This window comes from Nymphaea colorata, chromosome 5, assembly GCF_008831285.2.
Source record: "Nymphaea colorata isolate Beijing-Zhang1983 chromosome 5, ASM883128v2, whole genome shotgun sequence".
Lineage (NCBI taxonomy): Eukaryota > Viridiplantae > Streptophyta > Magnoliopsida > Nymphaeales > Nymphaeaceae > Nymphaea > Nymphaea colorata.
In genome coordinates, this window is record NC_045142.1 from 2,415,615 (window position 1) to 2,486,298 (window position 70,684).

The 70,684-nt window shown below is 37.6% G+C and overlaps 6 protein-coding genes across 7 annotated transcripts; 1 reads left to right on the top strand and 5 right to left on the bottom strand.

Moving 5' to 3' along the window:
- Positions 1-10,096: 10,096 nt before the first annotated feature.
- LOC116254286 (ras-related protein Rab11C) lies at positions 10,097-15,994 on the bottom strand. Of its 2 annotated transcripts, none has more exons than XM_031629570.2 (3): positions 15,688-15,994; positions 15,282-15,457; positions 10,097-10,952 (listed from the first exon to the last, which is right to left on the bottom strand). In XM_031629570.2, the coding sequence occupies exons 2-3, from the start codon at positions 15,444-15,446 to the stop codon at positions 10,473-10,475; spliced, it is 645 nt and encodes a 214-aa protein (XP_031485430.1). In that variant the 5' UTR covers positions 15,447-15,457; positions 15,688-15,994; the 3' UTR covers positions 10,097-10,472. The 2 variants fall into 2 exon arrangements, with proteins under 2 accessions (XP_031485430.1, XP_031485429.1); XM_031629569.2 differs by having other exon boundaries at positions 15,282-15,454; positions 15,688-15,992.
- A 7,148-nt stretch (positions 15,995-23,142) lies between these two features.
- LOC116254001 (dephospho-CoA kinase) lies at positions 23,143-29,609 on the bottom strand. Its single transcript, XM_031629014.2, has 4 exons — positions 29,271-29,609; positions 25,651-25,770; positions 24,887-25,032; positions 23,143-23,734 (listed from the first exon to the last, which is right to left on the bottom strand). The coding sequence occupies exons 2-4, from the start codon at positions 25,756-25,758 to the stop codon at positions 23,299-23,301; spliced, it is 690 nt and encodes a 229-aa protein (XP_031484874.1). The 5' UTR covers positions 25,759-25,770; positions 29,271-29,609; the 3' UTR covers positions 23,143-23,298.
- A 1,061-nt stretch (positions 29,610-30,670) lies between these two features.
- Positions 30,671-31,875, bottom strand: LOC116254765 (uncharacterized). The gene is made up of 2 exons (XM_031630333.2): positions 31,513-31,875; positions 30,671-30,824 (listed from the first exon to the last, which is right to left on the bottom strand). Exons 1-2 carry the CDS (start codon positions 31,838-31,840, stop codon positions 30,808-30,810), a joined length of 345 nt encoding a protein of 114 aa, XP_031486193.1. The 5' UTR covers positions 31,841-31,875; the 3' UTR covers positions 30,671-30,807.
- A 3,788-nt stretch (positions 31,876-35,663) lies between these two features.
- LOC116254117 (cysteine--tRNA ligase, chloroplastic/mitochondrial-like) lies at positions 35,664-42,779 on the top strand. The gene is made up of 9 exons (XM_031629228.2): positions 35,664-35,960; positions 36,494-36,557; positions 39,550-39,711; positions 40,741-40,911; positions 41,021-41,296; positions 41,406-41,531; positions 41,655-41,855; positions 41,931-42,038; positions 42,120-42,779. Exons 1-9 carry the CDS (start codon positions 35,794-35,796, stop codon positions 42,348-42,350), a joined length of 1,506 nt encoding a protein of 501 aa, XP_031485088.1. The 5' UTR covers positions 35,664-35,793; the 3' UTR covers positions 42,351-42,779.
- A 1,383-nt stretch (positions 42,780-44,162) lies between these two features.
- On the bottom strand, positions 44,163-47,409 carry LOC116254116 (rop guanine nucleotide exchange factor 7-like). The gene is made up of 7 exons (XM_031629226.2): positions 46,573-47,409; positions 46,241-46,357; positions 45,969-46,123; positions 45,725-45,799; positions 45,362-45,649; positions 44,912-45,268; positions 44,163-44,813 (listed from the first exon to the last, which is right to left on the bottom strand). Exons 1-7 carry the CDS (start codon positions 47,078-47,080, stop codon positions 44,361-44,363), a joined length of 1,953 nt encoding a protein of 650 aa, XP_031485086.1. The 5' UTR covers positions 47,081-47,409; the 3' UTR covers positions 44,163-44,360.
- A 12,919-nt stretch (positions 47,410-60,328) lies between these two features.
- On the bottom strand, positions 60,329-64,084 carry LOC116253855 (universal stress protein PHOS32). Its single transcript, XM_031628818.2, has 4 exons — positions 63,808-64,084; positions 63,625-63,734; positions 63,386-63,504; positions 60,329-60,635 (listed from the first exon to the last, which is right to left on the bottom strand). Exons 1-4 carry the CDS (start codon positions 63,980-63,982, stop codon positions 60,548-60,550), a joined length of 492 nt encoding a protein of 163 aa, XP_031484678.2. The 5' UTR covers positions 63,983-64,084; the 3' UTR covers positions 60,329-60,547.
- Positions 64,085-70,684: the final 6,600 nt, after the last annotated feature.

Genomic DNA, 70,684 nt, shown 5'->3' on the forward strand with positions numbered 1-70,684 from the left:
AGATCAAAGACAAATTCTATACTAAGCAGTCCATCCGAATAGTCTTCTGCATCTTATAGTCAGTGGACGAAGAACAAACATTTTGTTCTTTATAGTATCTCCGCAAGATGAGGAATGATCTTAAAAATACAATAAGCATTAGACAGTGGCAGAGCTAAGAATTTTTCGTTGCAGGGGCCAAACTATAGTTTTGAAATTTTAACTGGGACCCTCATGTCTCCGCCTCTAAAGGTAAAAACAATTATACCAATATAGGCAATTGAATCCGCTAAGAGGTCCCACCAATTCTTGGTGGGTTATACTAATATATGTCCATGTGCTATTGAAAGTAAAAGCACTCAAACCTAGTAATGCTCCCCTCTCCTTGGCTAGGTGGGTTGTCTTCAGTCCTTGAAATAAACGGTCATTGAAAATCCTAATATTGCCAAAAAGTAGCAAGTAGAAAGGCATCCATGAAAAAAGCAGGGCCAGCAATTGTCCAACAGTCATAAATCTGTCATTGACTTAACTGCATGTCATGCACACTATATATATATATATATATATGTGTGTGTGTGTGTGGAGAGAGAGAGAAAGAGAGAGGAGTTGAAATCCTCCTATCCCTTGCATTTGCATCAAGCTGCATTGAAATCAACCACCTAGCAGCCTGCTAGCAGATGACTAAATATTTAAAAGCTGTCATTAAAAGCATCATAAACCATCACTAAAAATACCATATAAACCGTTGGTATATCATAAACCATTGCTAATACTCCATAATATTGGTGACAGTTTTGAAGTATTTAGTTATCCGACAACATTCAGCAACTGGCCAATTTCAATTCTTTTATATATTTCATATGTATAAGAAAGAAGGGTGACAGATATTTAAAACTCAAATTATTGGCATTAAACTAACATGTTTATGCCTGCAAATATTGTGTCCCATTTCTCAAGGACTTCTCTTGGACCCACAATTCTTCTTCATTTACACAGTTCTTGGGGACTACCTACCCACGTTACCATATCTTACATACATTTTGAATCTGATGATTCTTTGTAGAGATTAAAATAATCAATGCCTACTTTTCAAAGGAGAAGCCATCCGTTCTTGTGGAAAAAAGAAGAAAAAAGAAGCAAGTAAAGCAAAGAGGGGCCATGATATGCGCTTTTGACCTTGTTAACATGCAGGAACATAAAAAGCCGTACCTTGTCAACATAATAAAGTGAAGGAATTATTTACTAAACTTGCACGTTTCCTTTGTGCTGAATAGGGCAGTGGGATATGTGCAAAACTAAACTGAGATGGGACCAAATATAAAGAGATGTCTTCTGGATCTTACTAACCCGAATCTGATCCAGCCTTACCATGCAAAAGATATGGCCGGACCACTATAATTGGGAGCATCTTTCTAGTGGGTAGGGCCTATAAGTGATGCAGAGCCCCTTTTTTTTTTTTTTTTTTTTTTTTTTTTGGGGCATCAAGAGCGTAACATTGTGGAAATCTTATTGTCAGTTGGATTCATGTGGGCGAAGTACAAATGTTGAGGAGCATGACACTCTAATTGACAATTGACAAGGAATACACCGTTAACTCTCCTTCAAATCCCAAAACAGCTCTAATCAAGCCCCATATTCAACGGATCCCAATCGGTCCCCAATCAATTATGGCTCCAACCATCTATTAATAAGTCTTTAAAGATCCTTCACAATCTTCAATAAAAAAAATAAATGAACTCTATTCTCCTTCACCATTACCTCTGCCTCAATTTTTTTTAAATTGTTAATTGTATTACCCGATTGATTTTAATTGGCAATATTTTAGAATTTTTTCCCCAGTTGGTGTTGGGCATGTTTTAAGATGTTAGAACGGCGTCATTTTGCAGATATTGCTTCAGACTAGAAATTTGGTAATTTGTAGTGTACCAAATTTGATTCTCAACCAACCTTTAACGCATTTTATTGTACAGCCCTAAGTTAATATGTCGCCTCTATTTTTCAAAAAAAAAATCATATTTCTTTCACACACGTGCACTAAAAAATCATTATTGTAAAATAATGTGAAAAAGTTTTTATGTGCTCTAACAGAGCCTAGCTAGTCGAGCTCAGTCAATCTGAACTCACCCAAGTCAAGCACAAATTATTTGACTAGATGAGTTTACATTTAGCTAGAAGCCTTAAACTCAGACCAATTACCAAATAAGTCAAGCTTGAGTTGAGCTTAGAGGAATCGAGATGCTTAAAATTTCGACTTCTATTAAAATCTCCTTAAATCAAAGTATAATCTTATTCCTATCTCCTAAAAAACAGCAGAAGAAGAAGAAGAAGGAAAGAACTAAAAGAGAGTGTGATGCCAGCTTTCAAGGAATATATGCAGAACTTTGAGGACCATATTTTTTTCTACATGACAGACTTAAGGAGAAAAGAAGGCACGTGCATGGCAATTGTTAAAAAACCAACGCCCTACGCCTCAAAACTACAAAAAAGTCAGCCCTTTTCTGAAAATAAAGATAAAAAGGCCGGTGTGTGAAGTTCAAGGTTCTCTTCCCTTATTGAACGTGGAAATTTCTCTGGCGGTCAAGCTCTTTTTCTTTTATTTTTTTTCCAAATGTTGGGCCGAAGTTAAACAAAAAAGTCACTTCGAATATCGGACTTTTTCTTACCAAGTGGACGCAGCTTTTGTTTTCGAGAGAATTGAAATTTAACAACTGCAAATGCTTTCATTCAAAAATGATACAAAAGAAAAAGAAAAGAAAAGATTTAGTCAAAAGCAGTCTGAAGGAGATTTGTTCATGCAGCAGTCTCGATCATACAACCAATTTTTCATAAATAAATTATTTTAGCTCCGGATGTAATTCTTTTCGAAAACCAACTTATTCAAACGTGATCTTATCAACTTTTTTTTTTGGGTTTAAAGAATTCTATTTACAAGGTTAAACCGTGTGAACAAAGTTTTCCGTGTTAGCAGCATAACATGAAAATGGTCCCCAGGTTTTCGAGTATGGTGATGATTTTTTGGTTTGTAACAGAAGAAATTGCTCTCACATTGAAAAGTTTCTTTGAGAGATTCTGTGCAGCCAGCTATTTCATGGGGACCAATTATTTCTCAATGACCAACTTCAAGATTCGATGCTTATAGAAATCAAATTAACGACTGACCTTTTACCAGTAGCAGCCGACCCAGCAAACTATGCTAAATCCCTATCTACATAGGTAGTCTACCAATGTGCAACTAGGGTTGTACAACAAGCCGAGTCAACTTGGGCTCGACTCGAACTCACTTGAAAAAGCTTGGCTCGTGTTCGACTCATTTATAAACAAACATAATTCGAGCTTACAACGATACTTGAAACGATAAACGAGTCCAGTTTGAGCTTCAGGAACTCGACTCGACTCACAAACTAGTAACCCCATATAATATTACCAAAACCGGTTTCACAAGTTATACGAGTTACACAAATTATTGTTTACATGAGTTGAACGAGTTAACGCTTAAACGAGTTAAATAGATTAAACAAGTAGAGTTCGAGCTCGAGCTTGCTATAAGGAGGCCAAGTCAAGTTTGAGCTGAGCTCGAGCTCTAGTTTTTTGAGCCGAGTCGAGTTCAAGTTGGCCAAGCTCGGGCTCCACACGGCTCGTGTTCAACCCTATATGCAACCACATATACTACAAATCCGTAACCAACGGAACAGTGTCTGCTTTCACATGATTCTTGTGAGGACACCAAGAAAGCAAAAGGAAGACAAGATGAAAAGAGAAGGCGCACCGCACATGATGTTTTTGCATGAAAGCAGTTTTTGTTCTCTCTTTTCATCTCATAAAGTGGCCAAAGGGAAAATGGACGAGGGACATCTTTATTCGCGGGGAGCGTGTAAAAAAGCACGTGCTTTTTTTTAAGCAAATGCAACGTGCTTAGTTCTACCCTTTTCATAAAACCATTTCAGTTCATTGGTTACTTGTGTCACTTATTGTTCATTTTTTTTATCTTAAATATTCTAACGTTTATATTTATATATATATATTTATTTTATAAATAAATAAAATAAAATAAATTTAGAGACAAGGAAGTGGACTTCGACCTCTTCAAGGCATCTCTTAAATGTTTTAAGATTTTTATTTTATTTATTTTGTTTTCTAAAAAAATATTTTTTTTTGGAGAGTCAGAAGTCGGCTGCCCCTTGCTGCTTTGAGTGGGTTTTAAAATCCAGCTAGAAAATCACATTACTTGGACATGTTTGAGCATGATATCCTACTGAAAATCTGATCATGATCTGTCTAGTCGTATCTGAATTCAGTTTTGAGAATTGCATTCAAAATATGAGCACTTATTTGTCAACTTTTAAAATCTAAATGTTATCAGGTATTTACCAAAACATTATGTACTTTTTTATATTTTTTTTAAATTATAGACAATGGAATTCAGAGAAATGAATCGAAAGTTGGAAAGTGAATTTGAAAAAGGAGAAGCGGATTCCCTGGTAGCTATGATTATAACTACATTCCCCATGCCCCATTTTGCATGACCACTTAAGCAAGACCACATAAAAGTGATTTCCATTTCCATGGAATCATTTGATCCTTCTTAAAGATGCCGAAAGCTTCTCATCACATAAATGAATTATGTCCTTTGAAACATCTTTGCTTTTACTAAAGAGGGGAAAACATGCATGGGGAAAATTGCTTCTTATAGGAGGAAGTTACCTTAGTCTCTTTTTGAGGGCACATGTCGCCATTAATCTACCAATCTGGTAGAACAACAAAAGTCTAACAGTGCATCTCCTCACAGTTTTGTTTCTTGCAAAATCTCAACCCGCACCTTAACAGTTTTGGGTTTAGCTTCAAAAAAGTTTAGGAACTATAACAAATAATAATGAAGTTTCCTTACTTTGGTGTCATGTACTTCTTGTCATATCATTTTATTTTCCGGTGACTGGACCATCACACACATGTTTTCATGATCACTTTTTGAAACGAAATTTCACCCAACACAAAATTGTCAAACCATGAATCAATACATTATTGGGTTGGAAAACTAGTGTTTTGGTCTCAACAGATGTGACTGGCTGCACTACACTTCATGTCTTATTGATTATGCAGATGTTTAATGTGAAAAAAAATTAGAAAAAAACTAAGAGCACCTCCAGAGTCAACAGCATAGCTAGCTAGAAAGTTTATTGTAGGATACACAATCAATGACTCTTTCACTGCCATTAGCAAGTTGGTGTTCAGTTCATGTACATTGAATCAGCTGTCTCTTTTGAGGCGTTTGAGGGAACTAATTTGATTACTCCAGATCTTGGACCTTAGATTCCACAGATCGATCTTACAAGAGGCTAGTTCATGTTAAACTTGCAGTTTTAAACTGTGGATTTGAGGACTATGGAAAAAGATTACTGTTAGACCTTAAGTTTGTAGATATCTAGTCTAACATGAGGGGAGTCTAACTCGAGATTCATGGATTTGATCAAGGCTTACCATTTGCATATTGTTAGCATAATAGTTGTATGTTTGAAACATAGGATTCCAAATCCTGACAAAGTTTAGCACTATGAGATCTTAGAATCTAAGATCTTATTTCAATCACCTAGAATATAAAATCAAAGGTAATCGCGCACACCCTTAAGCTGTTCTTGAAGAGATTCTTAGCCATAACGTTTGAAATTTTCCTTCTGCTAGCTATTTTTGTACGACCTCTTGGGTGCAATAGAAATTGTGAATAGAATATGGTGAAGGCCAACATTGTCATGAGATTGTTCTACCGCGTTTGAATGGAGAGAATATGCTCAAAAGAATGTTCCTCTTGAATGTTCGTTTCTACAGTTCAGAAAACCCCTTATCAGTGGCAAGAGAACGGAAAATCTTAGTTTACCACTTCATCATATCGGACGAAATTTTAAATAATTTGACGGGACGTCACGAGTTTGAAAACTACCCATTAAAAATCTATTGCCTCAGGTCAAAACTTTTAATTATTGATAGATACGAAGTCCTCCAACTTTCTCTCAATTGGATGTCAATCAATGTCTGGCCGGTGATGGAACAAGGGCATTTTCTTTCTTTCATTCTTTCTTTTTTTTTTTCAATTGGCAGAGGCACTATGCTTAAATGATATCGAGCATTAACCTACTATCTCTTTTTTAATATCTAGACTGGAAGGTGACATCTTTATATTATTAAAAAGTCTTGATACTATAACTATGTTTTTTCAGGATGAATATTAAAAGTTTTCAATGTTATTTTCTGAAGAAAATAAGAACTTGGAATTTGATCTTAATTGATAAATCCGTAAAGGGGCATTTGGCTACTTCAGATTTTAAATTCCAGGTGATCTTAGATCTTATGATTTGAAACCGTAAGACCTCGTATCCTTAATTTATAAAAAGAATATGAAATCTTTTGATTAAAAAATGCAAAGGTTACATGCAGTGTGACCATTGTTCAAATTCATGGTTCCTAAGAGGTACTTCCTCTCTCCGACTTGATATCCATGAATTTGAAACATAATGGGGATTCCAAATTCATGGTTCTCAAATCTGGTCGTGGCTTCTAATCCTAAGACATAATCTATCTCTCCTACTTGATATCCATAAATTTGAAACGCCAATGGGGGATTCTAAATTCATGGTTCTCAAATCTGGACTTTGCTTGAATCATAAATATAAGTCAATTCGAGGCAATGAAATCAGTTCGAGATGACAGGCCCTTGTTTTTCTAATAGCTTCTTATATAACTGAAACTCTAATAGCTTCTTATATGTCTGAAACTTTTCCTGCATCGTTTACTGCTTAGAGTCCACATCCAACTAATGGCTCACTGCAGATCAAGTTTTCAGCCAAATTAAGTGCATTCAAAACAAGAACAATCGATCTGCATGAGCCATGATCGACAAAAAGTGAAACGTTCAGTTCATGGCCCTTCCTGCAAAAGTTTTCCACAGTTCAATTTATACTTTTTCTGAGTCAGTGAAGCAAGTGGTATCTTGTCAGTGAGAACACATGCAAAAGCGGGGATGAAATTAAATGCATCACAGGGAGGGAACTGGTGAAGTGCGAAAGCAACTTCACCAATCTTTGTCGAATGCGCAAAATTTGAGAGAAAGCTGGTCACTGCAGCGGACATGGCGATGCCACAAAGCTTGTTAAAGTTGTCACCGACCCCTTTAATGACACAAACTGCCTAAGCATTATTGGAGGTGATGGCTGAACAACAGTTATCAGCACGAAGAGCATCTCATTCTCTTCATGATTTGCATGCTCATCTTCTGTATGTCCCCTTTATATTACAAAGCGACTCCCCACTGATCCTGCTACAAAGATCTTGTCTGCAGATAATGGTGCTAGTTGGTTTTGGGTCCATGCCATCTTTTTCTTCACTCTCGTTTTTCACTCCATTTGCTTGTCCACCAAACAGATTTAAGAAGGGAGATATTACAGCATTTGAATTTTGAATTAGGGATATATGTCAATAAATCCGATTCAGATTGGATATTTGACCTGACTGCTTCAAAGAAAAATTGAAATGAAAAAAAAAAATTAACATGCAGTTAAGGGATCAGATTGGATTCAGGTTAAGAAATGACATTCAGTAGGATTTCTTTTTGGATTCCAACAAATATCCAACCAGATTTAGAGCCAGATACTGATCTACTTTTAAATAAATAGCTTATGCTAATACCAAACCATTTTGAAAGTTGGTTTCTAATATATCCTAATACGACGAGGATTCGGCTTAAAAGTCAGATTCAGATACAATCCTGAGTTTAAGAATTGAATTTTGATTGGGAATTCAGGCTTGGACTCCGATATGGTTTCAACTTTGCTTCATTCATATTTGAATCCATATTCAAACCTGAATATCTGAAACATCCAATGACGTGGATACGGTAGAAAGTAAAGCTGATTTGAATCTGATTTGCTGACATCCCTAACTTGAATAAAGTAGAACCAACACCTTTATATTGTCACAAGATAGTAAGGCCCATTAAAATCCCATCAAGTGTAGTGAAGTCCACTTAATGCCCATTATTTTATAGAGAATGTTACAAAGGCTAATAATCATGTTAATTTCAACATGCAAGGGATGTTTTTTTCATGCGTTGAGAGCCACTTTGGTTTTGTTTGAGGGGATTTTTGCCTTTGCCGAAAAAGTTAGCAAACACAGTCTGGTGGAGGTTGTCCATTGGAGCCAAACAAATTTTTGATTGAGGGGCACTAGTGCATAGTAATTCAATTTTAAACATTTCAAATATATCTTAAATTTCTCCAATACATAATAAAATGTTCAGAGACAGCATTATCTAATAAGTCAAAATTGAGTTTAGTTGGGGCAACTGCACACACAAACCAACATGTGGCTCTGCCCACTAGATTGAAACTTTTTTGTTCCAGGTTTAATGGAAGGTTAACAACCCACTGCTTGAAAATGAAGTCTGAAGGACCTCCCACTCCCAAGTCTCCCAGCTTCCAGAGTCCTGGGTTGCATCGGGGCTTGGGTGGGTGGCCGGCCGCCTTAAGCTCGATGGCACACTTTCGCTTTTTGCAGCCCATAAGAGTAGCACCAATTGGAACCGAAGCAGGGATGTACACGTCTACGTAGCCCCTGCCCCAATCAGCTATGGTACGCCACTTGAGACTATTGAATTGAAATTGAAGGAGGCTCAGAATTCAGAATTCTATTGTGAAAGCAGCTCCTGGACTAATTAGTTAAGGATTATATACCAAATCCCGCCTTTGCAAAAAAAACTCCTATGCAAACACATGAAGCTTGAGCTTCTTCCGGTGAAGAACGAGATGCACTTCTCATGGAGGGGGAATTCTCCATGGAAAATTGTGAGCAGCCCCATTTCATTCACTGCGGACTTTTGACCCACTTAAGCAAATTTAGCTTTCTTTAGTGATACGATGGATCATTTTCCCTTGACTTTGATGGTGAAGGTGGGTTCGAAGTTAGTAGCAGATGAGAAAATCAAAGGGCACAAACTGGTGGTGTTAATTGTTCACCATTAATTAAACATCATCATCACAATAGAAGCACGAGGCACCACTTCGAATTGGGACATCAATGATAAGAAAGAGTTGGAAAAATCAGTGTTATATATATTGGTTTTCATTTCATATCGTAAAGTTGATGGCTTAGACACATTTTGCCAAAACTATATTAAGAAATTGCAACGAACCGCCACTTTTTCTTTCTCGAAAAGTGCAAATCGACCCTATTTTTAGATGCTTCGACGGCATTTTGAATCCAGTTTTTGGCATCTGATTTGATGCTAGAACAAATCAGATGTTTCTTTCTATGAACCATAAGTTTAACAATCTTTGGCGCCGTATATTTCACACGCTTTCGGCTTTCCAATTAAATGTGATTATTTTTTACTAACATAATAATGATAATAATAGCAGTGATAGAAATAGGTAATGTCAACATAAAAAAAAAACAAAGGAATTTTCTTATCCTTTAATGCTAAAATTCAATTTCAGCTCCACCCATATAATTGCATTTTGACGTTAACATTCAAGAAAGTTCTTATTATTTACGATTGCAACAAACGAGGCCATACAGCTCTTAAGACCAGATCTCTTTTGTATATTTGACAAACAAACAACAAACTTTTTAGTGAATATTAAAACATGTCGAGATCTCATTTCATGCTCCAGCTTCAAAATCTAGTTCTACTTAACCGCCAACTTCGCGTGACATACACCCCGATTTAAGCGGCTAAACGCAAGGTACAGAGAGCTTTTCTGTTAGCTCATCAAAAGTTGAGAACCTTTCTGTGAGACATTCGCTTCTATTCCTTTTTGGGATAAGCGAGGCCAGCAACGACTACGAGGGAATCATTGAACGCGAACCAGTCATTTATGAACGCCATTATTAAGAAACGAGCAAGTGGAAGGAGAGAGAAGATCATTCTCACAAAAGTGATGGCATCCCGCAACACAATCTATTAAAAGGAGGCCAAAATCCACGAGCCTTTAGGAATTAAGTTCTCAGGTGGGGACAAACAAGATGACCGATGGTGTTGGCTCACACCATCACATCGAAAGGGTCATACTCCAACCCCATGAAGCTGAACTGAAGCTCGCTTATTAAAAAAAAGAAGTGGGTTCTCTTAGCATGAAAAGAACAAAGTAAGTTCAGATTAAGGAGAAAAAAGAATACAATTGGACACTTCCGAGAAAATTTGAGTTTCGGGCGATTCAAATTTTCTCTTATAAGTAGTAACAAAGAATTATTACAGATCGAAGACAGGGCCACACTTTTACAAGAATCAATTCATGTGTCTCCACTCATTTACAGGTTACTGGAGAACCTGAGAAAAGGTGAGCCATCATTTTTCTCCACCTAACTATATTCTTAGAATCATGCTGCTTGTACCCTAAATGCTAGCGACACTTCTAACAGACTAGAGGTACTCTACAATGGGTTTTCATGAGTTCTTCATGGAAAAGCAGGGGAAAAATGGAAAGAAGAGGAGAAGGGGTCCAAGAAAATCAGTAGCAGCAATTTTTCTTCACTGCTGAAGTATCAGAAACGTTAATGGTGGTACCTTGAATGGGAGGCCCAGCTGAGGCAGCCGCCTCCTGAGCAGCAAGTGCCTTCTTGCTTACTATATGATAGATCTCTGTGAGAATGGTCTGAAAAGCCTGCTCGACATTTACTGCTTCCAATGCAGAAGTCTCAAGGAAAGAAAGGCCCTCCTTTTCTGCTAGTACCTGACCATCTTCCTCAGAGACGGCTCTCAGATGCTTCAAGTCTGACTTGTTTCCAGCCATCATGATCACAATGTTGGAGTCTGCATGATCTCGCAGTTCACGAAGCCACCTCTGGACATTGTCAAATGTCTGCCTCTTTGTTATGTCATAGACCAATAAGGCACCGACGGCACCTCTATAATAAGCACTTGTAATAGCTCGATACCTCTCCTGACCAGCTGTGTCCCAAATCTGTGCCTTCACTGTCTTGCCATCTATCTGCACAAAAGGAATGACATTTTTGTGAGAAAAGGACACAGAAGCCCTGCCTTGAAACGAGCATAAGATAAAATGTATTCAATCTTAATTCTCATGTTGCAATGAAATATGGACTTGCCTTGATCACCTAAGGTTATTTGAGCTTCACACGAGAAGTATTGTCAGACAGATGATTATTGACTAAAAAAATACATCCTGTGATATGGATAATATATGCATACACATGAAAGTTTGAGAACTAAATAGTTGTGATCGAGAAAGAACTAATAATTTGGAACAAAACGAACCGTGCAAAAATTTTATCAGTACCAGCACTGGCACTAGGCTAAGGTTGGAAGAAAACAACTTACAAGGCTTAGAAATTTAGAATAGTTCAATATTTTTAAGCAACAAAGGATTCATGAAAAACCTTGTAATAAAAGAGTAGAGTAGATAATACATTACATGTTGATGTATTTTCCTTCTAGGATTTTTTAGACAATAAGAACATTGATAGCCTAAGGGTTCCACCGTGAGGATTGATGCAGAATGAGAAAGGATAATATTGGCCACTGAAATAAATCAGATGCACATCGAAGGCATGTTGCAATTAGTTTAAAGTGACTAGAAACCACAGTTACGGCTTTCTTATACCACAAAAATATGTCCAAATGATGTGAAATAATTCAGGCTTGATAATACCTGAACAATAATCAATGGGTGGTCTTACTGTCTTTTAATAGCGATAATCTCAATGCCTAATGTCATATTGCAATATCTCAAGGTAACTTCTGTCGAGGGTTCCAACATTATTATCTACTAGGGGTCCTGACCATTTCAGGAATTGAAAACTAAAAAAGTCAAACAATTAAAGAAACATAATTTGAAATAATCCCTCCAATTTAATATAAACAACCTCCAGATGTTGGATTCCTCTAAGCACACATGCATCTACTTCCTCTTGCTTAATCATATGATAATCACTTCACCAGCTATCATAAAAAATCAAATGTCCTAACAAATCAGGTAACAGGAAAGGTAACCAGGGAGAAGACAAATTTGGGGACCTTGACCAGGTGGCTTGTGAAAGTTTAGTTCATGGACATGGAAGGAAGAAACCATTTTTAATTAACAAAGAACCACTCATTTTCAAGAAGGGAGAAAAAGGACCTTTTGCACTATGAGAACTGTGGCAATTTTACAGTTTCATTAAGAAACAAAAAAAGGTTCAATTTCACAGAAATATTTAGGCAGGTCTGCCAAAGAAGACTAGAAAGAATCATATACTGTAGGGCTGTAAGCCATGATATATTGAATGTCAACCAAGGAACTGCAATACTTCAGGTGGATGCATAATTTCTCACAATGTTGAACAAGGGAATTTAATACCTAAGATCAGCCACAAATTTCCTTAGAAAAACAAAGATTAACTTGAGGACATTTAGCACCATCACACACAAATTAATGACAGCCTGGCATCATAAAACTAACATACCAATAAACTTAGAATAAATTACATTCTTTAACTTTTAAACACGAAGCATTCAACCTCACAAGTACCGCCAGATCAACTGGATACCATGAGCATTGCATATAGAAGAGACCAACACATTCACCCAATTCTCATTGCACACTCAGAATTGACCAGAGACCAAATCACAAATTATTAGTTAAGGGACAACCAAGACAGCTACCTCTCACAGTTCCTGTAGGTTAACAACCATTTGCTGAAAACAAGCCCAAGCTTCAGTACCATCTAGAACGAGGCACTCAAGTCACTGCCATAGTTTTGCACAATCATTTCTCATGCAGTCATCCTGCAGATTATGGCCACAATGCGTAAGTGCATCTGGCAGCAAGTCATCATACATCCTCTTGTATGTGGTAAGCCAAGGTCCAACAACTATGTCACTTTTCAACTTTCACAACTATAGCCAAGCATATTAGATACTTGATATATTCATTCTGTCAATGCTGTTTTTATATTTACAATAAATGGAACAAAAGTATAGGACATTTTGTGTTAGGAAAGCATAATTGTTCAAATGTCTGATTCCATGAGAAGCCGTGATAATTCTCATAATCAGACCATAACAATTGGATTCCCCACCTGTAGAATGGAATGACAGAAAAGGACATCCTTGATCAGGAATACAACCAAGATGATTAAACTTTAAAAGTATGAAACACATTATCATGTGATCCAGGCATGCGAGCACTGCAATTACCAAGTGCACATGTACACACACATACAAAAGTGTGCAACTGAAAAATGTTTCATAACCTATATCAGTTAGATTCAGAATTGAATATGTACTGAAACATAAACTGACATACTGCAGCACACATAAGTTCTGTAAAAAATAAAATTAAAATTAAAAACAAAACAAAAAAGAGCAGCTAGAAAACTTTTTGAAAGAAAAAATTCTAGGAGAAATGACTGGAGCTAAAATAAAACTATACCATAAAATACCAAATAACTAGGAATTATAGAAAGTATTGAATAAGACAGAAAATGTATCTGCAACTGGAATGCAAATTTCCAGAAATTTGAAAAAAACTTAAAAAACCTACTGTTCCATAATGCCAAACAAATTTGAATAAAAACAAGTATTAATGCTAATAATGTACTGTATGCTATAAATCCTTAAATGTGAAAACTCTTCTTTTAATCTCCCTGGAGGATGATTATAGGCTCCCATGCTAGAAAACCATAAGAAAGTGAAAACCCTTTCTTTTATGTAGGAACCAGCCCAAAAAGGTGTCTTCTTCCGCCCCAAATGTGCACGGGGACTAGAATAACTGATGACACTTAAATAATCAGACCCAAGGGATTGTATAGGTCCTCATCTATTTAATCTGTACAGTAAGATACACCCAGTTGACAGGGATGAATCATAAGATCCACCTAATGCTATAAACTTGGGCCAAACTAAAAGGGTGTACATATTGACTTTACCTGTAGCAACAATGTGTACAGTGTTCACATGGTGAAGCTTTTTATATTATGTGGTCACCATTATAACATGCACTTCTTGTTAAAATAGCATTCCAATTTCATGCTTTACTAATTATGGGAAGCCATTGAACACAGAAACACTGAATTGCCAAGAATAACAGAAGTCATGTATTGCAATCAAACAAACAAAACAACTCACTTATAAAAGAGGACTAATTTTGGAATCAGTTTGTATTTAGTAATCATTTTTCTACATCCAATATTTCCGAACTCCTTACTTTGCAACTTCTCCTGGTGCAGGCTTTTAAAACCATGTCAAATAATAGCATAGAAATAATAACATTTGTTGTTCTTACCGACAAAAGTTTCGCATGCTAAGCTGTCAGACAAAAGGATAAACAAAAGAAAAGGATATTAAATAATTTTTGCAATAACTAACAACTTCAAATGCAAGTCTGCTCAACATGATTTCGGTGATTTCCTAGGAGCATGAACTTGGCGAAGGAACATAATGAGATGGGAATATTCCATCAATAACTAGAAGAGTGGACGTCAGAATATCAGCTCTGGTTCGGATAGAAGGTTTAATAATGTCCATTTAGTTGGATTCAGTAAAGCATCCCGGATCCAACAACTTGATGCCTTGGACTTGGCTCCAGTTATCTTACATCAGAAGTCCAAACATGACATCCAAATCCAAATAGCTGACCAGGTGTAGTTGATTCCAGGACAGTCCACAGCCTTCCCCATCCATATATGAATCTGACTCCAAATCAGATACATCCAAATCTTGAATTAGGTACTCGCCCGCCCCAACAACCCCTAACCTCTCCGCCCGACAAAACAAAAACCAGAAGTTAGGAAGCAGAGAATATTCCAAACATCGTGAGAAACATGAAACTGCCAACCAAAAAGGCTGCATCCACAGATCATTCAGGAAGAGAAAACAACGAGAAACGGGAGAAACGAAAGGTTCCAAAGCACAAAAGTGATAAGAAGTATCGCCCAAAAAAGCATCAAAGTGCAAGAAAACAAGGCCAACAGAAAATTCTTCATCTACTAGGACTAGTTCAGTCAGCCAACAATATTTCGTTTAAAATGAATGAACTGCTTTCACGCACAAAAGCCGATCACAGAGAAATAGGTACAGAAAATAACGATGATGCTCAAAAATAACCAATAGGAAAAGAAAGAACAATTAAGAATAGAAATCGGGAACTAATCATTCTTAGGTCAGTGATTAACAAAGAAAACCGACAATAACAAATTAATCGACATCGTAGGGTGCAAGCCGCGAGAGGTTATGCAGAAACAAGAAGATGCATTAAAAGAAATTCAAATTTCCAGGAGACTAAAATGGTCGAGGGAGAGATAGAAAGCGAGAGAGAGACCTGAAGCGTCCTTGTCGCGAATTCAACTCCGATCGTCGACTTTGATTCCAGACAGAACTCGTTCCTAGTGAACCTCGACAATATGTTGGACTTCCCGACCCCGGAATCGCCGATGAGGACGATCTTGAAGAGGTAATCGTACTCGTGATCAACCCTATGCGCCATCCCTCCCTCTGCTTCCATCCCGGCAATTCAAAACAGCGTAAGCAAGAAAAGAAAAGAAAAAAGCAAAACAAACAAATAATCACGCACAGGAAACGCCTAGAAAGAGTTTAAAGAAGGGGGAAATCCGATAAAGCATAGAAATTAAAACTCGTCTCGAAACACGTAAACCTTTCCTAATTCATAAGATCCGAAATATCCTCCGACATTAAAAGCAAAGGAGAGATAGAGAGAGGATACTTACAGATTATAAAAAGGTTGGAAAACGAGAAGCAGGAGATGATCGGAGGCGCGCTGTTCTTTTCTTCGCCTGCTCTTGAATTATTTTTCAGGCTGAATGAATTTTTCTCCCTCCAGAGAAGAAAGGCTTAGATGAGAGCCATGGAGAAAGAGAGGGGGAGGGAGGGAAGACGCCGAAGACGGCTTCAATGGTCGATTTCTTTGGCTAAAAAGGTGGGCCGAATGAAGGTAGCGCCAATTCCGAAACCGTTTCATTCCCTCCCCTCCCTCTTCCCACGAAGCAACGGCGAGCGTCGGAGAGAGAAAGATGGTGGGAAAAAAAAAACAAAAATCTCATCGTCCTCTTTTTTTTTTCTTTTTTTTCTAAGAAAACTTTTGGTCAGCGCAATTATTTTATCCATAATCCGAAAACAAGCCCCATATTTCCGATTCTACCAAGCTACTGCCTTTTTTTCACATTTTTCATTTTTTCGGGTGTTCAAGGCCGAAGAGCGAATTAATAAGGAGTCATAAAATTATGTCATTGTTTCATGCATTTAATTAAAAATTAATTAGCTTTATAAGACACTTTAAAAGATGTTTTACGAACCTATACCACCTTCTAAGACAAATACATTGAATAGTAAATGTTATTGTTCCTAAACAACTTCTAAAAGTAAGTTTTTCCATAAAAACATCTCTCAATGGGAGCCTAGACTTTATGTACACTGCATCATGGATGCCCCACTCAGTTGCCTGCGTAATGCAATTGTTACAAAAGTGAGGCGGTTTTCCAAATAAAGATATAATATGTGGATTAAGTTGCAATATTTTTCTTCTCGTACCAAATGGGTGGGAAATTTTCAAAATAGCGAGGAGGCATTGTTTATTTTTTTAAGTAGCGAATGACGTCATTGTGTTCCAAAGAATAAGGCGCCGAGTGACATTCTAACAAGAACCCATACTCAAACGTGGCGTCGTCTAATTGGACCCTTGACCTTCAGGACTAACACTTTCGAGGCATAATCCAAAGTTGACCGACCGGAGTAGTCCACGAACGCATCCGGTATAAATTGGATCGGGTCGATTTTCATTTTACAAGACCCGAAAAAGGTGCAAGAATTTTTTTTTCATAAAAAAATCTCAAAAATTTTGACAAAAGCTAAAATATTATTTTTTAAAATTTTTATACGTAAAACATAATTTTTTTTAAATTTATATGTAAATTTAAAAAAAATTGAAGCCGTGGTTGAAGCCGCCATGTTTGGACGAGTTTGCCTCTTTCCTTTCATACTTAATCACTTAAATATAAAGTATCTCGGTGGATCCAATTTAGATCAGAATATCTACCCCGAACTTGAAAATTAATCACTTAACATCCCATTTAAGAAATCAGACTGGATTCAAGTTTAAGAAATGATGTCGGACCTGGTTCGGTTTTTAATAATATATGATTGGGTTCGATTTGAATTTGGATCAGATTCATTTTAAATAAATATCATATACCAAATATCCATAAATTCTGAAAGTCGGTTTTTAATCTATCAAAATGTAGGTTTGAATTCGTGAAGGTATAACTCAGACTAAGATGTGAAAATAAAAGTCGGATTCAAATTGGCAATTCAAAAAAATCAGATATGATAATGTGAACTTCCGACAAAAATTGGATAGGATAAAAAGTACGTTTGACAAAAAAAAAAAGTGTGACGTTTTTGCAACACAGGATTGGATGGCCCGTGTTTGCGTCGCTGAGAGGTGGAGTTAGAAATTTTTGTTTAAAATCCAGTAATAATAAATTTTAAATGTTTAAATAGCATCAACATGTAAATGAGAAAAATTACTTTGAAATGTCAATACAAAAATAAATATTTTTTTTGAGTCCCTGTAGGCAATTGCCCACACATGCTGACCTCCGCCCCTACAACGCCCACCCATGTCAAAATAAGCTCTTGTTTGTGGCTCATCCTCCTCGAACTAAAATTGTTTCTAGAGATACATGAGTCTTCTAAGACCATAAGTTTCCACGGGAGTGGGTGAGGTCAAAACCTAATGCCTGAAAACTAACTTAGTGAATTTTGGTTTCAGAGTCAATCATATCCAGACAATGAGATTTGAAGGAACCCCAGGCACATGACTTTGATTGTTGATTTTTTTTATTTTGTATTTTTTTATTTTTCATTTGAATTAAAATGATATTTTAAATTATAATTCTCTCATTTGAAACCAACTCACCTCAAAATTGGATTTCTAAGGACTTTTTCTTTGAATTTGGGAGTTCAAGGAAAGGCCAGGTTAGTTCACCATTTAAAAGGACCTGCCAAGAACAGTTGAGGGGGTTGGAGGGGACCCCAATGAAGCGAAAGTTTCTTCATCTTTTTCTTTTATCTTCGAGGTCCGGAGTTGCTTTGGAATCTAAGTGGGGATCGAGACTCTCATCGACTAAGCATTGGGTGGATCTACCATTTGCAGTTTGAAGGAGTAGCAGTAGTGCTCACGAGAATCGAACCAGCCCGACCCGCTACACTTCTAAGATGGGTTTTTTTGTTTCTTAGTCTAACCAAGATAAGTGCTTTTATAATTTGATTGGAGTTTTTTTCTTCTTTTTTTTCTTTTTCAACGGCTAAGACCACTCAAACACAAGGCACTCATTGGACCTCAGACTCCATAGGACTCGTAAATTGTTCAGCAGCAATGTGTCAGGATCTGAATCACATTCAAATATTCTATTTGTTTAAGTGCAATGTGGTAATAGAAAATGTACATCCACCAGAAACCGAAAAAATTTATATCACTAAAATAATCAAGGCATAAGACTCCCCAGAAGCGGAAAAAAGCTGGTTTTAATTTATTCATTGGAGCCCCATTTTCTTTTTCAAGCCCATGTTAGACCCTCGAGTGGCGTGGGCTTGATGCCTCCAAGGAGGCGAAGCTCTTTCATGTCTTCGCTGTTTTGGGTCCAAGCGAGAGAGACATTGCACCTGTCAACTTGAGTGTCGTCTTTTTCATTGTTTGCAGTCCAGAAATATAACCTTTACTTTACGAAAATTGAATTGACAACCAGACTTTTACCAGCACACTAGCCCCACAAATAAAAGGTCGCTCTCCCTCAATAGCAGTTTTTTGGAAAGTTGTCACACACACACACACAGAGAGAGAGAGAGAGAGAGAGATTTTCTTTGTTTTTCTTTCTCCCGATTGCCAATGTTAATATGTGCAGTAGTTTTAATGCAGTAAACACTTAAGAGGGCGTTTGATAACAAGAATGTTGCATACTTTACAATGCTGTATTTTTACTATTGTTTTATGTGAATTGTGGACACATTTAGGGCTTGTTTGGCAAATGAAACTATTTGTCATTGTTTTATAAATCGGCCTTAAAATTTAAAGCAGATTCCTAAAACACTTCTGAATATGAATCATCCCTACTTTGGGTCGTATTTATGAAATATTCTCTTGTTTGCCAAACATGTCCTTAGGGGTCGTTTGACACTAGGAACAATAAGTGAGCATTGTATGAATCTACCTAAAAATTGGAGTAGATTCGTAAGTCACTTGTTCAAATGTTCTATGTACTTTCTTGAAGGCAGATACATGAAACAATCACATTTTTTTCCAATTGCCAAACAGTTTCTTTAAGGAACATTGTGTTCTAAAGAACACAAACGCTCTCTAATCTCTATGTGCATGATATCTACCTAGAAATTGTCTGTCATTGAAAATATTTGCATCAATAATGGAGCCGTCACACATTTCTTATTTTCTCAATAGCTAATATAGATTGGGTGTTTGAGAAACGACAAGATGGTCGTTAAAACCGGTCCTTTTTTCTTCGTGTTTGGCGTTCAGTTCACCTACTGAACATCATGAACATCAATGATAGGCTAATGGGCCTGTGAGTTGTTACATTTCAAAGTTCTGATCTACGGCAAAGAAACCAAATTCACCTGAGAGAGGGAAGTAGGCCGTGGGATTTCTTTTCCCTCTTTCAATGAGAGTTTAGAACCAAGTTTTCTCAGATTACATTTTTTCAGCAAGAACTTAAAGTAAAAACGAAAAAAACAAAAATAAGTCTGTTATAAAATTTTTATATGTTCTTTTAAGAAGCTATTGACCATAGTTTTGAATTCAGGGAGTTGCGTTATGCTTGATATGAATACCAATTATATAGAGCTAGAGGCCACATCTCAAAAAGAATAAACTAAATACCAACCTTTACAATGCAAAAAATTTAAAATAAGATTCTTAAGTATGAATATTAGGTCTGATAAAAAATCATTAGTTTGGTGAACCATGAATTTTACTATAAATCTTTTACCACAACAGTAGCAAATATCACTATAGATCCACAGCAGATCCATGGATTTCAAATCCGAGACTATAAAACGCCCCCTAAATTATTCTGAGAGATTGTTTGGCTCTATACTACCACTTATCATGGCTTGCACACATTCATTTGCGAAGAACCAACCATTGGGGTTAACCTGAAACCATGTTTAACATGATTTCTCTGCGATTTCAAGTTCTGAAGTTGAGTTTAAAATGATTTTCCGGCCATCACAGACCGTCCATTCTTTATGAATGATTAAGAAGCTCACTTTTCCGACGTCAATGCACAGTCGAGTGTGTGCACACACGCAAAGGGTGACCAATTCCTATTAACAGTTTGAGCGTGAGCTTGTGGACTTGTTTTTGTTTTGTTTCATGATTTCTTCATTTCTTTGCATTATCTTTTGAAATTTGGCCATGTGCATGAGTTCTCCTTTATATATATATATATATATATATATATAGATATATATATATATATATATATATATATATATAATGACTTTGACTATCTAAAATTACTAAAGTTACTCAACCATTCAATCAAGGCCGTTCATAAAAATAGAGGATAGTTGTCAGAAAAAACTAAATGACAAAAATACCCTTTACTTTTTTTCATGATTCTTCTCTAACAATTCATTATGATGGGTCTAACAGTCTTGATTAGATAACTTTGATTAGATAGCTAGATGACTCTGAAAAATCAGAGACACTATTATATATATATATCTTATATATATATATATATATATATATATATATATATATATAGAGAGAGAGAGAGAGAGAGAGAGAAAGAGAGTGTGTGTGTGTGAAAGAGTCGAGCTTGCTGTGTTTAATACTCTAATTTTATAAAGCCAAACCGCCAAGAATAACTGGTAAACAGATTCCTGCTAGAATTTTTTCAAATCTAAAGCTCATGATTATGTTATAAGAAGGACTTTTTTTTTCATAAAGAAATGATGGGAGTTTCTATTCAAAACGTAAGCCTAATCTTAAATGAGTTCACCTAACAATGGTCAAAAGTATTATTAACCTTTCGCAGGAAGCACATGACGGCTCGTCTTGCCAGAGCATATAACGAGTGAGGAAGCTATTCCATTTATGAAAAAGAGAAGACCTTTCAAGAACTTTAACATTGAATAAAAGGGGAAGGCATTGACCAACTAAACTAAGCAGCAAAAAACAAACAGAGTGGACCCAACAGGTGCACTAACTTGTAATGTTCAATTATGAATCGAACCACCAAGTTGAGGTGAGATGCCGTGTAGGCCAATGCCTTCCCTCTAGTGGCCACTCTTTCCTGATAGTGAGGTGCCCTTTTAGCTGTGCAGAAAGTTCTTCACTTTCATGATGATAAGGACTGGCTCAGTATGGAGGATCCGATTCTTATAGGGATCAAATTAGGGATTTAGTTATTTTATCTTTCAATTTATGTAGTAGTTTAGGGGCTGTTTTTTTAAGGATCACGTTAGTTTATTGATCGAGATTAATAAGAGGTTAGACCTACTTTCAGTTTTTCTTTGCTTTTATAGCTTGTTCTTCCATTCATGGCATTTCTTCTTCGTTCACTTTCTTTTTGTTGTATTCTTTCATTTGTTCTTCGTTCACTTTGTTTTTGTTGTATTCTTTCATGGAGATCCGGTTAGAGTGAGGAGCTCTAATGAATACGTCATTCAGTTTTGGTTTTTAATAAAAGAATAGCAAAAGGGAGAAAGAACAACCTAGCAAATCGGGATATAAGTAATTCTGTCTGCTCAGTCTTTGTTTAAATGGGTAAAAGACTTCCTTAAAGCTCTCTCTCTCTCTAGTTCTCTAGGAGATCTTTATATAAGTTATCTCTTTGAGAATATGTCATGATATTATGGGCATAACACATTAATTGCATCATCGTCAGCAGATGCCTGCATGGCTTTGCATGTAATGAAATTATTAGTCACCAAACATGTCAAACCAACTAAGTTGATCAGGGCCATTGCAAGAACATCGGTTTTTCATAAAGAGTGGGAAAATAAAAGAAAAAATAAAAAGAAAGAAAGGAATATGCCATAGCTAATTGGACAACCAGCAGGTAGAAGACAGACACAGAGAGACCAGATGAAGAACAGATAAAGCCAAACTGGCACCTCATGGGTTCTGGATTCCACTTCCATTACTCTATAATAGAATATAAAAGAAATGAGCTTAAAAGAATGCAACTTGATATGGCAAATCAAAAATGTAAAAGGGCATATTCACATGGTTTAAGCATATCACCCAGAAATGGAAGGGGCTACCACTAAACTGCCGCTTAATCAATTAAAATGATCAACTTCCTTAACAGCAATGGCATTCTCAAATCCAAATAACTGCATTTGGAGTGATATCTGGAAAGGATACCTCAAAAAATTTATCACCACCAATATACTCTCTCTCACGAATGTATGTGCGCAGAAAAACCTCACAAAATAATCTACTCCATCTCATGCAGGATCATTCTCCCCCATACACATTATGAAAAAAGAAACTTGCCAACAAATGTACTTCTTAATGATTTCTACTGCTCATGGTAAGCCAAATTCAGAGTTTAAACTAGAAAAGGTTTTTCAGAAAGTTGAAAAAACTACGCTGGAGAAATTTCTAAGAAAGCAGCTATTTCATTGCTATTTCCTAGTTTAAATGCTTAACATGCCAACTTGGTTTTCAACTTTCTGTTATATCCCTATCTCTTATCGATTTCATCAGGGAGAAGAGCTGCTTCTCTATGCATAGGCTGAAGAGCCATATGACAAAAAACAGAGATGACTGCTGATCAGTAAATGCATCATATACCAACTGATAATGCAGAATAGAAGCAGATCTTACAAAACATGTCTCCAGGAAAAATGATTTTATTAGCTATGGGCTATGGCATATGTCAAAAGGTTGAAAACACGAGTACGCTAGCAATTTTAGGATTTGAAACTACCGTTTACTGCAATTAAACATGAAATTCCCATTGGAGGTGAATGTGAAAATGGCTGCTCCGTAAACATAAAATGCCAATATCCTTAGCCCATGAAAGCAAATCACCGCCTTTTAACTAATTGCTGGGCTTACTTTTGTCACTGTATTTCCGAAATACAGAAGATGAAACAGGACTCCTCGTGAAATAAGCCCCTAAACAAGATAATCGTGAAGCAATAATAAGGAAATTCTTATTTGGTTACTAACAATATTTCAAGCCAATGCTTTTCAACAGGCAACATGCCATTTTTACATTGCAAAAAACGGAAAGACAGAATAAGAATAGACATAGTTGTTTTAAAAAGAAAAATTTTAAATTCTCCTATTACTTACTGTACCTATAAGCTGCAACGCCAAGAATTAAAGAAGAAAGAAAGCAGACAACGCCATCCCTGGAGAGCACAAATTCTCTCCATGTTAATGGCTTCCTGATTTGAATTAGCACATTACAAACTCTTTCTTTTGTTTCCTCTAGGGAGTCAGAATTATCAATCACAATATCTGCCTTCTCCCTCTTCTCGTCCAATGGCATTTGTGCATTGATCCTATTCAGAGCCTGCTCCTCAGATATCCCATCTCTTGCCATCAACCTTTGAAGCTGTGTACTAGGATCTACCCACACAACAATAACTGGTTTTGTCATGCGATTCATCTTAGTCTCAAACAACAGTGGGATGTCAAGAACAATAACTTTATAACCTTTCAACCAAAGTTTCACTATTTCCCAGTGGATACCAAACGCAATATATGGAGCAAGCAACCTAGGAAGAGAAATTGGTGAAAAGATTAGGAACAGAAACAATACAAACTACAAGTCTACAACAATATAAAAAGCTGGATAAAATTGTACAGATGCATTTTTTTTTTCCATATTTCACATAGATGTCATGGCACTTTCACCAACTCACCAGAACATGAAAGCTATCTACACAATACATTGGCAGACTAGGTAGTTTCAACTTCTTCCGAGTGATGATCATGTTCTCACAGCAAACAGATCCTTATTCATTGAAGAAGCAGAAAAATATGTTTCAACCAAAAAAAAAAAAAAAAAAGTCAAGGCTGAGAGTTGGACTACTTTGCAAATATATTGAATATGAGAATCATTTGATTCTCTTTATTTAAGCTGATTGCCTTTCCCCTCAGTTTCTAATTAAAAGAGGGTTGTATGCTTTTAAAAATGCAGAGTATCCAACGTTCACTCTTTAATTTTGGATATCTAGAAATCAAATTTGGTAAGGACTACCCATGCAAAACCTGAGGTTTGTTAGTTTTTTAAAGGATGAGGTTGAACAGGTTTGTTAGTTTTTTAAAAAATGAGGTTGAATTAAGAAACTTGAAATAGCTAATCCCATTTTAGTGGTTCGATGGGTTAGACATAGCAAACATGAGTGCACAATTGTAATTTCGAGGTTGCACCACATGAGTGGTGCGCCCAACTTTCATGAAGAACAATGCCATAATACTTCAGTATAATAGCCTAACTATGCTTTGGAATTTAATGTAAGATGTGAGTAGTCTCTCTTCGCAAGTAAAAAAGATCTGTTATAACTCCATAACATCATCAATAGCATCATTCACAATTTCAGGGACTATCTTTCAATCTCCTTATAATTGTCTGCTTGTTTATGGATGGCAATTAATTGCATAAAGCAAATAACCTATTTAGTGTTTGCTCTATCTATGCAATATACTGAGTGTGATCTATTTGGTGAAAACTGATCAAGCATCCTAATTTATAAGAGCAATAAATATACTTGATTGGTGTCATCCATCTTTAGAGTTTAAAACAAATAGTATTCTTCTAATCAAGAAACTTGTATCCTCAAGCGACAACTCTGAAGCATAATCTTTCAGTCTTCTCCACAAAAGCATAGAAGTAACACATACATCACAATGTCACAAACTCATACCGGTTAAGAAGCTGACGCTTAGTGGGATCAGAAAAGACAATCTGCCCCAGATATGCCCTATTAACTTCCCCATTTTCTAACAGAATAGTGTTCCCAAATGCTTTTACGACCTTCTTCCAACCACCAGTACCTCGTCTCAAAACATCCTGCCATAAATGCAAAAAGTTAAAGTACAATAAAATAATTAGAACAACAAAAGACTCATCCAAGGAGTAATAAAAAATTTCTCCTGCCATATTCTACCAAAAAAAACTTGTATATGAAATAATTTTGTATTAAGCATTTTGAATAACATTCCATAGGGTAGTTGCACATTTGATTGACTGCACAGTGCACGTGGAGATGTAATTCAAACTTTGAGCATTAAAAAGAATTCATCGTTTACTCTTTATGACAAAGGCAAGGGTAATTTTATATTCCTTGATAAAAAAGGAAGAGAAAGATAAGAAATCATTTTATGGCTCTTGAAGAAACTTCTTCATAAGTCTAATATCTAGGATAAACAATGAAAAAAAGTTGCAAATGATTGTAATGTCCTTTAGATTATTTAACAAAAACATGCTGAACTTTTCAGGCACTTTTGTATGATATTCATTTTCCTATCATCTTTCATTGTCTATTGACTCTAAACCAGGCCGCTTGAGAAAGTTACATCTAACATGTGAAATTTTGGTTGACTTCCATTTTGATTCCAATTACAGATAAAGACAGTTCATATGTGAAGCCAACATAACGGCTGAAAGCATTGAAGAAACAGAAGATACCCTTGCAATGACATCTGCATCAACAACTGGAATGTCATTGGCTTTGAACATGTTAGAAACTGTGCTCTTCCCAGAAGAAATGCCTCCTGTCAACCCGACAATTCTCATCTTCTTTCACAACTATAAACCAACCAAAGATTTATGAGAATTTCATATGCTTCACCAGCCATATGTAAGAGATAAAACTTGTACTAATGAACGAACATATCGCTAAAAAAATATGCGTGTGAGAATCAATAATAATGACACTCCACAATCAGCATGCAGTTTCATACATTCAGACAGTTCATCTTAGCATTTCTTGGATGGACACTGACCAGGGTGACATAGAGCCTGTAAAGACATACCATTTACAACAACCAACATCAAACGCAACTCATTAATCAAATCAAGTACCTGCAAATGTTAAAAAAATGCAAAGCATTCTTCGATGAAGTAAGAAAAGAAAACACTAACATTGGCATACATCACAGAAACCAACTATTATGAAAAATGGACCAACTTATTTCACTAGAATTACCTACAGAGAGAAACCCATAAATAGGTTAACAAAGAAAAGGAAACTCATAGTTTATTTTACTATCAAAGCCTAAAGAATTATTTCACAGACAGAAGAACTTTCTGAGAACGAGCAAATAAGTATATTAGTACAGACGAAAACAGATATATAGTTTCTTTCTGGAAGGATATGCAGCTGCGAATGGCTTCAAGAGTTGAAAATATAAGATAAGGTGGTAAGAGAATGTAGATTGTTATGTTACCAAATATTGAACCACCTATTTTAACCCTTATAAAATAGTTACATTGTTGACCTTTACGATTCTGACGAGAAAAGCTCAAATTTTGAGATTTTGCCTACTTAGGAGTCAGTGATGTACATTAACAAAAAAAAAAAATCTTTTCTTAAGATCACATCGATAATTTCATTTCATGAGAGACAATTTCTGAAAAGCCAGAAATAATTGCATCATCAAATAATTGGAAGATTCATTCTTCCAGAATAGAAATATCATGTGACCAAATTTGATTGAACATAAGTTCAGAAAAGAAAAAGCAGAGATTTTCTCTTGGTATATAACGCGTATGCCAGACCTCAAGTCAGCTTCCTCTTGGAATCTTGTTACCAAAATGTTTCTCACCATCGAAGTCATCTAATTGTCCACTTTCTGGGTTGTCAAAAAGACCACTGGAAGGTGGTCAGCTCCATAAGGTCGCCATTCATGCGAACTCCCTGAGCCCATCCACCTCTCATATCCAACAACCTCTCTCATAACATGGTTGGCTAACGTGCACGAAAAGATCACACACTATTAAGTTCAAAAAACCACCCTGTGGAATATTAAGTAAGAAGGAACCTATATGATCCTTCTCCAAATTATCTGTGACCAGGACTCTAGAACCTTGTGTCCTTATTCAACAAAATACTAGTCTATATAGAAAAAATATATAAAACAGTTGTGAACTACACTAACCATTGTTTTTTTTTTAAAAAAAAATAAGTATGCTTCAAAAAACATATAGATTGAAAAGTACATATCGGCAATACTTTGTCTTTGTTCGACTTTCTTATCACAACATAATCAGCAATCTTATTTTTTAACAGTCTATAATCACCAAAATATCTAATTTAACAAATAAATGACACCAACATATAGTAAACACAACAGTGTACATTGTGCAACAATTTACAGTCAATAGTATATATCATTCCAAGCATAAGCACTAAGCCTGGGCACCGGGCGGCCTGGGCCCTGGTTCGGAAAATAGGGCACCCGGCCGGCTTGGGTGGGCCTGATAAAAAATTTTAACATTTATTTTATTAATTTTTATATATGATTATAATATTTTATTACAATTAATTATATTTGAATATTATTTTATATTAAATAATATATATTTAATTTAATCGTGACGGGCCCGAGCCGGGCTCGGTTTTTAATTTTCTAGCCAGGCCCGGGCCCGGGTTTTGGGTGTTGGGCCGGCTCGAGCCCGACTCATTAGCGGGCTAGCCGGCCAGGCAGGCCCGATGCCCAGGCTTAATAAGCACCAGCATACTTCCTGTAAAAATACATAGTCAATAGTCTATTTTGAGTGATAGTACATCATCAATCGAATATTTCTTGTTGCTATATATAATCCACAAGGTACTTTTGTGACAGTTTATGAAGTTAATAATCGACAAAAATTCTGTAACCTTAAGCTAAGCTCAGTCTTATCCTAGATGCAAGACAAAAATAAAATGCCCATCAAAATGGACCAATTTCCTGAAAAAAATGCATTTTACATTATCAAATATAAGTTAGAACAGTTGTCACAAATATTTCTCTTGGGTTTTTGTCAGCGAGAATTTTCTTGAATATTAATCAGAAAGTTTGTTCTCCCTAAAAAATTTCAGGAACTTAAAAATTTTAAGAACAGAAAAATATGATGTTTGATTTTTCTACTAGTTTTCTTCAGGAAACATTGATCAAAATTCAAAATATTTAATATTATGTTAAAAGAAAGCTCAAAAGAACCAAGTATACTAAAATCATCTTTTCTGAAAAAAACGCAACAAAAATTCTCTTTTTCATTTTGGTTTTTTTTCAAAATTCTGTGATTATTTCCTTTTTCCTTTATTTTCCTCTTCTTTTAAAAAAACTGTCAATATTTGTTACCGTGGTTAGTCATAAACATTGTTAGAAACATAAAAACCCGCATTAACATATAAATTATTAAAAAATCAGAAGAAAACAAAAGAACACAACCATTATAAAAATCTACTGATAGTGACAGATGAACTAAAATTATAAAGGACAGAGGACAATAGAGTCATAGACCACTATTGGTGAATGAACAAGTGCGAAAAAAAAATCAAAAGAATATCAGCCATTTATCATTCATAAATCGAATGGCTTTGAGCACGTAACCAATGCAAAGTGGTATCGACCAAGAAGACACACTTAAGGCATCAAGTAAAGAAGGTAAAGTAAGAAGGCTTCAGAATCGTTCAGATCATGCTACTTCAATGCAGAAAGATCCTCACACATTTAATTATTGACTGGAGTAAATTTCTAAGCAAGAGAAGCTCTCCAAAAATAAAAAATCCCTACTAATCCCTAACAAATAACAAGAGATAACTGCATAATCTGAAAGTAGAGAAGAAGTTAATCGAACACGACATTGCCTTTTGAAGAGAGGTCTAAGGTGAATCTAAAGCAGCAAGGGGTGGAAAGGAGACAAGTTGGCTAGGTGAATCAATATAACAAACAGTTGGTATATGGCTCAGATTTGGGCTTGGGCACTTAGGAAAATGATTATCGGTATGGGCTACGATAGTCAGATAGGTTTAGGTTTCGGGGGGCAGCTAAGACGTGGGATGAATTAGAAGGACGTAGCTAGGACTACCGGAAAACGTTCGGGATCGCCGGATTCCGGCAAGGGGAATTAATAATCCAGCATTGGGGAAAATGCCCAAATCGGATTGTTCTTCTCTAATTGATGATTTGGATGAGTACATTAGAGGCTGGGAATCACATTCTAAATTCGGCTGGAAATCCAAAGGGAATCCAATGGGTTTTGGCCGAAAAAACAGAGGTTAGAGGTATCGGTAGAGAGGGAAAGGAGAAAACAGGGCCTACCTGAAAATTGATATGGTGAATCGGGGAGCGTCACCTCTGGTCGCCGGAAAACGACCGCTTGTCCATCGGTTGCCACCGACGTGGCTGCTGCTTGCCGGAATTTTCACCGGAAAGTTGAACCAAGTGAGTTATGAGGCGTGCGTGAGAGAGGGTGCGTGAGAAGGCAGAGCTGCAGCTACAGTTGCACGAGAGAGAGGGCGTGCGCTTGCGTTCGTTCGATGCTTCCCGGATCAGCGCGGAAAGGGTTAGACTTTTACACCTCGGTTCCGAGTCCAACGTTTGCATTGGCTACGCGGAAAATGGAACATGGTGTTCTACCGAATTCCAATGCTTAAAGCAGCAGAAACCTCATGAAAACAAACTTATCGGACACTGACACTAGAAATGAACCTTCTTTTTAAGTGTCTTTGCTTTCAAACAACTGTCTCAATAACTGTAATTATTCTTGTGGTCTCGAGGAGGAGTCATTTAAGCATAGTTGGTAAACCCGTGACTCAGACTTAGATTCGCATATGACTGAATCACCGGGTCAACAAGTTGACTCATTGATTCATTCAAGTTTTAAAATAGTTTGAATCGGGCAAGTCAGGCTGAGCCAGGGGCGAGCTGAGCCAACCTTGACTCGTGGCCAAATTTTCTAGTGGTCCAAACTAACTCGGATGAATCCTGAGCCAATCCGGCTAATCAGCCAACTATGCATTAAAGAGTAATGAGTTACCAACACACACGCAAAGGCTGACCAATTCCTCTTAACAGTGTGAGCATGGAGACATTTGTTTTTTGTTTTGTGATTTCTTCACTTGTTTGCATTATATTTTGATTCAATTACTAAATCAGCTGATTCACTGAACTGGCAACTTGGCCGGTTCTATTTCAAGCCCGGTTGATGTAAAAGAGCCAAAATATTTGGTTCGCGAGCATCATGTGGTGCATACTTCTAATCTTCCCATGCAAAAGTCTGGTGGCTTTGGATCATATTACCTTATGCTGGTACAAGTTCTTTCTTGAATCGACGTACTAATCAAATGCCTCGTCCCATAAGCATGTACCATTTCTGTTCTTTGTGAAACCATGTTAGTAGGTTCAACCATCTTCTTTAATCATAAGATTTAAGTCTTGATATGCAAAATCAATGTATGGGTCAGAATTCATGAATATGGAAGTGTGTCCGCATAACTGGTCAGACCAATGACTATTAGCCGGCCGGCTGCTTGTTTGACTATTCCTGTTAGGAGGGTGGAGTTCGGAACTTTTTATTATGGTAATCGAACTATAGTTTTAAAATTTTGATAGGAGACAAAATATAATCTTTCAAAATTCTACATTATACTAAATATTTTGTTAATTAATTAATTTGATATATATATATATATATATATATATAATTTTAGAGAGAGAGAGAGACAGAGAGGTGGTCCTTTATTGATAGGTAATATTCATACATGTTCTGCATACTGCAGTGTTCTTACATATGCAGTCTGTAGGAAGATGCTTGCCAAAGTTCACATCTGAAGACCTTTTAGTGCAAACCCTCCTGCTAGGGCATAGTATAAGCTGCACAAAATACATGAATTCAGTGTACCACACAGTGATTAGTAAAGCACATGTGAAAGTCTCCAAGGTTGCGTTTGATAGATTCGAAGCTACATTAAAAGGTGTGTTTTAAGAGATCTTTAGTTTAAATGAATTGAGGATCTCAACAACATGAATTTTAAATTCATGCTATATGGTAAAAACAATGGATTTAAGGGAAAAACTTTCCAAGAATGACACGCATTATGTCCATTTAAGGAAGTCCATCGCAATATGAATAATGATCCTGAATCATACTTAGATTGCTCACTGGCATTGATTAATTAGTTGAAAACAAGGCTCTTTGGTTCTCATAATTGTGATTCCAATCAATAATAGTGATGAAGCCAGAAATTTGTTGCTAAAGACCACTAATATGAAACACTATGTGCAGAAACTATTATGTAAGTAAAATAAATTATGTTAGTCCGTATGGGCAACTGCCTACACAAGTCCATAGCTCCGCCCCTGGCCAGTAGGCGTGCAAGAGGTCCAGGGCATTGGTAGTCTCTTGAGTCACTCTAGACTAATAAGATCAAGAGCTGGTTAAAGGCTCATGTTGAGTTAGCTGCCACCCAAAAATGAGTCTGAAAATGAGTTCTACAGATGAACCAGGCACCATTGGTGATGAAAGAAAAGAAAGGGCAATGCCCTTAACAGAAGAACCAACCTCCACATTTGTAACCAGTTGGCCTGTTCGCCAGATTGCAGCGCTTGGGGATGGTGATGGCGACCTCCGGCCGGACTCCGGCGTCGCGGGCAGTTCGAGACAGCATCACAGCACATAAACATGCAGGGTTCTGCCCTATTGTCTTGACCTGAAAGCAGCATGAACTACTTACTTGGGCTTTTTCATCTTGTCCAGCACCGGCACAGGGAGCCAGATTGAAGGCCTCCATCTCCACAGGAGTCCTTCCACATTCACTGGCTCCTCTCACCATGACATTCACAGTCAATAGGACAAGAAGCAGGGGAAGGAGTTTCTCACAGTTTGCCATTTCTTTGGCTCTCACTTGCAGTGTGATCCTTCTCATGGAAGGGGTTTTTATACCAAAGCTAGGCTGTTGTATGCAATAATGTTGCACTATAATAATGTGTCGCGCGTCTTGCAAAACGACACCTGTCCGATAATATGAAATTACATCGCACTCATCCGGCCGCGGGTTCGACACTGTGACCTTTCTTCTGCACTTAACAATCCACTATGGAAAGTTAAAGGCAGCACCATTGTGTTTTGCTGATGTAGATCTTTTATATGTTTAGTGGAGAACAAGTAGTGGAAAGATGTTAGTTTTATGTTGGTGGATAGTAGACAGTACATTGGTGCTAGTGGCTTGATCATAAACCTGAGAAACTCATCTCTTATTTGATATAGTCATGCATATCAGCACCATATCTTTGAAAATGTGATAATATATGAGGATATTTTGAAGGCTATACCATGAGATATTGCCAAGAATGTGATATTTAAAAATGAAAAGTATTCATCTCAACATATTCATCAGAAGTTAAAGCAACTTGTAAGTATATTTCATAGGTTAGTTAGTTGGAATATGACTTGGAAAGGTGCATGTTTTGCCTTAGTGGAATGTGATCATGCTATTGATTAAGGGGGAGATGATCTCCCCAAAATTTTTAAATGAGCTGCATGTCTCCGCTGCTAGATGTCCTTTCCTATAGGCTGTGAAAGTTAATGTAAAGAGCAATTATATTAGTTTCAGAAGTAGTATTACAGAGCAAAATTTTCCTTAAGAGGTGTTTGATAAGAAATTGTAGAAAATTTTGTATCGTAAATAAACACGAAGTTCTTGTTACAAAATGCATGCCCTCTAAACAACATTATGGTTCTCTTTTTAATGTAATATTTACTAATGATATCTTGCCCAACATAGTTATGTTTGAAATTTTTCTCATGGTTGAAGGAATTATCTCCCGTTAAGAATAACTCAAATGCACCTCAAGCGACCCATCTTTCCCAAGTCACTATCCATATTCTCCAAAACATTCTTAGGAAGCTAAATCCTTCCACATATGGCAGCTGATGCATGGAATATTTTGTGAGTGTTTTCATGCATCTACTTTAATTCATAAATACCTAGTTCTAATGTGCCATGAATTTACTTCAATATTTTGAATAAATTCACGAAACACTCAAGTTTTTGAACTACCAAATGATCCCTAAGGGTCTATTTGGTAAATAAAAACAGTAACATGAATATGACCCATAGATTGAGGTTGATTAATGAAATGCTTTAAAAAAAACATTTTATAAATCTGCTTTAAATTTTAGGATATATTCATAGAACAATTACAAACTATTTTATTTGTCGGGCAGACTAAGAGTTCATTTGGTAGCAAGGACGCTCTGTGAGTATCCCAAGCCATGAAACACTAGAATTAAAACATTCCATGAACCAGATACAATCTTAAGGACATATTTATAGGCTTTTATAAAATATTTTGCCACCAAACGACCTCTAAGGGAATTAGGATTAGGTAATCTCTCCTCAAAGAAGATTGAAATCAGGTTAAGAATGTCGCCGTGAAATTTGGTTCTACCAGGTTGTCCAAGTTGTCGATGCATGTACCAACAATAAGTAGTGAAGCTACCTTGTGGCTAGCATGGGCAATGGCCCACTCCAGCCTGAGCAAGCACTTAAAAAAGTTTTAGTATGATAACGCTGGACTCAGACCGAGCTATATGCAGGGCCCACACCAGACTTAGGTTGCTACTCTGTAGTCCAATATGTACCCAACCCATTGCAATAATCTTAACTAAAAATTCTAGCTCCACCACTGCCAACAACCTTCTGATTGAGCAAGATGAGAAGGTGAATAGGTGCTTGACCTTCGCCTGCATGAAAGGTTGGTGCACTGGGTTGAACTCTGCCTGTCATGGGAAAGCAATTCTTAGGAAACAAAAGATGTAAGTCTGGTGAACATATTACTCTGTTTAAGAAGCATTATGAAATGACCACCATAGTTGGTTAAAGGGTAACCAAGTAATGACCTTGAATCAAGTTTCAATTCTAGCATTTGTTACTTAAGATTTTGTTAAGTCATGTTGATCTAGTAAAGCTTGGTTGTTGTTGAGGCTCATTTTCTAGTTAAACTAGAAGCAAAAAAGTTATAAAGTATAAGTTGCAGTTTTTTTTTTCTTTTTCCTGAAAAGTAGCTCCATAAAGCAACCACTATTCACTACTATGCCTTTTCAAAATGAAGGCTAATAACAAGGATGGATTGCCATGGGTGGAAGGAGTTGGCTTCCTAAGAATGCTTTTGGAGAAAAATGAGATTTGAATCTCAATAGATGCATATTATTGATCTGGAAAGTGACATTGATACCTAGATTGGAGATTTGGACTGGGTGGGTTGAGACTCAGTTAGTACTTGTGTGACCTGGGCTCGGTTCAGTTTTGAACTTGGTATTTCATGTCGTATATGTTTTAAAAATAACATATTCTTTCTTCAAGAGATGTATTGTGATTATGTCCAGTATCTGATCGGTCTAACTTAAAAACAACATTTATAACTATATCATGTTCCTTAGGATAAGAACATGTGTATTGAAAACACGAGGTTCCTCTTATCAAACGCTTTCTTGAACTCACGGTCTTCCTCGATACTGTTCAGATCAGACGGTGTCTGGGCAAATCTAAGTCGAACCGAACCCTTTTTTTCACCAATTGGAGCACTGGGCATTTCATTTTTTTAATTGTTTATTCTCAAATTTTTCTTATTTTCGTTATTTTTTATCTATTTTTTACATTCACATACAAACTTAAATTTAATCCGATTCATAAAAAGATTGTGGTTCTGATTGGACTCAGTCGATTTTTTTATTTAAATGAAGTTATTGACCGATTCAATTTCTTAAAATTACCTCACAAATTATAGATGGCTTATTACTCCACATAACGGTTCTACTTTTCATGGATTCCCGAGGATTTTTTTTTTGGTAAGTGAGAGGAAATCCTTTTATTCGAGGTGATGCTCTTGCTATACTTCAACTTGTATATCAATATTCTTTCTACAAGACATTATAAAAATCCGAAACGATGACCATCAGCGCACCAAATACACTTAGATTCTGATTAGCAGTTAAGAGATTAACAAGGGGCGGTTACTTGGATCTTCAGTTATCCATACCCATAATAATTAGTGCACATTTAACTATGATTAATTAAACTATTTCCTAAACAACAATTTTCTCATGTTAAATTAAATAACTCCTATTCTTGGCTAACGTAGTTTTTCTTTATTATTCAATTTAAGACAGACAAGTCTGATCTTCCCACACATGTAAATTTGTCAACCGTATCCGCAGCCTAAATATCTTGGCTCACAATGAGTTTGTTTGACTTAATAATTTAATTTATGACTTATTAACTTTGAGTTAATTTATTATTTTAGAATATAGTATAATTTTGACTTGATAATTTAGTTTCAACTTAATAAGCCTTAGTAGTTAACGTATGTAACATCTCATATATAAGTTTAGTCCTGCATTAAATATTATTAAAAATTTTAAGAGGCTTATAAGGGTATATTGCCTTTGTCGTAGTTTTTTTACGCTAAAATTTACATGGTTCATCAAACAAGTCGGATCTTTTACATTTCAGAATCAAATTCCGGTACAATAAGATCGGGTATGAATTCCACCCGTTTAGCCACGAACCGGGCGTGCATCTGAAATACGAAATGTCCGTAGCAAAAATCCGAATTTTGGTGAAAGTATAAGGGGTATCTTGTAAAATAATATCATTTCCACCCTAGTGTCCAGACACAAAAGGAGGGGGGGGGGGGGGGGCGCGTGATTCGGCGCGTACTTCCGTTACTTTTTCTCTCTCTGGGTGCCTGCAGAGGAGACCACAGGGGACGAAGGGAGGGGCTGGAAGAAGGAGGAGAAGCACGAAGGAAACTCAGAGCGGGTCAAGCTGCAGAGAGGGGGATGGAGGGAGAGGAATTCCAACTCCACAACACAATGACGAAGCAAAAGGAGCCTTTCCGCCCTAGGGTTCCGGGGAAGGTCGGGATGTACGTCTGTGGCGTTACGGCCTACGATCTGAGCCATATCGGCCATGCCCGAGTATACGTCGCCTTCGACGTCCTCTACAGGTCCTTCCTTTTTCTCTTCTTTCCGGACAGTCGAATCCCTTGAAATTTTTCGGCGGTCAACATTTTGTGGAGTTTATGGTTTTGAACTTCGCTGTTTGCTTTTTTTTAATGCGTTTTTTTTTCTTGTTTGGGGAAAGCGAAGGTGATTTGTCATTTACTTGCTCTTACTTCTCCTTTCTACTCCTCCTTTAAAGAAATTGAAAATTGATTTTGTTCTATTGTAAAGTTTCTAAAAATCATATGCTTCAGACAAGCGGTGATGGTTGTGCTTCTGGCTGAGCAAGTATCAAAAAGCGAAGTTGATTATGAGTCTGGGTTCTCTCTGTTTTGGTATAAATGTTGTGGCATGTGAAGTTTGTGAGCGCTGGATCTTAGTGTTGGTTGCTTACTAATTAGTTTATTTGTGATGATGCTTGTTTTTACAAATTTCGACTGCTTTTTTTATTTGCCAATTGTGAGAATTTAGTGGTCGTTCACCTGGTCGACGTTTAGTCCTAATAGAATCTTGTTCTGTATTGGATATCGAGGAGCAGATATCTCAAGCATTTAGGATATGAAGTAAATTATGTGCGTAACTTCACAGATGTAGATGACAAGGTAAGCTAACGGAACTTTTCTTTTTTTTTGGTTCATTAAGATCCATGACATCTTTGTGTTGAATGATATTCCTTATTTTGTTGTTCTCAATATAGAGGTTTTATATACTGTGTAAAGAGGTTTGTTAGTCTGATTGGTTGACGGAGCAATTTAGGTAATCAAGGCCAACCGGAGGGAATGATATTTTACATTCATATGAAGTTTGATACGAGGGTCACAGTTCCTCAAACAGCTGCCTGACATTTAATGCGTTTATTGTTTATACTAGAAGTGGGACTTTCTTTGTGACATTTTCTAACAATATCACCTACAGACATTTACCGTTAACACAAGTTATTTTCTTTTGAACTTGATGCCTCTAGGTAGAAGTGCCTTTGGAGCCTTTAGTACTCTTTCTTTTGGCTAGGAGCCTAGGATGCCTAATAGGGAACATGATGTTGCAACAATTCTGACTGTGATTTAGAGAGCATTGCCAATGGCCAGCTTTATTGCCTCTATGCATTGTCACATTAAACGGGTACGGGTATTATACGGCGAAGAAAAAAATGGGTATAATACGGCAAAGTTATATATCTCGAAAATAAAACGGGAAAAAGACGGCAAATTTTTAAAAAATAAATAAAAATCCTGATAATTATATAAAAAGAAAGTAAATGAGAAATTAAAAAAAACAGTGAAAAATCACTAGATAAGCAACAAATTAAAATTAGATAATGAAAACTAACAGTCTAACAAATGCATAAGCATAACTAACAAATGCATAACTAACAAAATGACTAGATAAGCAACATGCATTGATGCATACGGCAACAAGAAAATGCAGGGGAAATAACTTAAAGTCTTAAAAAGAGAAAAAAACAAACCAAAACAGCTAAATAGAACATGGAAAGAGAACCTGTCACCGTTCGAATGAAAAAGAGACTTCAACCGAATGAAAACGAGATGGAGACAAAGGAAGTCGAATCTTGAATGCCCTCCTCTGCAGCCGGATGAAAATGAGAAGAAGACGATCAGACCAGACGAAACCAGCCGAATGTCGAATGCCCTGCTCTTTAGAGTTCAGATTCTTCAGAATAATCTCGAACGCCTCTCTGTCTCGAACGGTCGAAGAGAAGACTCACGAAGAATGACGGAAGAAGAACTCAAAACGTCGAAGACTCACGAAGAAAACTCGTCGATTTCAAGTTTTTAACCCTAAGCCCTCTTTTGCTATGTGAAAATACTCTTTTGCCACTAAAAGGTCGAACAAGTTTGAAAAAAAACAAATGTTTTAAACAATATTACAACTGTGCCATTTTCATTCTTGGACCGTTAAAGGAAAACGCGAGACGCGTTTTATACGCGTTTTTTAAAATTTGCCGTTTTTTTTAAAAAGACGCGTTTTATTCCCGTTTTTTTCGGCTGAAGTGTTTTTAGCATATAATACGCGTTTTTTTCAATATAACGCCGTTTTTTGTGACAACTATGCATGGTATCCTTTGAGACCTGAGCCTCTTTTCCCACAGAGAAACAATTATTCATGCATGACATAAGCCTCTTTCGTGTCATCTACTTACTCTATAACTTGTCATGTTTCAAAGCAACCGTGATCTGAGGCTTCCATTCACGTGCAGGCCAGTTAACAATCAAGTCAGCGGAAGATTAAAAATGTCTCCTTGATCCAAATTATCTAAACTAAGAAAAAGTTAAAAAATCATGTGAATAAAGGTTGTAGTTCATGTTTATTCTTATAATTATCTATAGTCATGATTCTTCAGTGTCTGTTAGGCCAGTAGAGGAAAGCTAATTGATTGAGTCCATTGCTATCCAGCAATTTATTCAAGCTTGTTGAATCTAGGACTGATACATTCATGAAAATTTGGACCTGTGAAATCATTTAATTCTTTGTAAATGGTTCTCTATGGAACCAAAATAGCATACTCAGGTTGCATAAGTTGATAGCATGTGTACAAAATAGGACTGGGAACACCTCTAGTCAGACTCTGACCTAGTCAACATAGAACTGATGGCGTATTTTTGTCCATGACACCTGAAAATTAACAGTCAAATCCAGGTCAGATATTCAACAGAAATGATTCTTAGTTGTCCAATTAATAGTAGTACTGATTCTGTAAAAAGTTTCCATAATATTTCCAAAAGTTGAATGCATACCATATCTCAAATCCTGTGGATTTCTCTCTGTCCATTTCGTTTAAACCGCTTAAGCACATAATACATAGTTTCTGAGATGCCTTTTTGAGCTTTTAGTATATCCCTCATTATATTTATGCCCATTTGACTCGCGATTTGATTAAACAGTGAGTTGAGTTAGAGAAAAAGATGAAATATTTTATATGGTTGATAGCCTAATTGAGCTGTGAGAACATGGATGGGGGTTGGTGGAGTTCTCTCACAATATCACATTTGAGCTATAATAGAATTCTGAAACCAAGTTAAGTTTTGATTCAGTAGGGTGGTCATTTTGAAGCAATCCCGCAAATGCATTCTTTCTGAATATGGAATTTGCCCATGTCTGTGAGAAAAATAGAATATCAGTTAAACAGAATGCAATTCAAGGTTCTATAGAGTTTTTTCCCCTTAAAGAGAAGGAATATGTGTACCTTTAGTTGTTTTGTGGCATCACTTGCTGGCAGTATTTATTGATCTACTTTATCACCTTTTCTAGTTAGCTCCTCTATATACATTTGAAGAACATTTTTGTAGCATATTCTCACAGAATGTGCTTATGCAAAACTATATGTCCAATTATATTTTGGGTTTAACTGTTTTCCTTTTTCTTTTCTGAAATTGGTCTTGCTTGTTGTTGTCTGTAAAGGTAGTAGGATATATTCTTCTTGTGTCTTCTTCCTGAGTAGCTCTGACATTGTTTTTTATGGGTGAGATTCATCTAATATTTCTCAGTGCTCTTGACTATGTTTAGTTTTCATGGTGCACATACTGCTGTGTTTTCCTTGATGATCAACCTCATCTGTGAAGGTTAATAATTCTATAGATAATCCGAAGGGCAAATGAGCTAGGTGAAGATCCAATAAGCTTGAGTGCTCGGTTTTGTGAGGAGTTTCTTCTTGATATGGCTGACCTTCAGTGCCTGCCTCCTACAGTCCAACCTCGTGTATCTGATCACATACCTCAGATCATTGAAATGATACAAAAGGTACTGCACATTGTAATCTATTGTAATTCAATTGAAATATGATTACGACATTTCATATCTGGGCAAATATTGGATATCATACGATCTTTTTAACCTTTTAGTCCAGAATTCTGTTGGATGTACTTTGAAACATGCTTTTAATTCTGTCACTGGTGCTGTATGTGTGGTCTGAAAGAGGGCATACAAAAATTTGGGCTCTCTTAATTTTGAGTTGTTTATTTGCCTTTTCACTGGGTAGCCAGCATATGCTTGTTTAGCATAAGTATTCTACTTCTCTCAACCACTGTTTTAGTCTGAGTAGCAGCTATACGTGTAGGCAATTAAATTTGTAGCTTTTATGCCAGCTTCATGCATGTTGACGTTGATTTCTTTTATCATTTTCTTTGAGCCTTTTGAGATGTTGCTCTCTCAGTCTTTTCATTTTTTTCCCAATGAATGAGTTTATGAGGTGAGCCTACTCCCTCCGAATTTCAACATCAGGCTAACACACTTATTTAATGAAATGAGCAAGCTTGAGTCTAGGCTTATCCTTGTTTTCTCAAGAGTGTCATGTTTGACAGTTCGACCTAAGCATCATAATCTCATTAAAGTTCATGTTGTTGTAAGTATGCACAAGAACTTGTTAATGTATATTTCTCTTGACACAGTTATGACTTGCATTGTCTTATATCAAACTAAAATACAGGTACTTCTTAGTTTATTCATTGGGTAAAGTTTGTTGAATCAAGCTTGAGCTTAGCTGATCTAGCAAAACTGGTTCTGCTTAGGTATATGTTTCCCAACCAAGTCTAAAAAGCTGGTTGCATGTTAACATCAAGGTTGCTCATAATGTTGCTAATGTTCTTCTTTTGGCAGCAAAAAGTAGTTGCTGGCCATTTAAGGGATGTCCATTATATATACTTGGCCAAATTTTCAATTGAAAAATGCTTGTTCTGATGGGTATAAAAGTAGGTGCTCTTTGGTTTCCCTATTCAGTATGCAATATCTTGTTACTGGAAGTTGTTTTTTATGATACTTGTTTGTTGATAGATCATCGATAATGGATGTGCCTATGTGCTAGAAGGGGATGTGTATTTCTCCGTTGACAAGTCTCCTGATTATGGTCGGTTATCTGGGAGGAAACTAGAGGATAATCGAGCTGGGGAACGTGTTGCTGTGGATGAAAGAAAAAGAAACGCTGCTGACTTTGCTCTGTGGAAGGTAGGTTACTCATGGCAGTAATTTCATTTATGTTTTCAATGGAATTTGTAATCTGGCTTTCATGTTGGATAATTTGTTTTGAATGCCAAATTATCTTCAATCATTTCAGTCAGCAAAGCCTGGTGAACCAACGTGGGACAGCCCTTGGGGACCAGGTAGACCAGGGTGGCACATTGAGTGCAGCGCCATGAGTTCTCAGTACCTGGGCCATGCTTTTGACATCCATGGTGGTGGGATGGACCTGATATTCCCTCATCATGAAAATGAGATTGCTCAGAGCTGTGCTGCCTGCCCAGAGAGCAATGTTAGTTACTGGGTGCATAATGGTTTTGTCACTGAGAACAAGGAAAAGATGTCCAAGTCTCTGGGAAATTTTTCACGATTCGTACGGTAAGGTCAAATTTTCTAGCTGATGAGAACTAATATTATTTCTCTGCTTATGTCCTGCCATGTCTCCATGCATAAAGTTTGTAATGTATCTGTTAAATGTGTAGGTCACTGAAAGATATCATCCACTTGCTCTGAGGCTTTTCTTGATGGATACTCATTATCGCTCTCCTGTTAATTATTCGGAAGCTCAACTAGAAAGTGCATCAGACCGTCTATTTTATATTTATCAGGTATATTGCATTCTTATCATTGATTATGACCTAGAATCAACTCCCTTTGGGCATGAGCCAGCATGCATTATGCATGCCTGCATGTTATGGCTTTTGGAAGTCTCAAGTATGTGTTGTTTTCAGACATTGCATGATTGTGAAGCAACTTTATCGCAATTTCAAGATAAACCTCCCAATGGGCGTGTTACACCTGATACAAAGAATTGCATTGACAAGTTCCGGAGGGATGTTGAGTCTTCAATGGCAAATGACCTGCACACAAATGATGTGTTAAAGGATCTTTGGGACCCACTTAAGGCCATGAATGCTCTTAACTCGGGCAAGGTATGTATTGTATCACTTGATTCTATTCTCTATGTTCCTAGTTTAGGTAATTCAATCAGCTTCACTTGTATTCAGGGAGGGCAGAAGCAGCAGGCTTCTCGTATCTTGTCCCTGATCGCATTGGAAAAGGAAGTGAAGGACGTTCTGACCATCCTTGGACTGATATCGACATCACCATGTGAGGTATGCTACATGCTTGAGGAATTACGAAAGGCTGATTTGCTTCCTGAAACATGATCAAAATTTTCTCCTGAAATAAAACAGGTCTTACTGCAACTGAGAAACTTGGCACTCAAGAGGGCACAACTGACAGAAGAGCAGTTGCTTCAGCGAGTTGAAGAAAGAGTTGCAGCAAGAAAGAACAAGGAATATGAGAAGTCTGACAAAATAAGGAACGAATTGGCAAAGCTTGGGATAGGCCTAATGGATAACGATCCAAGGGGAAGAATCTGGATACCGATTGTGCCACCTGAAAAGGAGGCGGCTGCTGCTTGAACACACCATTTGCTCCATTTGCAAGAGCCCGTGTTTTCTAGTGCTCTTCCACAACCATCTGATGTCCATTTCAGTTGGCTTCCATGCATAATCACAAGGAGGCTTGTATTCTTACACAACCTGATTTGTACTCCAGCCATAATCCCTCATTTTAAGCACATTACAGTGGGAAACCATACTATGATAGTGTCATTTTTGCTAGGCTTCCTTTTTTAGTTGGCACCATGATAGCATCTTTTATTCAACTATTAGTGTTAAAGAAAACGAGGGTGTTTATTGTTTTGACCTCTGTCCTTGCTGAGCGTTGTTTTGGTACATTGTCATTTTTAGTATGACATACAATGTAATCTACTGTTTCATCCTATAACTTGAGCAGCCATCTGCCAAGATATCTATATAAGTTTGCGCATGATGCCCTTTTTTGCTTTGGGTCAACACTATCTGTGTGAATCATATGCTTGAACTGTGACGCCTGACAATTTCATGGTTGCCGTTGAGGAAAGGAGTTCTATGAAGCAGTTTAAGAAATCTGATGTTGCAGATGTTTCTCAGTAGTCTACTAAATTTAGTGATTTGTAGTTTAATGTTTTCTCCTTCTTGGTTGGGTAGATAAGGTTGAAAGCATATCTTTACAAGAATATGTTGAGAGATGCACCATTGGTATCAGAAGTTGGATCTTGGTGCAACTGCTTTATCAAATTGTCGCCGGTCTCAGATACTGATGATTTGGATCAACCAAGACCCAACTGATATCTTGTATGAGCACACTTGCGGTCATGTACTTGCGCAGCATTTGCTCCAGGCTGCAAGCGGATTCAGATCGCCCGCTTTTGTTCAACTGGGTATCTAAGTTACACTCAACCACACTGCTGGATCCATGATTGTGAACCAAAATGGCAAAACTCAAAACTCTTTTGGAGCTAATGCGTGATATAGGCCAGAGTACTGGCTTCGCAAACTTGACTACGACGAGGTGAGACATCCAAAGAATCTATAAAGGCCAAAAGTTGGATGTTCAAGTGGGTATCCTTTTCTGCAAAGCCTAAGGAAAGAGAAAACATTCTATGGGGGCAATACAGAGACCTCTCCTGAAACGACGAAGTCACACATTGGTTTACCCAGGTAAAATTAAACAAAACAAAAAACAGAAAAAGAAAACCCCCAAAAAGAAAGGCTGGGTGCACGGATCATTTTGGAGCCAAAACTGTACAAGCCATCCCTCTGCTCTACTCCCACATCTCAGAACCATACCCAACTTTTCAAACTCGATATAAGAATTTCGCGGCCCAGAGGTTACTAGTCATTCTTAGTCCAGAGCCCAGAAGTAGAACCCATGACAGTTGGTTCTAAAAAGTTTGAATATTGAGGTAACTGACCAACAGATGAGGAAATGGACCCAAATGTTCACATGGGGAAGGACCAAATGGTAATAAAAGCACTTGACGCTTTGAATGTGAGCAATTGCTCTATCATATTCATCCATGGCTTTTAATGCTGTCAGTGCACTCTCATCACCTGCTACTGCTAATGAATGAACTTCTCTTTCATTAAAAAAAAATGCTGTCAGTTCACACTTTAGCTTTCATGATCACTGTTCCAGAGCAGAGGCAACAACAACTGCAGCCTTGGGCATTCATTGTGTACAACTTAGAACAAGCAGTGCGCATTCAGATAATCATGTCAGCATGATCATGCTACTGAGGTCTAGAGTTTAGGTCTAATCAAGCAGCTCAAGTCCCGAGACATTTAAAATCATTACACGCGGATCCTCCAACACCGAGATTAATGGATTTGTTAGAAACAATACAAAAGTAAGTAAACTCTCATCTATTTGATTAAAAATTAAGGGAGACAACTCAGCCTATGTACACAGTAGTTGCTGTCATGGCAGCCAGCAAAGGCCTGAACACCAAAAAGCAACCCTTTCATACCATGAATTCGCGGGCTCCCAGCAAAACTCTTGAGATCTCAAATTCATGGCCACCAAACAGAAAAACAAGGAATTGTAGTTCAGTCACGAGATGTTGGACCAACTGTTTCCTTCCGGCTTCCCACATTTTCATTTTTGCTGCTGGTGGTGTTTGGAACATCTACATTGTTGTTCTTGCCCTTGGCATCGACACCAAGATAATCTGTCAAAACCTTCTTCACACCAAATCCTCGAGATGGGGCCTTGTTGTGGATGAATGGGGAGTTAGGTCCCTTTGCAGGGCTGATTAGTGGCACCGGTGAGAAGCTCGGCGTCGTGAAAGCAGTTGCATATGGGGTAGAAGACACAGGCACAGGGTAGGGCAGAGAGACCTTCTTATGCGCCAGAACACTAACTGTAGGTACAGATGGGTACTGATCGGCATGTTTGGTCATGTCATCTACATAGAGAACATCATCTATTCGAGCAATGATGTTGAATGACAAGCTCTCTAGAACCCTAGAGTAGCTCTCTAGAATGGACTGCCCAACATCCTACCAATTCAAGTTACATGTCAGAACTGATAACAATCATCGTTCAGAATCCAATTGCAAAACGTAAGTAAGAAGTAGTTCGTAGAAAAGATGGACACCTTGTTATACTGAATTTTGCTCATATCCAAGGTAGTTTGTGAAAGACCAGGGAATCTCTGCTTCAAGCAAAGCAAGAGGCTTTCAGCTCTTCCTGCAAGTAGTCCTCGTTTATCTGCGTCCAGCATCAGGTCTCGAACCATGTCCCATGAAGATCTTGAATTAGAACGATTAGTGGTGGCTGCAGGCTTGGTGCTTGTCCTTTTTCTCCATACATAAATGGATGTCTCGACACGGTTTGCAATTTCAAGCGCTTGGTGTTCGGAAGACAAGTCCAAGCAATCAAGAAGGCACTCGGGAGAGAACTGGTCCGAAGTAATATATCTATGGATTACATCTCCTAGACTTGATCTTCCATTCTAGAACAAGAACAAGCAACACTGCTCATTAGCATAGCCCACTAAGCATGCTTGATGACAGAAGAAGCCAAATGAAATAACCTCATTGGATACCTTAGGAAGAGATTCTAGATAGCTTTCAGGAATCTCCATTTCAGCAAGAGCGCTACTGTTTATAGACATGGCAGCTTTAAGTATCTGGTTTGTGCATTCACGTCTGTGCTGCAATTCCTTCCTTGATTTCTCATGAAGACCACAAGGAGGAACTCTGGGGACAGGTAGCCACCATTTCTCCTCTTGGCGTCTGCCAGATCTTGGGTAAGATCCGGAATTATCATCAGGCGCTACAATACCTTGATCAACATACCAGAATTCCGTGTCGCTGAAACTGTCCAGTATTTCCTGTCATATTAGAAGTTTTCAGAACCATGCAAGCTTGAAGACTGGGGACTAAGAAACAGTTTGGAGGAATCTTACAAGCAGCATATTGTCAAGTTTCTTCAGAGCAGGAAGATTCATATAAAGATCTGAACGCGGCCTGCACGTCATTACCTAATCCATAGAAACCAAATCTTAATCTACTACCAGCAAGGTCTAACAGCGACAAGATAAAACAAGAATCATCACTGAGAAAGACGGATGAGCCGTCAGGAGACAGTGTCCCTCCAACTAAGACGAGCATATAAAGGAAAATATGAGGAACTTTTGGAAATTCAATTACCTCCAAATTAGTTCCATCAGGAAATGTTTGCCAGGAAGGGATTAATTCAACAATGTGATCGCTGACACAGACAAGCCACTCCATTTCTCTGCGCCACATTGATTTTTTCTCAGGAGACAGCGGTTCTAATCGCCACAATTGCCCAAAAATAGTAGCTACAAGACCAAAGTTCAACCGAATTCAGACTAGGAGAAAGGCACTAGAACAGTCACTGCCCAATTTTACATAATCCCCACAATCAATTCCGTAGAGGAAGTTAAAAAAAAACCTACCACAAAGATTCGTAATGGCATTGGAGATAGCCAGAGCGGTACAAACACCCTTTCCGCTACCTGACATGTCTTCCCCGAGCAGTAATTTTGAAAATCTTTCTTTCATCATCTCAGTTTCTGCAAAAGAAAAAAAGGAAGCACAGTTATGCCTTCCCATAGCAGGAAAGCGATACAGGAACCGTTCATCTTTAACTACATTTTTCTCATCATCTGAATTCCAGTTGAAGTAACGTGTTGCCCATGTGCAAAGCGAACTTCTGGGAAAATGGGTCTCATCATTTTACATGATTTCATGGAAAACATTAACAGAAGAAATGGAAGAACCATGTTACCTGAAATTTTCTCATCAATCTTCTCTTTCTTTTCTTCTGAAGCATGAATCTCCTCTTTCTGTCCAACACCAACACCAACCGAGCCACAGCTTGCTTCAGTCTTCCCGATTGGCCATCCTATAGGGGGCGACTCCTCCGAGCAACTCTGCTCCTCACTAGTCCCACAACACGTCGTTGAGCTCTCACAGCTAGACCCACTCTCTCTAAATTCATCACTCCCATTAGACACCGACATACTTCTCCCTCCCTCGACTTCCCCCTTCTTTTCTACCAATCCATCCATTATAGTAAGAGGATATCTTCGCAGACCACTTGAGCCCGCCTTTCGGACGTTAGCTGAGGCGAAGCTCCGTATGACAATGGCGCTATTTCTAGACAAACAGCTAGTGCCACAAGCAAAAACCCGAAGAAATCTGGCTACCCAGAAGCCAAAGCTCGACGAGGGGCTTCGATCAAGAGTCCTATAAAAGACCAATGCAGAACGACCATCAAATGGGCATCTCTCCATATGACAGCAACCATTTTTCAGACTCCACAGGATGTTGCATTTGTGGTATTTAAATGGAGAAAGGAGATACAACGGATTGGACAATGGCAGCGTGAAGTGAAGGATGCCATCAATACCACTCAAAAGAAAAAAGGAAGAAGGTAAAGAAGTAACGGAAAGCCTCTCTCAGCCTCCTCGAACATATGATTTTGGAGGTCGGATCCTCTCCCTCTCTTTCTCTCTCTCTCTCTCCCTCTCTCTAACACATGACATGAAAATGGAGGGGTGAGGACTGAGGAGCCTACTTGTTGGTGAGAGAATTCATGCGACGGACGACTGCTGGAACCGCGCCTCCTCCGATGGATGCTCTGAAATGCCAAAGTTACCCTCACTCTCCTCAAAGCCCGAGAGGTCTCTACTTTTTTCATATCCTGCGTCTGGGTTTGTGTTAGTGTCTCATAGTCATCTGTAAACTTGTTTTCCTTTTAGATTTTTCTTCCCGACTTTGCAATACTTTCTTAAATTTGACCATTGATGCATTATTGTCCAAAGCTTTTTTTTCCTTACACTTCACATATCCATTTTTTCATTCACTGATAAATAAGGTTTGTAAGAATACAGCAATGCTTCATACTTTGCATTTGGTTCCATTCAACATTGAGGCCCACCATGCTCCTACACACCAAAACCCTTAGTCTCAATGATATCAGTATCGACATCCAGATGAATCTTTTCACACAAAAATTGCACAAAATTTGGATTGTTTCGGCCCCAAAAACCTTAGTGTCATCAGTATCGACATCCAGATGAATCTTTTCACAAAAAAATTGCAGAAAAATTGGATTCATTCAGCCATGTATAGTAGCCATATGTTTGTGTCCATTAAACATATTTCATTCTTAAATCATATCTTGCCAAATAATGAAGGGATATGGTCTGAATCGACATATTTCTAAAACCCGACTTGTTGGATCTCTCAGTTGCCAACATTAACTCCTATTTCTTTGCAGTAGCATGTCAACACAATGCCTATCAGCTGATAGAGGCAAATGCACACAAATACTGATAACATTTGCTGCAAAGTTAAAGCAAGAAGAATTTCATGAAGGCAATGAAGTCAGCCTGGATAAACTATTCTAAGCCAACTGATGCAGTCGCCAATATGAACTTAAAAAAGAAAAAATCTTCTTCTGCTACCAAAACTAAGAAAAACTAGCTCAACAAGGGCATTTTAGTCATAAACTCATTAAAAGTGAGTTAAATCCTTGTATTTACCCGAGGTAAGGTGAGCCCGTTCTGTAATTTTTGCTACAACAGAGGTCACATATGATCAGCAGGTTTGAATCAAAACCTTTCCTTTTTTTTTTTTTTCTCCTGTTTTGTTTAGTGCTGCAAGCTAAGGAGGGCCTTTTAGGGCCTGACAAGGCTTGGAAACCCGAGCCTTGACTCATGCGTTTGTAGAGTCACGCAATGAACAAAAAAAAAAAAAAAAACTTCGCCTGAATCGATGCGCCCTTGAGATGGCTCGGCCGGCGACTGATCAGGCCATCAGGGCCTGGGTCCGGTCAAGTTCAAGGTCAAAATGGTCAGGACACGATTATATTCTTTTTTCTTCTATTTTCGGCCCCTGCAGACTCTCAGAAGTTTCTGAAAACCCATAAAAGTAGTCACATCTTTCAGTCTCAATGCTGTTCGTACACTCCACTTGGGAATAAAATAAGCTTATTCAAATCACCAATTATTCATTTAATTATTTCCTCTTCATTCTCATTCTCCCGAAGGTACTTGTTCCTGTCTCTGCCAACAAGCAAGTTTATAAAAAATATATCTTCCTGGTTGAGTTGAAAAAAGCTGTACCCTAAAATGTTTACCAAGAGCTCGTCATACTCAAAGAGCCAAAACGAAAAAAAAAAAATTTTGCTAAATACCCATTAAAAAAAGTACATTTATTCTTTGTCAGCCAAAGAATTTAAGGTTAAAACGTCCTTTGAAGTTATAAATAAACATCCCATTAATGAATGTCACTAATACTTTTAATAGGTTTTAATTTTGGCCATTTATAAAACAAGGCATGATAAACACGATTTTTTTTTATGAGTATGAAGTTAACAAGCAAGATCTCAAGATCCCTCTTCTTCTGTTCTTCTATCTGGGCCTTGGAGGATAAGGTATATTTGTCGACTAGAGCATCATAATCTTACATTTTATGATCAAGTAAAGTAACACCCACATGAATAAATAGAATATGGATGCACTTTCTATGTGTTTGCCTACTCAACCAACTATAATATATCATTTCAAGCGATAAAACATGCTTTTAATTAAAGTTGGGAGTTCATGGTTTTACTCATGATACAGAAAATTTTAGTATGAGAGAATGGTGGTTGAGATTGATCTATCATCCTAAAAAAAAAACAAAACATCTATGTACCCGTCAAAATTTTTTGCATCTTTTTAGCTCTATTTTTTTCCTTCCCTTAAAAGCTTAGCTTCTTTTCAACCCCACACTCTTGGTGGGGGTGGTACGGTCGCCAATGGAGGTTTTTAGCTTCGCTTGTCCTGTTGTTTGGTGGCTTTATTATGGCGTAGGAAGGGGGCAATCAAATTTCAAAATCTCTGTGATTAGTAGCCGTTGGTTAGGTGCTGGTATTGAAGCATTTACCTTGCGGAACGGGGAAGGGCAGCGTTTGGTTCTATGCGTTCCCAAGTTCCTAAGCTCAGAAAACCAATTCAAAATTTGAACTTGGATCTCTCAGAAGGAAGTAGAAGAAAGAGCTCTGAGCGGGGAATAATGCTGCAAATAGCATCTACCTTGGTGCTGTCAACTGCCATCATGTTGAGAGCAACTCTGAAAGTGAGTCAGGTGAAACCAGACCCAGTGGGCCAGCTTGTTTGCTGGATCGGGTTCGGCGAACGAACCCAGTTCTTCGTTTGAGTCCATGACCAAACCAACTCTTATCCAACCTCTCCAAATCAATCAACTTTAAACAAAACAAATAACATGAGCAAAATATACCAGCAAAGGTTGAGGATTTTTGAAGGACAACAGCCTTTGAAAAGGAAAAAGAGCTAAGAAACGAAGGATGGTAGTGCTGAGACTTGATCCAAGATCTTATTTTTTCTTTCCTTTCTCGATAAGCACCAAGCCTACATGTTTACTGAGTGGAATATATAAATATACACCACCATAGCTTCCAAAATGTTGTTGTTATTAATTTATTAGACACGTTTGATGCCCTGGCAGTATATCAGAACTTTCAAACATGCCTTTAAAGCCAAGAAGGTGCCCTTCACTGTGCCCTTTATCTTGCTTTTGCCGAACACTCATTGCCACCCTTTTTTCTGCACCCAAGCCGGGTCAGCCAGCCCTTTGCACCTTTGAAAATCCAAAACTACTTCGAACACAACGGCATTTGTAGCTGAAGAGCACTAATATAAGCAACCTTAGATTTGAGCGTAAGTAATGTAACAAACAAAATTAGTTGAACAAGCCAATGTATAGGTAAAATAATTTGTGTGGTCCGTGTGGGCAACTGACCCTACGAGCCCACACCTAGCTCTGCCCTTGCTGGAACCGAGTTGACTTGTGCCTGAATCCAATTCAGGCACTTTTTTAAAGCTGAAGACAGCACAAATTGGCCCAATGTGGATCCCAGCAAAATCCAAAAGCTGGTACACTTTGTCAAAGTTCTATAGATTTAGACAGTGTGGAGTGGACCAGCTTGGTCCCCCAATCGATAGGCATCAATTGCCTTTGGCCAGATGCCCAGAAAAAATCCGATGGCTTTGTACTATGATGAGTGTGAGGTGAGGAAGTTGCACACTCTTCCCTGCTTTCTCGTGAACCCATATATCTTATATCATCTCCCTGCCTTTCTTTTCTTCTTTCTTTCCTAAGGTGGGTTCAAAATAAAATAAGAGGTGAGCTTGTGTTCGCATAAAATTATATTAATATTTCATTAGATTGTTATGTAAGTTAGTTGTATCAGTGATTTGCTATTTTGCATTGCATATGAGGAGCTTAAGTTAGTTTTTTTTTTTTCTACATCACATGGGTGAGAGTGGGGGTACTGGTGTGGGTGGGGATGCGGATGCGGTAATTTTTTTAAAAAAATTAAATGCAGATGCATTGAGGATGTATATTTATGTATGCATAGATGCAATTAGGATGTATATTTATGTATGAATATATATGTATACATAATTATTTAACTATTTAGTAGTCTTATTTATCAATATTTACATATAAACTTTTTATATTAGAGATAGTTTAGTTGTCTCATTTAAAATGGCCAGTTCTTCATGTCATGTGTTGTGTTAGAGAAGCACCAACACCAGTTCCAGCATCGATACCAATGCAGCAGCCATTTAGAAGCACCCATGTAGCATATCATTCAATGAGACTCAACAAGAAATCTAGGTCTGAACTGAACCTCTAATTTTTTAGGTCAGCAATAGAACTTTTAGCTCTACCTCCTTGACTTGTGTAGGCATACACCCTTTGCAAGGAGTAACACTCTAGAGCGTGTTTGCCTCCTGAACACCTTGTTCTACGTTCACACTGGGGCGAAGTGGTGAGGAAAGGACACCCCACAATAACGTGCAGGACAATCAAAACGAGCAAATTAACGTTCTGCATTCGGTGTTTGCTTTGATGCTAGGGCGGAGTTAGGTGTGGCCTTGTATGGGCAGTTGCATAATTTAGTTCCTTTACATAATTTAGTTTGTTACATATTAGTATTCCTCGCAATAAGGGCTTGCTGGGGGATGCGGCCCCCTTTCTTTATTAAACAAAATTATCTGTACAAAAGGATAACAACATAGAATCTGCTATCCTTCGTACACAATATAATCAAAGGCTAACTCAGCGCTTCCAAAAAAACAGATGTCATATTGCAAAAATACAAGAAAAGATTAAAACCAAGATCAATTAACCTGAACACAAAATTACATCCCTCCTCTCCTTGATGTGGGAGGTAATGAAGGAACCAAAATCAACTGTAGGATAAACCATTTCAACTTTAATATTGTAATGAAAGTCTTTTACGAGCCTCTCGAACTCCGGCCAAAGTCTATTTCCATCATAATGATGCCGTATCCTTCAAACGCAGGGTGGAACCCTGGTGCATATTGATATACAACCTCCATACTCCTTAAGATACATGAACATCTTATCCAGCACCTCCAACTCGCCTGCAAGAACTGTACAACATATTAGTAGTCCTCAAATCTAAAATTTCTTATATTAATGCCCCTCAGCCATAAGTTTGTGTCTCTGCCATTGATCAATGTGAAAGACCCAGCCTTCCACTTAACGTTTCGTTCTGCATATTCAATCAAACACTTAGGTCTTGCATGGTATGTACACCTAACTCTGTCGATCAACGTTTGCAATTCCAGCACTGTTTGTCAAACGACGAACACTGAGAATGCCTCCTTTTGTTCTTGAAGAACAATTATTTCCAAGTGTTTCAGCTGTAGTCGGGGGTTCTGTTCTACCAATCAAAACAAGCTGAAAAAATGCATAGAGCTTCGTAAAGAGTACATGAAAGCTGAAACTTTAATCACAGACCATGACACATCAATAAGTTTTAAGGGAATTTCCCACTTTTTTGGCCTACTTTTTGCTCATAATTGGAAAGCATCGGTAAGAGCGATACTTTTCATGAAACTGTGAAATAAAAGCATACTGTGGATTTTCGTCAACCGGAAAGCAAAAAATGATTCATAGGTGATAGAGGGCAATATTTGGAAAAAAATTGGCTAATGTTTTCCTTTTTCTCAAATTAACCAGAATTCACCTTACAATTGAAAATGAAAATTTCACGAAATTTAAAGTAGGGAAAATACAAGAAGATGGTAGTGTAGTTTCATTCAATTTAATGCTTTTGGAAAAGGGTAGAAATGTGCCTATATGGCGCTTCCATGCGGCTTCATGACTGGCTGCAGATATTTTCTGGGTTTTTAGCTCTTGATGTTCTGTCTGCACCTGTCACTTGTGTTTCATGGGTAAGTGATCTTAAGTTGTTGGTGTTTGATTCAACTTTGCTTTAAAATTGACCTCTAGCTGCAGTTTCACCAGACCAATCTCTTTGTAGTTTACATATCTGATCATTTAGAAGTGGGTAGGCCATATGATCTCTGAATCACTTTTTCGGAGAAATCTGCCATGCCCACTGACAGTTACTTCTTTTAAGGGTACCACTATTATGAGCACCAACGATGCGTTCTTGGTGAGCTTTACTGTTCTTGTTGAAGGTAATTCGTCGAAACCAACTGAAGAGGACGATGGAGAATCACTCACTAAGATAAATACATCATACAACCAGATCTGCTCTTTCATTCTGTAAAAAAGGAAAAAAACAAAAATAACAAACATCACCACTAACGATGAGTCACATAAATGCATACATTTTATTCCGTTCTTTGGTTTGTCTTTTCTCACAAATCGACTCAAAAGTAGACAACCCTGCCACCTCTAACAGTTAAGGTTCTAATCTACATGAACGACTCCAAGTTAACGGCTAATTTTTTTGTAATTAAACCCTTAGCGGTTTGTAGATCTAAACGCAAACAACATTCTTCTCACGATTCTCTGTGTGTAACGGCTAATTGCGAAAAGGTTTGGCCAAAAAAGAAAGGGACCACAGGAGGACTTTTATAGTGACACTAGGGTAATGGAAAGTAACCATTAATTTCATATGCCCTCTGTGGGCCAATGTAGACAACGTTCACATTTAATTCTCTAGGTTTCAATAGAAGAACTGTCTTTTGGCCAAGACAATCTGTGGCCATTGAAGTTCCTCGCCTTATCTTCCAGAAAAGGATACCAACTTTGTGTTTCAGTAAAAGACTTCTCTGTTCTAGCAAAGTTCATTACTTCATTCCGTGGCTTTTTAAGCTATCTGCTAGATCCTTGAGTTACATAATTTGAACTCTGTTTAATGCAGTTTTGTAACCTCTTTTAGCATTGGCTCAATTGCCCTGGGGTGCAAGATCAGCTCAATAGATAGGGTCAGACTTTGCTTTATGGAAAAGTTCTATGTAATAGATCTTTGGATAACAAGATTTGCTCCAGGGTGAACGATCATTTGACAAGTTGGATTACATTGGCACGAATTCTTTTTGAAAGATGCAAGAATATGTCACATAGTATCATCCTATTTAAAAATTGGTGTCTGTTACCATAAACAGGTGTGACAAAATATTTGCTTTCCAATGCCAAAGAGCTGAAGTGCCACATTCTGTTTACTTGAGCAGCCAGTCAGGTGAGGACAGAGCAGTGGATTGTCAAAGAAGTTGATGATAATTTGGGTCCCTGCTCTCAGACTGATGCCGCTGATGCCCATCCTGATGATTTAAGCCAACTCTTTTGATCCTTTTTGGTTCTGCTTTTGCCTGTTCTCTGAGTTGAAACTTTCAAACAAGAATTTAAGGAATACTCAGACCTAAACTGAGGGGCAGTGGTAAAGATCCTGTGGCACCAAGTAAATCTTGCTTTGTCCTATTTAAAAATTGGTGTCTGTTACCATAAACAGATGTGACAAAATATTTGCCTTCCAATGCCAAAGAGCGGAAGTGCCACATTCTGTTTACTTGAGCAGCCAGTCAGGTAAGGACAGAGCAGTGGATTGTCAAAGAAGTTGATGATAATTTGGGTCCCTGCGCTCAGACTGATGCCGCTGATGCCAATCCTGATGACTTAAGCCAACCCTTTTGATTCTTTTTTGTTCTGCTTTTGCCTCTCCTCTTAGTTGTACCTTTTAAACAAGAATTTACGGAATACTCAGACCTAAACTGAGGGGGCAGTGGTAAAGATCCTGTGGCACCAAGTAAATCTTGTTTGTCTTTCATAAAGAATAGCCTTCATGAAATTCATACGGCAACTACCCATCTGATGGCAACAGCCTGCTTTTCTTTGCGAATTCCCTTGGGTCGCTCTTCGATGTATTGTTGGCTACTGTAGAACCTTGAATTAAAGGTACCAACAGTTCGCAACGTCACGTTTTCTTCTGTAATCATGATCTTCATTATCACCATTAATAGAAGAGTGAATTGTCTACTTATGAAGGCTGGGCACATTCCCAACATAAAAGTCGAAGTTGACAGGAAGTCGTAAGTTTGAGATCCACAGGTAGCTTCATTTACCACGAGAACAGATTTAACGCGTTTCCTCGGTTGGTGAGGAATGTCATGGTTGAAATGGAAGGCATGATATTCTGCCGTATTTGCAGAAACTCATAAACGATTATATGGTTTCCGTTCCTGTCTCATGATAACACTGTGGTTCGCGGCTTGGAGAAGTTATCTAGGGTGCCCTTATCTTGCGTAAGATCTGCAGGGGTGTTTGATGCTTGGATAAATTCATTGGGAAAGAATGGACACGTTGATAATGGAAATGGCTTTCTTCTGTCATACCCAGTGTATGTATATGTGTAGAAGGATGCGTGCATCCTCGCAGTCAGTCAAGGCAAAAACAATCAGTAGTGACTGGGCTGTTTGAGAGGGCATATGTAGGCACAGTGACAAACAAATCACTGTCAAAACTTTTACAGGTGTAGACAAAATTTTCCTCTGCTAGCACACAGACAAGCTTGACAGCCAAACACCCAACTAGAGATGTGAGTCCACACTTTGCACCATGTCCATCTGCAACCAGCAGTTTTTCTCTGATTCATTTTACTGCCTCTCTTATTCATGAAACACCACCACCACCATACATTGCTCTCCTCGGAAAACCAAATGAGGGTTGGGGTCATGTACTCGAGTCGAGTACCACCCTGTTGGGTACCAGAGGGCTCATTTGACACCACGTCCCCTAATTGTAGCAAGACCCACCCCGCCTCTGTGACCTGCTGAGATGGGTCATTGTTAAGGCAGGTACTCGATCCGAAGAAAGGATCACAGTCACTCTGCCGATAATGTATAAAGTATTCCAACTCTAAACCAGTTTGGCATAGGTGGTTGGGCCAATGGCTAGAAAAACGAAGTTTCTTGGCCGGTTGGCCTGTTCACAATTTCCTCGAGTCAGATGCTAAAATAATAATAATAATAATAATAATCAAAAGAAAACTGTAGACAAACGTGTTCAATTTTTGCAGTAAGTTGCTTGAATGAAGCAACAAATTGTCTTCTTTTGCAAGCATGGATTTTTGGTTGTATTACGTAAACCGCGTGAATCTTAGCAATACGGGAAGGGTCTTTAAAGTTGGGCACTGCAGTGCAGTGCCATGCATAGGATTACGTATGAAAGCAGATCATGAATGAAAACAAATTCTCATCTGGAGACTGGAGCCCTATATATGCATCAGTTTCTCCTATTTCGGCTGACCCAGTATGAAATGAAACGAGACTTGGCTCCGGGTATTTGTTTTATGCTGTATTAAGTCAAATAGCTTATCAACTAATTTATTTTAATGCCATTTGGTTTCGTGTCCAAACTCCAAACTGCTTGTGTCTAATTTGGTTGCATGTAGTGCATGAAAGTATCGAGTGTGAAGTTTACGGACTTTGAACGATAATAATCGAATCTAAATCAATGATCTGCTGTACATTGAACGGTTTGCATTCATTTTGGTGGTGAATATCGAATTGAATCCGGTGATTCTATTTTGTAGATCTTCATGTTCATTTTGGTCACTGTCGTACCCAACCCTTTGCACAGAGAAACAGAGAAACAGAGAGAGAGAGATGTATCACACAAACGACTTTCATGGGAAAAGTGATCACCTAGCGAGATATATAACTTGTAACAGATGCGAAAGTCTTTCCCGACACGATTTATTTCTTTAAGACTTGGAACCATGTGAAATTGAACCACTTTCTCACCTTCCTAATGTAAAAGGTGGTGTCCTCCTGCTTCTGGAGTCCACTGCACTCCACTACCAACGCACTATACCCCACATGAATTCAAACTCGTCATCATTTGTCCTTAGGGCTAAAGCAATCCCCGTTGTCCTCTGCATCTTAAAATGATCATAAGACACGGTTTAACTTAAAAAGTTAACAACTAACCGCTTATGTTTTCGTATACATAACGAGTTTGAAAAGAAAGTCTGAAGACTTGAACCCTCTTGAATCCTAGGCTGTGTACGGCACCCTCTGATAGCCCGAGGAGGGAATTTCCATGGGAACTGAAACATGACTACTCTAAGAATTAACAGCCATAAGTAGTGTAAGAATCGGAATGTTGACAGCATTGCAAATGATCATTGAAGAAATGAATGTAAAACGGTAGGAAACAAAGTGCTAAATAAGTGCAAATCGGAAATGATGAAGTTCATATTTGAGATTGAAAAAGTATAAGCTTGTTATGAAGTTGTGTATATGAGGATTCACGTTATTAAGGTTCAAGCTTCAATCTGAAAGGCAGATATGCTGACTGCTTCCAGTTTCAATTTGTACAATAGGGATTGCTGCTCAGTTAGCGCTTCTCCTCTTGAAATGTTCACTAATGAGTGACCCTTATCCAGATTTTTCCAATTAAAAGCGCCTACTGATTGCCTACTGGTCGAAGTGTTTTGTTATCAGAAAAATATTAGGCATATATTCCGTGAGCGCAGACAAGCTCAGCTAGGTAGATGGCTGGCAATGGTGGTACAGTTTTCTCTTTTATGTCTTAGTAGAAGACAGTATGTTATGGTGGTACAGTTAGTTCTTTTCAAAGATGACAATGGCAGCAGAAACCTCAGCTATGACAAATATTTACCTACTCACATGTTGATCAGTGCTTGAAGTTTCAAAACAAAAATTGACTGCCAAGTAGAATTCTGCTTGCCCCACTAGGCCAGAAAGATGCTGCCCCTACCATGTAAGTCTGTTTGACACTCGACAGTGTGGTTTTGAAGCAGATGTGAGTCAGACCAGCAGTCAAAGCATGAATTTCACAGAAAACACCAAGCTGTGTGATGGTTGAAATCTTGCAAATGAACCAAGTTTGAGCTGAATGTAAGGTGTTCAAGCTTTATGAGCTTGGTGCTTGGTGCTTGGCGCATGCATATGAACACGCAAGCTCCGATCAGGCTTGGATCAAACCAAGCTTTAGCCAAGCTCAAGTCTGGTCAGCTTGGTTTCCTGCATATAATATTTAAAGCACTAGAAATTAAACATGGAAAGGAGATTGGCTTTGCTTGCAGGCAGCGTAGGAGGTCAAGCTCAGAACTTGTAAAAGGGAGACCAGGAACGACCTCCTTCCCTAACCATTCTGCTAGGTGTTTCGAATTATCTCGCCATGCGCCTATAGTGAAGAAAGTTCTGAAAGTTAGCCATTCGCCAAATCATTCTTCATTTATTTTCTTGTGAAACTTATGGAAGAAGAAAGTTGGAAAAATACAGATACCATCTCCTCTTTTTTCTCTCAAACGTTTATCTTGGAAAGATCAGTGGCCAATTATTTAAGGGCTTCACCCTCTTGGGACTAATACTGAATGTTATGATGGAAACCAGCGGCGAGATTGATCTCCCGAACCTTTATTCAATTTTCTTTCCTTCCTTTTCCTACTTGCTGCCCAGTGCCACTATATTTTCGTACTTAGTAAAAAAAAGATCAAAGAGCGCATAAGCAAGCTGCCAAATCACATCCTTAGAAAAATTGAAACTGTCATCATCTAGGCAATAACTACTATGGGCACCAAGGCCGCATCTCCTATTGAGAATGGTTAGATGTGGATAACTGGTGTAAATATGTCAAATCTATTTAAGAATGTAATCTGGTAAATGACTAGGTCTGAACTCAACACAGTTCATTAGCACAAAATCAAACGATTCAGTATATTCTAAGTCTAGAATTGACGAGGAACATTCTGTACCGAATGTTAGGAGTAGCTTCCCACGTGACAAGGAACATTCAGTTCTAATTCAATCTCGTGGAATGAAGTGTATTAATGGTAGTTTAGATGTGTTCGTTAATAGTGTAATTTCGCATCACATCCATTACGGTAAAATATGTCTGCTAATACAACCACCATACTAGGCTCGTTCAAATGAAGATCCAGTAAAATATGCCTGCTGATACAACTGCCATACTGTAATAAATTTTCTATTCATCTTGATGAATTGAATTACTTCTAGTTAAATAGTTCTTCGAGTGTTATGCTTCGTTTGGCTGAATAAAATCCTGATGGCACTTACTATGAAATTTAATCATTTTGAAGGTCCAAACCTAATCAATGATCATGTGCTCAACTGGCCTGTAAAATATGGCCTATCTTATAAAGTAGAACAGAATCCGAAAGAAGCCATTTACGATATGTTGCATTCAAATACATTCCTGAGAAAATAATTTTTTTTACTCAAGAACTACATGACCCGAGCATGCTGATTCAATTTAGTCTTGTCTCTCACAAAAGAAGATCAAAAGCAGACACTTTGGGAAGCCTTTTTTCACAATTAAAGTTTATAGTATATGCTCAATTTTATATGGGCTTCTTTGATCCGAGCTGATAAGATGTTATTATTACTATCGCTTCGTTATTACTGGTACTTTCTTTTGGATTGGCAATCTGAGATTTTGAGGGACCCCTTTCATTTCAATCTTACCTTGAAGGTCTTGAGTACAAGCCCCTAACCAAGCACGTATTTGAAGCTCTAATGGCCCATTGCTTCATTTGTATATAATTATATTAGAGGAATTTTAGACATTTTCACCACAATTCAAAATATGTTGTAATTGATACATTTTCACCTGAAATTGAGTCAGACCATTCGGCCTCTTGTATTGTGACGAACTTTTTACCGTGGGAGTTCAAAATTTAGGGTCCTGAATTTTGACTAAACTGCAAACGAGAGCCTTCTGATTTTTCTAATCAAACTTGCCAAAGAGGGGTGTATGTTAAATCAGAGAACCACCTGAGACCGATTAAGTTTCTTGACAAACCTGCTAGTTCTGATAAAAGAATCGGCAACATTAGTAACATTTGCTGCCAGCCATCCTGATAGAAATTGGCCGGAAAACCATCCGGCCCTGGGGTGCTTTGCGCTTTCAGGATCATAAGTGAATATGGAGGAGAGGCATTGAGGGCTATCTCCAACCTCCAGCCCAGAACCATTTTTTTGAATGTCTCATCCAGACGCGACCTTAGAAAATTTGGGAAACACTTTCTAGGTAAATCGTAAAGCCCACGAAGCAGACCAAATGAATGAAACAAGCCCTGGACATTCCTTCTCCTTTTTGGCTGTCGATGTGCAGTTACTATCATAATATAAGCACCACGAGATACCGTAAAGATATGCTCTGCTGCTGATCGCTTCTGAATGTCTGATTACACAAAATTCGACATAGACCATCATATTCCATTACATTAAAGTATAACAACAATACTCCACATTTTGATCTGCTATACATAGAGAATGAACCGACCATCAACAATCTGAAGAATGCTACAGATGGACGGCTTATTATGTACTGCAATCAAACTGTCCAAATGAAATTTTAAAAAAACCATATATTTAATGATTTATTAATTGTCTTCTAAAAGCAAAGTCAATCCCTCATGGCTTGAACTTAGGATCCTTCACTATGGTCACAGGGCATGATGCATGTGAAAGAACAAAATTTGTCACACTTCCCAGCAAGATCCTGTAAATTACAGAAGCAACCATTTAGTTAACTTGTTGGCATCCTTCATTTCTGGAAAATATAGTCAACCAATTGCCAAGGAAACAAAACACTACCCAACAGTGCAACATCAAGAAAGGTTACCTACTTTCATCATAAAATTCTATACTTCTCATCTTGTTTTGCCAATATTATACAAAGCCTACACAGACATAGTCATAACCTACTCTTTTTTAATGGGATCAGTCAAAGATATTGAAAAGAGATTGCATCTGTAACTCAGAATGATATATTCCAGTGTTGAACGAAAAATAAACAATGATTTATCCTTGGGAATATTCAAATGTGACACCCAGGAGGAAGAAGACGATTCAATCAACCCACGATATCTTGCATGGTCAAAGGAACTTACAGATCTGCTTGCACAATTTCGTTTATATCGAATCTTGCTAGCAGTCGTAGCATCAAAAATAGCTAATATGGACATGATTCAATGAATCAGGTCCACTTAATTTTTCTCTCCATTTCCCAATATATTTCGAGTGCGCAAGAACAACGTGCAATGACACCAAATAGTCAAATACATGAAGTTAATAGTCATCATATTATGTGAAATGGGGAGAAAAAGTAAGTAGACCACATTACCAACTTTTCTGACACACAAGGAGACACTGTTGCGATCATTACCTGTTTGATGAATCTAGGGCACTGCCTGTTAAGGTGGAACAAAATGACCTAATTCAATAAGATCCATCTTTTTCCAGGTAGCACAGTCTTATGATAGATACACAAAGTACCAGCTAATCCACTAACGAGCATAATTTACATATTATACAATCATAAGATTGCTTACCTAATTCAAGTCCATGTTTTCCAGGTTACACAGTCTTATGATAGATATATGATAGATACACGAAGTACCAACTAATCCAATGACAAGCATACTTTACATATTATAGAATCTTTAGATTGGTTTTTCCATCCCCAAATAGGCTAAATACCTCAACTTTTCTATGTTGGCATCACAATCACCGTCCATGAGATCCTTTGTGAATATTCCATGATTTTCGTCAGATGAACATGAATGGTCAATTTTGTCATCACCATTGACCACAACTGACAAAAATCATGCACTATCAGAGCATCTATCAAACAAGCCTGCCTTCTATTATTAACCATGTCTTCATTAGTTGATATCATGACTGCCATATTATTTACCTGAAATCAACCATGATTTCCATGGTCACCCTCATTAACCACCACCAATAACACCACACCATTGATCATCTACCAGTCTCTATTTCTCCATCAGTTCATGTGCAAAAGGGGAAATGATCTGATCATTCAGGTTAGATGATAAAGCCATGGACCAACCTAGCACACTGAACTCATTGGTCTCCTTCCATAACTAGCTCGTGGAGAGCACCCTCTATGTATCGCATTCACAGGGAACAGGACAGAGCAAGGTTCTGTCATAGTGTCGTTTAAGTTCACTTTATATGTGGACATCCAAAGTTAGAAAGAGATGACGAATGGGACCTTGAATGAATACCCGATACGGATAGCTACCTCTTCAAAGCTGTTGGTCTACTGGCATCTGGGCCCCATGAATCAATACCCGAGCTACCTCTTCAAAGCTGTTGGTCTACTGGCACTTGGGCCCTCTTTCTATTTCGTAAAATTGGATGTCCAAATTGGAAGAGGTGAAAAATGGGACCAATACCATAACTCAACATGCTATGTAGCTCCTTTTCAAATTTTTGTGCTTATCTCTTACACGTATCACTCTCTGACGCATTAAATTTACTCGACAGTCTACAGAATTGTGACTGCAGTATATCTACATTTAGTGCTTTTTAAAACTAAATACCAAGAAGATAATTGGAAAAATGGGAGCTGAATCGTGCATATAAACTGAAACAGCAAATGTATTAGATTGTAGGAATTAAGAGTTGATGCATCGTCTCATTAATTTGGCACACCATCTTAGACAAGCGATGTTATAATGCTTTTCTATCTAAAAAGCTATTCTATCATCCACGCCACTCTAGCTACATTCAACGGAAAAACTACAAATAATATCATATCAGAAAAATTATTAATTCCTATGAGGTGTTGTTGAGCCATCAGAACTAGTAAATAAGCTAACTCACGATCTGCAAGCTGAATAGCAGCAGACAGAAACTTGAAATGATCACTCTGATTGAACTAGCTGACCATCAATTGTAAATATTATCCACGCCTATAGCAAAGTAATTCCTTCGTCTTCTCCTAGATGCACGGAAAACCCACCTGTACAGTTGTTCTAATCCCTTCCATTTGTTAAAACTCTGAAACTAACGACCGACTCTCACATATCATACAGAACACAAGCTCAAAGGAAAATCATACACTGCCGAAACTCATTCTCATATCTAATGCTTTGGTTTGCCTCACAAGAGATCAGCAACCGCTTGGCCACACTCTAGTCAGTAAGACGTCTAGATGAATCAACTTTCCAGGAAATCAGGTCAAGCAGGGAAACTACGATGTCAATTTGAGGAGACTCCAGCTTTTCTGACTATATAGGTGCATCCCAATTTCCCAAACACCAACATTTCACTTTTTTATCAGGAGGAAAAGAATCAGGTCAGTTTTTTTCATCTTTCGTTATTCTTTCAAGTATACACGATACCGACCAAACAAGATTAAAAGTTAACACCAAAGTTGACCCCTCATCTACTCTATCTTTAAAGCAGAAAAAGGAAATGGTATATATCGGTTGGTCTCACCTTTGGATCGGTCCAAGCCCTCGACTGCCCATCACCAAGGAATCGAGCTTCAGGTCCTCCACAGCCTCACACAGTTTTTCCCTCGCGTCGCCCCAATATATCTTCGCCAGTATTGTCGCCTAAAAAACACCACAAAGGCAGAAACCACTACCCATCAACCAAAAACACAAAAACCAAAAAGAAAACCACCTTGATGAAGGAAGAAAAGAACAAAAAAATATAGAGTGAAAGAAACATGCCTCCTTTTGCCTTGAAGCAGTATCAAGCAAGTCCAAGACTTCTGCATCAGATTCGACTTCATACTGTTTCATGGAAGCCGGTTCCCTGAACTCGCTCAGAGGAATCAACGCTGCACAAGAAGGATCAAGTGTTGATACCAAAAGAGAGAGAAAGAGAGACAGAGACAGAGAGGTGGTGCTTACGAGAGCCGGACTGCAACCACATGGTGTTGCGAACCTCTTCGCCCTTGCCGTGCTTGACGTGAAGGACGTACAGCGTCTCCCCCTTCTGCAGAAGGTTGTCCACCGCCCACTGCAGCGCCACCTTGCTACTGCTCGAGTAGTCGACCGCCACGCCAATCTTCCTGTCACCCCCCATCTCTCTCTCTCTCCTTTGCTTCTCTCTAAGCAATGAAGACAGTAGAGAAGTTGCTTGTTCTCTGGATCTCCTCTTCCCTTCTCTCTCTGTCCTTCTTTTTGACATTGAAGACTGGGATGACAGATCAAAAAAAAGGCAGGCGAGAAGTCAAGATTTCCGCGGACGAAAATGGGCACAAAATTTCCCACGCTTGACTCGGATGGCGGAAATTGCACAAGTGCCACAGCCTGGACGGTCCGGTTATTCTGGAGAGCTGGATTCAGATCCGAATCCTGAATTCAACGGGTAATTGGCGACGGATAATTACTAGCTTTAACGGCAGTCAACGACCTCATTTTTCGACGAAAACTACCTTGCCAGGGGAGCGGCCGTGCCATGAATGAACATGGCTACCAATGGCACTGTAAACTAAAATGAAGTTGCAGTGTTATTCATAACTTAGACTACACATTTATTTTAATAAAGAGTTCTTCTAGTTATTATTCAGTGCCAGAAATTCTTTGTGAAGAGGCATTAAATACATGGTAACTCAATTTTTAGAGTCTCGATAAAAGTTCAGTTCTTTTAATTGCTGAAAAAAAAAATGATTGAATCACATTAAAATGAAACAAACAAATTAGTTCCATAACAATCAAATGACATGGTACGTGAACGTGTGATAATACGATCTCTTCTTGACACCTTTAAAGAAAGCTGCCATGTGTGTCCCTAGTCAAGATTCCTTGCTAGGCCTTAAGGGTGCCTTCATTGTGAAGCTTTCCCGTCACCAACATGAATATAAAGCACAATTGTGAAGCTTTCCCGTCACCAACATGAATATAAACTTGTTTAGTTGTTATTCCTTGTAATTCAGTATTGATTGTGTAGTCAACTCGTACTCAACTCGTTTAACATTTCAAGCGTATATTTGAATTCTAGTTCTAACTTGCTTATAAACGAGTCCGGTTTGAGTAAGTTTTAATTACCGACCTTGACCCTTGGTGCAGTGGTATGGCACCAAAGGGAGTGACGAAAAATGGATTAAGTGGAGCTCATCAAACCGGATCCAGTGTGGGCAGGGTCCGGCAACTGGAAGGACGGTTCTGAAATATCTGGAAGAAGCGAATGCATTTTGGTTCGGGTGTCTGCCAACTGCAGGTCAAAGTGTCAACGGGCACGTGCTTTCTGCATGTTGCCCCATCTCGTCATCGCCGGCGCGCAGTTGCGAGGTAACTGTCTCTTTTGGTTTCGGGTCGGGTCTCAGTATCACCAAAAAGGAAATAATAGAACCGCTTCCAAACACGCCAGATGTCAAGATTTTTTCTTTAACAAAAAAAAAAAAAACTGATCATCGGAGTCAGGTCCAAGATTTAATAAAGGGAATTTCGAAAAAAGACATAAATAAAAAAAAAACCCTCACTGACTGCCTAGATGCTGCGCAGATTCAAATGTTAGAACGAAAATGGGAAGTTCACTTTTTTTATAGGGTTGGATTTGAAAATGAAAAGACTGGAGGGGAAAAAACTTTATATATATATATATATATATATAAAGAGAGAGGAGAGAGAGAGAAAGGGGAAGAGAATGGTAGTTGCTGCACATAGATGGTATACGAGATCTGAGCCCTCGATCTTTTTTCAAATTGGTGGATGAAAAAATGTGTAATTAATATTAGATGATAAAAATACTTTATCATTTTTAATGATCGTCAATCTAAACAAGATCGAGTGATTGTCTAATATTTAAGTGTCTGTCAGTTTATTTTACATATATTGAAATCAGCCAGCTAACTTTATGTGGATTGATGGTTTTTTTTTTTCAATTTTATGTCATTTGTATTAATGATGGTCAATTGTATGATCCTGATTTTTAGCAATGGAACGCATCTTGCATATCTTTGTAAGCTATAAAATAAAAAAAGTCATCCCACGATACGATAATAGTAGTCAATTGATTTTATTTTTCTTATATATATATATAGTACTTTATATGATATATAATATAGGTGAGATATCAAAAACACATGGAACCTTCGATCTACAAGCCTTGTCACCGCGCAACTCTACCTCCTTCATGACTTAATGATGTGAAAATTAGATGGCTCCATCTAACAACAAAGAGCAAGGAACAAAATCTATTTGCCGAAACGGTGGGAAGACTCAATCTATTTGCCGAAACAATATTTCTTAAACCCTTTTGTTTCTCCTTTTCTTCTTTCTAAATGAGTAGGAAGAGCATCATCTTAATGTCCGATGGAGAGCTGAAGCTCCCACCTTTCACTCCATGGTGCCGGACCTTCTTTCAATCTGCCTGATTGCCTCTCCTATCTCTTTTTTATAAAAATATTTGGCTTTAATTGAGTACAATGTGAAGATATGAATATACTATAATTACATGAATATGTGCCAAAGATTGAATAGATCGATAAAATAATATATATAAGAATCTATTCCAACCTTTAGCATAGATTTATAAAATACAATATTAATATTATTCTTACCGACTCCCCTAATAAATAATATGGTTTCCAGGGCAACTACCTCATGGGTTGCACACCACCCTCTCCAAGACTCGCCGTCAGGATTAGTCACCGACACTACGTTGCGGTTGGAATGACACGTCAATTCAGCCAAAGCTTGGATAAGATCTTGAAAGTTCAAACAAAATATTTTGATGTGAAAATGATATGGTAGTTGATTGAGTATAAGAATACAGCACATATTATGTTGATTTTTTCTAGTTTTGAATGTGCTTGCTAAGCCATTTACCACAATGAACTAAAATCAAAATAAATTGAAAATTTGTTCTGTAACAAATAAGAAATTAATGATAAACACCTTTTTGTTTGTTTCTTATACAATAAAACTGTAATGGGGCCGAGAGAATTGTTTGCTTTGCCCGATAATATGAATGGTATCCCACACTTTGGTCTGCTTTTGGTGGCCGGCTGATGACCACAGAAATTAAACCCAATGAAGTGTTTGCTGAATAAAACACATTAAAAATATATCGCTAATGCACCATAAACTATGGCTACAAGCTGCATGATTAATCACTTTTGCACCATAAACCACCATTAATGTTGTTATGATAATTGACTACTAGTCATACATCATGATGGATGCTTAAGAGAAAAGCAAAAGCCTTAGCTTATTTACCTGAACACATCTATAAAGCTTTTCCGTCAAAAATTCAAACATATTTACCCGAACACATTTGTAACGCAAAAGCCTTACAGATTTGAATAAAAGCCTTACACATGTGTTCAGGTAAATATGTTTGAATTTTTGACGCAAAAACGTTGCAGATGTGCGAAGGTTAACATGTTTGAATTTCTGTTAGGCTTTTGCGTCAAAAAAAAAATTGTTGCCATCCAAAATAATATTAAAAAAAAAAGGTGTCAATGTACTTTTTAGAGTTAACATGTGGTTTGGTAGGGCCCTTTCATGTTTCTTTATTTTCGCATTAACATTTATAAAATATTTGCTCCATCAGATATATAAGTGCTCATTCGAATATAAAAATTTGTAACTGAGGCCCCTTCAAAAAATGTTTATTCGGCATTACATTGTAGTTTCAACTTAAAAGCTGGAACCCTTTATGAAGATGAAGAGGCAATTTTTTAAACTTTAGTTTAGTCAATAAAGAACGAGGGCTCGAAATTGCTAATATTAAAATCATGTATTTAAAAAAATTATTTAAACCCATACAGTAAGGTAAAAGTAGGGAAAATAAATGGCAGATAAAGCTCTATGCTTCGAGGGACATAACCTAACCAGTCAGACTAAAGGCACAACAATGGCGCATTACCTCTTCGATTGGAGTAGGTGCTATGCTCTTGTGCCATATGGTTACTAAGATGAAAGCATACAGTCTCTTACCAAGCACCACATAGCCCTTGTTAGGGGGGCTTCCGGCAGTGGGTCATATCTAACATACGGGAACTATGAAATTTCAAGCTCATAAGGAGACTGAGGTAGACATCAGCTTTTCGATTCCGATGAGTGCTATGCTATTGTGCCATATGGTATAGTGCACGATACCAAGATCAAAGTATATCGTCTCTTGTCTCTTATCAAGCATGATAAAACCCTCGTTACGAGTAGGCTTCAGTCTTTGACTGGGTGGCGGATCTTAATTCTTAAGATAAAGTTATACATGATCAATTAGCTGAAAAGTGAGTTTAATATATCAATACTATAGATTCGTAAGTAGAGTGATTTTCAAGCTCATAAGAAGATTGAGGTAGAAGAGCTTATGGATGGTTATGGCACTTAATACAAGACTATGAGTATACGAATTTAAGCACCATGGTTATCGAATCAATCTTTAAATGACTTGTTTAAGAAAACATATAAAATATTTGTAGGTGAAAATGTAATGACTTTCGAACTTCAATTTTATTTTAATTGTTAAAAAACATTTTAACAGGCTGTTGTCGTTTTGGACCTTATTGTATACTTTTTACCTTGAAAAGATATTAAATTGTTGAATACTGAGCATGTATATGCCCAGCCATTATGCTTCTAGATGAAATTAAGTATAGCTTTTCGCAAGTCACATCATGAACACACGACAATTATGCTTCTAGATGAGATTTAACTTAGAAGATAAGAAAACGAGTAAGCAACAACTTTAGGAAAAAATAATTTTTACCAAAAAAGTTGCCTGACTTTCAGCTAAATCGCAGAAGGAAATATTTGGGGTACCAGAAAAGAAAGATTGCTTCTTTTGTACAAAATACAAAATATATCAAGGGTGGAGTCATCAGAATTTTTTTTTATAAAGTAATTAATACATACTTAACACTTAACACCGAGGTCCATTCATATCTATAAAGCAGTGACCCTAGTTCCGTAGGGCAGCCCCATATAACTTAACCCATGCCAACCCTGGTCCAAGCACCGAACCAATGGTTTAAATTTGGTTTAGTGGGGCATGGATAGGGCTGCGCACAAAGCCGAGTCGAGCCCGAGCTTGGCCAGCTCGATCTCGACTCAAGTTCGACTCGACTTCACAAATTTGAGCCCAAACTCAACTCATTTAACTTGTCCAAGCATTAATTCGTTTAGCATTAACTCGTGTAAGCATTAACTCGTTTAATTTGTGTAAGCGTTAACTTGTGTAATTCGTTTAACTCGTGTAACTTGTGAAACTAGTTTTGGCAATATTATAAAGAGTACCGGTTTATGAGTTGAGTATAAACAAGTCGAGTTCCTGAAACTTGAACTCGACTCGTTTATCATTTCGAGTATCTTTGTAAGCTTGAACTCAGCTCGTTAATAAACAAGTCAAGCACGAGCCGAGTTTTTTTTAGTGGGTTTGAGTCGAGCCTGAGCTGACTCGGCTAGTTGTGCAGCCCTAGGCATGGAGACCCCACTTACCTCCACCCCCGAAATATACCTTATTTTAAGGGGCTAACAGCAAAAAAAAAAAAAAGTAAAGATGAGTATTTAGGTTATTTTAAAAAGGAAACTTAGTTCTTCCATTTTTACCCTTGTAAAAAGATATTTTATTGGGAAAGTACAAGGACATTTTTGTCATATACAACTTCTTGTATCTTCCATGGAAATAAGGCAAAAGAACAAAAGGTTGGACGTGTAAAGGGTAGAAGACAAATTTCCACTTCAGTTTAGTCAAATATCTCCAACTTCATCTCTGGATTTCTTGTCCCATTTGGGTTGGATCTAGATTTTACAGAATTTGAATTAATTGGATTTGATTTATAAAAACTTAGATTAAGGCTTCGGTTTTACTTCTAGAAACCGATGTTTTTTTTTTTAATTTATTCGCTTGGGTCAGATTTCTATCGATCCTAGTCGAGTATCAAACTCGGGTTTGGACTCAGTTGTCAACTTGCATACAAAATCCAAAATTGAAAAATAATCCGTTCTGATATTTTTATCGCATGCATTAAGCTGTTCCAGAGATCGGATTAGTATATCAAATCCATTAACAACTCCACCGTTGTTTGTTGATGGTAAGGAAGATAAAATCCTGAATACCATTGAAGCATCTGAAAGTTTTCTCCCCTGTTTTAAGGAAGATCAATCTGATTTTTTTTTGGGTATCCGTAGAAACTATATATATATATATATATATATATATATATATACATATATATATATATATATATATATAGAGAGAGAGAGAGAGAGAGAGATGGTTTTGTATAATCCCCGAGTCCATGCCCGATGCGTAGAATCCGGCACTTAGATATACTTTTTTAGAATAAATTATTTGTATGCATTAAATTCTCTACAGTTGGCTTTAAACCTTACATTAATAAAGTTAAACAGTTACATTTCATAATGGGACGTCCCAAAAAGTAAATTTCATGTAAAATCAAACACCAGAGCATTGTTTCAAACATAAAGCAGAATGCGCATTAAAATTTCCATATGAGAACATTTAGGTACCATAGCGGCCACCGGTTTAATTACTTTCAATTTATTTAAAATTCTGAACTATAAAAGAAAATCAACAGATCGTAAGACATAAAACAAAGTTTCAAAATTCATTAATATAAATAGTATAGTGATGTAAATATGAGATAAAGCTAAGTTTTATATCATTGGGAGATGCACTGCTGTTATAAGTTCTGAGATATATCATACAATGAAAAAGATATTCTGCCAGTGGGGTGGGGTCGGTGGTAACAGGTTCATGGAATTATTATAGAATAAGCTCCAAAATCGAAATATATAAGAAAAATGATATTAT

What these genes read in the sequence shown, in the direction of transcription:
- LOC116254286 (XM_031629570.2), bottom strand. Translation starts at nt 15,446, where the DNA reads ATGGCGCATAGGGTTGATCACGAGTACGATTACCTCTTCAAGATCGTC. An exon ending in TCGCGACAAGGACGCTTCAG is followed by an intron (nt 10,953 to 15,281) that starts GTCTCTCTCTCG and finishes CCTTTTGTGCAG; the next exon opens with ATAGATGGCAAGACAGTGAA.
- LOC116254001 (XM_031629014.2), bottom strand. Translation starts at nt 25,758, where the DNA reads ATGAGAATTGTCGGGTTGACAGGAGGCATTTCTTCTGGGAAGAGCACA. An exon ending in ATGCAGATGTCATTGCAAGG is followed by an intron (nt 25,033 to 25,650) that starts GTATCTTCTGTT and finishes CATTTATGGCAG; the next exon opens with GATGTTTTGAGACGAGGTAC. An exon ending in AAGCGTCAGCTTCTTAACCG is followed by an intron (nt 23,735 to 24,886) that starts GTATGAGTTTGT and finishes TTCTCTTCCTAG; the next exon opens with GTTGCTTGCTCCATATATTG.
- LOC116254765 (XM_031630333.2), bottom strand. Translation starts at nt 31,840, where the DNA reads ATGGCAAACTGTGAGAAACTCCTTCCCCTGCTTCTTGTCCTATTGACT.
- LOC116254117 (XM_031629228.2), top strand. Translation starts at nt 35,794, where the DNA reads ATGGAGGGAGAGGAATTCCAACTCCACAACACAATGACGAAGCAAAAG. An exon ending in CTGACTTTGCTCTGTGGAAG is followed by an intron (nt 40,912 to 41,020) that starts GTAGGTTACTCA and finishes CAATCATTTCAG; the next exon opens with TCAGCAAAGCCTGGTGAACC. An exon ending in ATGCTCTTAACTCGGGCAAG is followed by an intron (nt 41,856 to 41,930) that starts GTATGTATTGTA and finishes ACTTGTATTCAG; the next exon opens with GGAGGGCAGAAGCAGCAGGC.
- LOC116254116 (XM_031629226.2), bottom strand. Translation starts at nt 47,080, where the DNA reads ATGGAGAGATGCCCATTTGATGGTCGTTCTGCATTGGTCTTTTATAGG. An exon ending in ATCTAGAATCTCTTCCTAAG is followed by an intron (nt 45,269 to 45,361) that starts GTATCCAATGAG and finishes TTCTTGTTCTAG; the next exon opens with AATGGAAGATCAAGTCTAGG. An exon ending in GCAAAATTCAGTATAACAAG is followed by an intron (nt 44,814 to 44,911) that starts GTGTCCATCTTT and finishes TTGAATTGGTAG; the next exon opens with GATGTTGGGCAGTCCATTCT.
- LOC116253855 (XM_031628818.2), bottom strand. Translation starts at nt 63,982, where the DNA reads ATGGGGGGTGACAGGAAGATTGGCGTGGCGGTCGACTACTCGAGCAGT. An exon ending in GTGGTTGCAGTCCGGCTCTC is followed by an intron (nt 63,735 to 63,807) that starts GTAAGCACCACC and finishes CTTCTTGTGCAG; the next exon opens with CGTTGATTCCTCTGAGCGAG. An exon ending in GGGCTTGGACCGATCCAAAG is followed by an intron (nt 60,636 to 63,385) that starts GTGAGACCAACC and finishes TGTAATTTACAG; the next exon opens with GATCTTGCTGGGAAGTGTGA.